At 40.8% G+C, this 58,584-nt stretch overlaps 9 protein-coding genes across 9 annotated transcripts in view; 7 read left to right on the forward strand and 2 right to left on the reverse strand.

The window, feature by feature from the left end:
* Positions 1-375: 375 nt before the first annotated feature.
* LOC143825351 (olfactory receptor 5BS1-like) lies at positions 376-1,302 on the reverse strand. The gene has a single exon (XM_077313376.1). The coding sequence runs from the start codon at positions 1,300-1,302 to the stop codon at positions 376-378; it is 927 nt and encodes a 308-aa protein (XP_077169491.1).
* A 9,622-nt stretch (positions 1,303-10,924) lies between these two features.
* On the forward strand, positions 10,925-11,842 carry LOC143826306 (olfactory receptor 2D3-like). The gene has a single exon (XM_077315047.1). It carries the CDS (start codon positions 10,925-10,927, stop codon positions 11,840-11,842), a length of 918 nt encoding a protein of 305 aa, XP_077171162.1.
* A 6,591-nt stretch (positions 11,843-18,433) lies between these two features.
* On the forward strand, positions 18,434-19,351 carry LOC143825792 (olfactory receptor 5BS1-like). Its single transcript, XM_077314111.1, has one exon. It carries the CDS (start codon positions 18,434-18,436, stop codon positions 19,349-19,351), a length of 918 nt encoding a protein of 305 aa, XP_077170226.1.
* A 4,859-nt stretch (positions 19,352-24,210) lies between these two features.
* Positions 24,211-25,146, forward strand: LOC143825352 (olfactory receptor 8S1-like). The gene has a single exon (XM_077313377.1). It carries the CDS (start codon positions 24,211-24,213, stop codon positions 25,144-25,146), a length of 936 nt encoding a protein of 311 aa, XP_077169492.1.
* A 5,546-nt stretch (positions 25,147-30,692) lies between these two features.
* On the forward strand, positions 30,693-31,616 carry LOC143826287 (olfactory receptor 8S1-like). Its single transcript, XM_077315021.1, has one exon. It carries the CDS (start codon positions 30,693-30,695, stop codon positions 31,614-31,616), a length of 924 nt encoding a protein of 307 aa, XP_077171136.1.
* A 4,784-nt stretch (positions 31,617-36,400) lies between these two features.
* OR13G1 (olfactory receptor family 13 subfamily G member 1) lies at positions 36,401-37,387 on the reverse strand. The gene has a single exon (XM_077314910.1). It carries the CDS (start codon positions 37,357-37,359, stop codon positions 36,469-36,471), a length of 891 nt encoding a protein of 296 aa, XP_077171025.1. The 5' UTR covers positions 37,360-37,387; the 3' UTR covers positions 36,401-36,468.
* Positions 37,388-41,673: 4,286 nt separating this feature from the next.
* LOC143825353 (olfactory receptor 13A1-like) lies at positions 41,674-43,713 on the forward strand. The gene is made up of 2 exons (XM_077313378.1): positions 41,674-41,679; positions 42,751-43,713. The coding sequence occupies exons 1-2, from the start codon at positions 41,674-41,676 to the stop codon at positions 43,711-43,713; spliced, it is 969 nt and encodes a 322-aa protein (XP_077169493.1).
* Positions 43,714-50,355: 6,642 nt separating this feature from the next.
* LOC143826664 (olfactory receptor 13G1-like) lies at positions 50,356-51,445 on the forward strand. Its single transcript, XM_077315536.1, has one exon. It carries the CDS (start codon positions 50,356-50,358, stop codon positions 51,274-51,276), a length of 921 nt encoding a protein of 306 aa, XP_077171651.1. The 3' UTR covers positions 51,277-51,445.
* A 3,282-nt stretch (positions 51,446-54,727) lies between these two features.
* The window catches only part of LOC143825354 (olfactory receptor 13G1-like), a 4,372-nt gene continuing 515 nt past the window's right edge, over positions 54,728-58,584 (forward strand). Inside the window, exons 1-4 of the mRNA XM_077313379.1 lie at positions 54,728-54,789; positions 56,063-56,152; positions 57,437-57,539; positions 58,134-58,584. The exon at positions 58,134-58,584 is cut by the window's right edge and continues 515 nt beyond it. Of these exons, the coding sequence (XP_077169494.1) occupies positions 54,728-54,789; positions 56,063-56,152; positions 57,437-57,539; positions 58,134-58,584 (706 nt within the window). The remainder of the gene's footprint in view (positions 54,790-56,062; positions 56,153-57,436; positions 57,540-58,133) is intronic.

The following is a 58,584-nucleotide window of genomic DNA, read 5'->3' on the forward strand; positions in this document are numbered from 1 at the left end:
TCTGTCTTTAGAAAAAAGAAAAAGAAAGGGGTGAACAGGTTACAATGCTCTTTATATTTTTTAAAAAGCAGACTTGAACAGCGTTGTTATAATTCCCCTATTTTACTGGGTAGAGATTCTTCTTGTCTCCCTAAAAGATATATCCCCTTACCTTTGGCCTGACTGGGAGTCACAGTCCACTATACAAATCATCCTATGAAATATTATTCCCAGTTCTCCTGTCTGTTTAGAATTGCTTTCATCGTAAACTGAACCTAGACACTTTAGTCAAAATCATGTTTCTCCTCAGAGCTGTTATATGTGAAAGTTCAACTCATTTCCTCCTGGACCTCTGATACTTCATCTCATTGAGGCTTGTTTTTAAACTACTGGCCATCACAACCCCATTAATTCCTTTAGAGCTTCCTTCACATCCTTAGTTTTCAGGCTGTAGATGATAGGGTTCAACATGGGGGTGCAGATACTATATTGAATGGAAAGGAGTTCATCCAGAACAATTGAAGAAATTGAATGAGGCTTCATATATCGAAGCCAGCTAGAGCTATAGAACAAAACTAGGACAATGAGGTGGGGAGTGCATGTAGAGAAGGTTTTCCTTTTAGCTTCTGCTGAATCCATTTTCTGGACTGTAGAAAAAATGTGGAGATAGGACACTGAAATAAGAAGAAATGAAGAAATCCCAACTGCGTTAGCAGTGATAAAAAATATGATACTATTTGTGTAAATGTCTGTGCATGATAAAGCCAGTAAAGATGGGTGTTCACAACTGAAGTGCCGGATCATATTGTGACCACAGAACATGAGGTTCAACAAAGGTAATACATTTACCAAACCATATATAAAACCAATGGTCCAAGAACCTCCTACCAGCCATCTACAAACCCCTCTGTTCATAATTTGAACATAATGAAGGGGCTTGCATATGGCAGCATATCGGTCAAATGCCATAACTGCAAGAAGGTAAACTTCAGTGCATCCTGTCATAATGATGAAGTAGATCTGGGCCATGCAGCCAGTGTATGAGATGGTGTGGCTTGAAAAGAAATTTGCTAGCAGAGTAGGCCCCGTAGCTGATGAAAAGCAGATGTCAAGAAATGACAGATGACCAAGGAAAAAGTGCATGGGGCTCTGGAGGTTATTGTTCATCCTTATCACTGCTATAATTGCCAGATTTCCCATCAGAGTTGTGGCATATATAAACAAAAACATCAGGAAGAGGAAAATTTGGACTAGTAGGTTGTCTGAAAATCCCATAAGGAGAAAATAATTCACGGTGGTCTGATTTTCCATTTCCTTTTCCATTTTTTCAGCTATCAGTTTTAGCTGCGAGAATCAAACAGACAAAAATAATTAGATGAGGCCTCTGACATATGCAACATATCATTGGGTGCTACCATATCTGACAGCCTGTACGATGCCCCAAATTGGAGGAATTACCCAGCTATTTTGCCACCCCAAAATAACACTTTTCCCTCTTCTATGGCAACCCGATGCTGGGATGATATTCAGTTTTAGGTTTTATTTGTTGCCTATGGGGAACTTATCTCCAGGTGGTGTGTTTGTGTGTTTGTGTGTGTGTGTGTGGGGGGGGGGTTAAGCTAGAGACATCCATTCTTGATCACCTGCTAGCCCCCCATGCTGATAATCTGCAGGTGAGAGACTGGATATTTAATAATGATACACTTTACATCAGATCATCAATTCTACAATCACAAAAGATCACTGCAGATCATCCTAGCTAGCTGGGATTTCAAAGAATAAATTAAGAGCAGTCATTACAGTACTGCATTTTGAAACAATGTTGACGGCAGTCCAGTTAGGCTGGAATAAGTAGACACCAAAGGACCAACGGTATTATATAGGTGGTCAATTAATTGTGGAAGGTTTACCACATTATATTCTTGAATGTTCTTTGTACTCACACCCTAGGGATAAGTTTATAGATCAGGCTATCTGTGGCTTAAAACTTGTTTCAGTTTCAGATAAGTTGAAATTTTTGTTGTCCAATACTGACTCTAACATCTCTTACAAAATGTCTCTGTTTGCTATGGCAGTGGAAAAAACATAATGTGGGTATATAAGGTGGTTTTAGCCATTTTAAATATGTTTAGTGAAAGATCTTAATTCAGATATTTTACTTAAGTATCTTGACATTGTCTATAATTTTTCTTTGCAAGGATGCTCGAAACTTCTCATCACGGTGAGACAGACAGACAGACAGACAGACAGACAGACAGATAGATCTCTACTCAGGCATTATTATAGCAACCATTCTATTTTTGATCATTTCTCTAATATATTTTCCCTTTTTCACCACAATAACACACTAGATTGACCCTTCCATCAAACTATCTATGATGGCCCCAGTCTCTTTCCCCCTCTCAGTTCCAACAAGTTCAGACCCGATTCCCTTTTACTTGAAGTTTTTTCTTCCCCTGTTTCAGTGTGCATTACCTTATCAGCACAGAAATTAATTTGACACATTGTTGCTAACTTACCCAACTTGTGGAGATCCTCCTGGAGTTCTTCATATTTAGCTTTGGTTGTCACCATCCTGAATAATTTAGTGCCATCTCTCAACTTGGTCACCACATCACTCATCCCTGGTTACAGATAATTCATGTACAAATTAAATAGTACTTACCCCAGTACTAATCTTTCCAGAACCCCATTGCTTATTTCCCTCCATTGGGAGAAGTTTCCATTTATTCCCACTCTTTGCTTTCTGTCATTTAATCAAGTTCAATCTATATGAGAACCTTCTTCTTATCTCAAGACTGCTAGGCTTACTTAGGAGACTGCAGTGAGGCACATTGTTGACAGCCTTTTGAAAGTTCCAGTATATAATGTTTACTGTGGTCTGTTGCCTACATGTTTGTAGACATGTAGACACAAGATGTCATAGTCCCATTGTATACGGCACTGGTCAGACCACACCTGGAGTATTGTGTGCAGTTCTGGAGGCCTCACTTCAAGAAGGACGTAGATAAAATTGAAAGGGTACAAAGGAGAGCGACGAAGATGATCTGGGGCCAAAGGACCAAGCCCTATGAAGATAGGTTGAGGGACTTGGGAATGTTCAGCCTGGAGAAAAGGAGGTTGAGAGGGGACATGATAGCCCTCTTTAAGTATTTGAAAGGTTATCACTTGGAGGAGAGCAGGATGCTGTTCCCATTGGCTGCACGGGAAAGGACACGCAGTAATGGGTTTAAACTACAAGTACAATGATATAGGCTAGATATCGGGGGGGGGGGAACTACTCTTAGTTCATCAGTGGAATAGGCTACCTAAGGAGGTGGTGAGCTCCCCCTCACTGGCAGTGTTCAAGCAAAGGTTGGATACACACTTTTCTTGGATGCTTTAGGATGCTTTAGGCTGATTCTGCATTGAACAGGGGGTTTGAGTAGATGGCCTGTATGGCCCCTTGCAACTCTGGTGAGGCAGTACTTCCCTCCACAGAAGGGATTTTTCCTTCCCTTCCCTTTAATCCACTTAAAGCTCCTTGACTAAGAGTCTTGAACAGTCAAAAGCCCTTTGGTTAAGTAACAACATCTAGGCACTAAACCAATGGAAAAATCTTGCAAGTACAATTATAAGGTTTGGAAATCTGTCAGAGAAAAGGAGTACAACTAGCCTGTGTTTAGACAAAGATGAAAAAAAAACTAGATAACTGACTTCTGAGGATCCCAATAAGGAATTTTCAAGGCAAGAGAGAAGAGAGGTGCTTTGCCATTGCCTTCCTCTGCAGAGTCTTCTTTAGTGGTCTACCATACATGTACGTGCTTAGCTTCCAAGATTGATGGAGACTGGGCTAGACCAGGCCTCCTTCCTTCCTGCAGCAAGGCGTTGGAGAAGACATAACAAAGGTGTGAGAAGTTCTCATACTTGCATAGTTATCTTCTGTTCTGTACCAACAAGATGAGTACATACGTTTCTGCTGGGCGAGATTTTAAGGAGTGTCTTTTGTATGTCGATTTGCATAATAGTTCAGACCCTTATACTAGACTTTCTCAACTTTTTTACCATTGAGAAACACCTGAAACATTATTGAGGCGTCGAGAAACACCAGAAGTGGCAAAATCATGCAGGATATGGTTTGGAAGTATTGCTGTGTACATGCCCACCTGAAGCCCCTCCCCAATCCCTAAATTTATACTCATAATAACTTGTCAACTTAGACCATCAATTAGCAGGCTACTGTGCATCCATTCCATCCTGTGCTCATTTCCCAAATCCAAGCTAAGAGACAGCATGAAGTTATGAAACTACCCTATATTTAAGTCTACCTTTGCATACAATGATGACATTCTGCCACTGAGCTGCAGCATCTCCTGTGCTTCTGCTTTATTCACATAGTATTTTTAGCATAACCACACCTCATTGGCCTAATCTACATTATTGGTATGAACTTGTACATTTAATCAGGCAGTTTACCCACAATTGCATTCTCATCTTGGTCCCTGGCTAAAGCAAAAATAAAAATATTCGGAATCCATTTTCTCTCCATCTGCCAGCTTGCCTTTGGTATATCCTCATTGTACACACAAAAATATTCCATACCGTGATCTGAGAACAGATTTATTGGACATCTATGGGGATTAATTTAGTTTTGATAATGAAATGATTGCATTTGATTGCAAAGGGACTGCATAATCTCACCTAAACACATATTTGTAAGCTATGAGTTTCAGAAATACCTCATGGCTTCCTTTAGGGAAATTATGTACAGAGTGGTTTCCTCCCCCCCCCTCCTCTTTTGTTTATTTGAAGTTTCTACACAGGGAATAAGGGTGATGTTTGAGAATCAATAATTTCACCCATTTGTCCACTACCAGTTTAGGAGACAATTAGAGACAATCCAAAGAGCCCCATGGTTACTGCAGACCTCATGGAACATACACATAAGAGGGGGGTCCTACTGACAAAGGGGGTCTTGAATGGAGGAGGGAATGGATTTATACTGAAGCCAGACAATCTCAGATGATGATTGTGTTGCCCTTTTGTTCTTTATCATTTTGACAGCATTACTTGAAATACATGTTCTCTGCAGTAAGGGCTGATAATAGCCACTGTACAAATAATGAGCAAAGCATTTTGTGGATAGCCGGTGGGTGGCACATAGATTATTGGTTACATGCATGCCTTGGTAAATAAATATCTGTCTGGAAGCTGCCCTTCTGTGTTTTAGACATCACCAAACATTTTAACTGTGTAACTGGTTTATTACTTGCTTTGCCCTGTTATTTCTAGTGGGGCAGTGGCATGTTCTTCATTCCATGTTACTCTGTTCTACTATGTCCACATTTCGGTGTGAGCTTAAATGGACTCCGGGGAATGGTGGAGGGCAGGAAGGCCTGGAGGATCATTGTTGATGGCCCATTATGCATGGGCCATAAGGCCTGCACTGGCAGCAGCAGCGCTTCGGGTTAAAATCACCGAGAACGCACACTGCAGCCATGAGTGCGGATGCCTCCCGGCCCAGGGCTCTGGAAGACCCGCGTTAAGCAAACACGGGATCTTCCGGAGCTTCCCAGGTAAGCCGGGGCTGCAGCAGCCCAGCGCTGTGCATAATTGCACGTGCGTGCTACGCTGTGGCAACCCAGCATGCCCCGCTCCTGTGCATTCATGGGAAATGGCAGGGCATTGTGCCCCACCACAACAGCATAGCGCCAGCGCGTGGAATCTGCCACCATGCATAAAGGGCCTATGAGGTTGCAATGGGTTGGACACAAATTTGCAACTAACAACAACAAATGTCCACATTTGTCATGACTGTCATGCAGATACAGTCAGAAGAAGCAAAACAGATGTCCTATTTGTAGCATCTGCCTTATTCTTGCCTTTCTATTTGATCTCAGATCCTGCTTTAGGTATATAAGGCCAAACTCGGTTTGTTGCACACCCATTGTTAATTTTTGCCATTTCAAAAATAAGACATCTCTTTTGTTTATAACCCTGTAAGACTGTACGGAATTGATGGATTGATGTGTGCAAGAGAAAGGAATGAAAGATATCAGTTTCCCTTTGATTGGCAACCAGACACTTTCCCGAAATAATATGCAACACAGGTATTGGTATTAACATGGCCACAGTAATTTATTAACAAATCACAACCCCCCCCCCCCCCAGAGGGTTGGCCTGGGCACGAGAACCAAAAGCCTGAAACTGCCTTTAAGCCATTCAGCTGCACAATTTTGGGTTCCTATGGTACCTGGGCCCCGCCCTTTTCTCACTAAATCTCACATTTAATCCCACTCAGATATTATATTTGACCAGTGGGCAATGTTTACTATGAACAACCAGCAGGCCTTTTTTGTACTAGTTTGCTAGATCCTACACTTCTCCATCCACTAAGTTGAATGAAGTCTGAAAATTTGTTCTCCAGTTTATCTTGATTTTGGCTCTTAGGCAGCAGAAAGATTCCTTAGAAGATGGTTGAATCCATCCCAATAGAAGAAATAAATATTTCAAGGGTCTTCCGTGTATTCACAGGTTTATGTATATATTCTACATTTGAAACACACATCTTAATGGACACTTGTAAAAAATCACCCTTCCCTTTTGTACTACAGTTCCATAGACAAAAGTTTCCATAGAAAAGATTTTAAAACTGTTTTAAAACACCATCCCTTTCCCCTGACTAGATGCATGTTGAACTTTACATCATTTTTCCCAAAGGAAATAATCAGTCATTTCTGAGGGAATTTTAGGTTCTACACACTTTGCAACTAAGGGTGTGTGTGTGTATTATAAAGCCAAATGAACGCCCATAGAAGACCAATTAACTTATGATGTGATATCTGAAACAACAAAACATAATAGAATATAATAATACATCTTCTTTAATCTTTCTTTGCCTTTCAGATATATGAATACATTTTGCACTGGCCAGCCGAAAGCAGGAAACAGAGCTTGTAGGTAAGTTTGTGGGCAATTTTCCAGATTAAAGCAACGTATTTAAACAAAATCAGCAGAATCAGGAAATTAAGTCAGATGGATTCACAATAGCTCATCACTGTACAGGTTCCATGAATAGTAGAAGACATTTATGTTGTAGCTTTGGTCTGATACTCCATTATTTCCTCTGGTGAGAACAGACCAGAGAATCTGTTTTCCTCCCCTCATCATAGGAAATAATGGAAATTGAATGGGGGGCACATTCTTTGGGTACTCCTAGAATTGGACACTAGGACCCAATCTTTTTGCAACTCACAGGTTCTTTTTCAGAAAGGCTCCTGCAGCTACACTGCAAGTTTGGTACCTGTACTTCAACCCTCCCCCTGAGCCTGGAAAAGACAGAAAGGGGAAAATCCCCATAGACTCAAGTTGACCATATCCAAATCTATTCCACTGAATCAAAGCTACACTATTGCTAGAATCTTCTTCTCCATGCAGATACCTAATAAGCACAGTGTGGGTCATTACATCTATATATGAGATACTAAATGAACCATGTTCTAGGACTGGGATTACAGTAATTTGAGTGATCATAGCATACCAAGCATAGTACAGGGTGTGACTATAATGAAGGAAAAGGATGTTGTATCAGAAAGCAATAAAAAAACAAGGTGATACATACATCAAAAAGATAATATACATTAATTTAATGATATAGATCAGTGAGGTAGCTGTGTTAGTCTGTCTGTAACTGGAGAGAAGAGTTAAGAGTCCAGTAGCACCTTAAAGACTACAAAATTTGTGGTAGGGTATGAGCTTGAAAGGCTCCAGTCTAAATTCCTTCGTGCACTTCTCCAACTTCCATGCTGTGTAACCAACTCCATGGTGCATCTGGAAACAGGAATATTAATGGTCCAAGACAAAATCTGCCTGTCGGCAATAGGAATGTGGCTGAAATGAATACATAACCCACAGGGTATATTTTATTTAACCCTGAATGACAACTTCCAATCTTCTTGGACTAAGGCTGTTCACAGAGGAATCCAAAGTCTGGGCTTCTCCATGCACTTATTATCCAAATTAACTCATGATCAAGCTGCATCATTAGTTAAGCTGCGGATACAAGACAATCAATGTCAACTGGACCTGAGTAAAGCTCCAACTTTTTTGGCCCTAGTTAAAACAAGATACGTTCTGGCCCTTGCCACTTATCTGTCTCAGCTGGTAATAAGTAAACAAATAAGGGCATTTACCCTTGCGAGATGCTCCGTCTTGTCTTCAGCTCTTGTAGAGGGTCGCTATACGAACATTCCCCTTACACTGAGACAATGTTTTTGTGGGAGTGGCAAAGAGAGCATATATTGCTCTCTTTGAGCATATATTGTTCCAAGAGAGCATATATTGTTCCACAGCCCTGCTTATGTAGACATTTATAGAAACTTGATTGAACCACTCCCTTAAAAGTTGCCAGAATATCATGATGTAGATCGAGCAAAGAGGCTGCTAAGTGATGAGTCCCCCCAGGTGACAGCTGGCTAAGTTTTGTGCCGCCACCATAAAGATCCGATGCCCTAAAGTAGCATAATTTTAAGATCTATTTTATGATCTGTTTTAAACTGCATTATACCAAATGACCATATTCTTTTGCTCTTTTATATATTAACTTCATACAACTTGATCTGAACGACTGTAATAAAGTTTGAACTGAACTGTGGTAGGGTATGAGTTCCCCTGAGTTACTGTTTCAGATGTAATAAACAGTAGGGGAGCTTGCGAAGAAAAAAAATGTTATACATTTTGGTTCATGGAAAAACATTTGCCATCATTGCTGATCTTGGGGTAGGACATCGTGTGGGATTCAAAAACCTTTCAGAATTTTAGAACGATGGTTTTCAAACATGTAACATAAAATAGGATAAATGTATTGCTACGATCAATCAGACCAAATTATACATGACCAAAAATGGAAAACCATATCAGTATAATCATAATTAATAAAACATAATTCAATTTAAACACCATTATTGGGAGGGGAAGGAAATAAACTTACTAAAGAAGTACATATTTTAATGGTGGTGTATTGTTATCTGGAAGAGCCTCTTGTGGTGCAGGGTGGTAAGGCAGCAGAAATGCTGTCTGAAGCTGTCTGCCCATGATGCTGGGAGTTCGATCCCAGCAGCCGGCTCAAGGTTGACTCAGCCTTCCATCCTTCCGAGGTCGGTAAAATGAGTACCCAGCTTGCTGGGGGGTAAACAGTAATGACTGGGGAAGGCACTGGCAAACCACCCCATATTGAGTCTGCCATGAAAACACTAGAGGGCATCACTCCAAGGGTCAGACATGACTTGGTGCTTGCACAGGGGATACCTTTACCTTTACCTATTGTTATCTGAGTGCTCTCATCACGTAGCAGCCTTATTCTCTGATCCATAGCTTAGCATCCTGGAAACCTTTTGATTAGTGGGCCAATCCATTTGCATCAGAAAACATCACAAGATGAGCGGTGGAAGAGTATGTGTTCTCTAGTTTCAAACGTGAAAAGACAAACATGTGAAGAATTTCCAGGAAAGAAAAGCAAAAAAAAAACAAATGCCTTTCACAGTGTAATAATTTAGAAATAGGATCTCAGTGCAGGGAAGCCCATAGATTTCCTATAGGGGGAATCCCCCCCCTTGTAATGTTGAAAACCAGCAAAAAGGAGATTCAGATACATCTATCCTTTGGGTTTTTGTGAGTGTTTATTGGAAATGATACCCGCTGTTACTGGAGCTGTTCCCTAATAGATTAATATCCTCCATGATTTTATTAAAAAATATTCAACAGCATTTTTGCACTTAATTTTAGGAATGTTTCCAAAAATTCTTCTGTACTGTAAACATTAGTTCAGATTCTTTCTTGGAATAATCTGCCCAATCTGTAGTTTGGATCTAGCCAGCTTTTTCATCCAGTATCAGTCAATTCTATTCTTTCCTTGACTCATGTGAGTTTTGTATATGTGGGTCCATGATCCCAGTTACAGTCTTTACTATTAGTCAAGTAACCCCTCACCTATTTTTTTCAACACTGGAAAGCAATTGAGATCATAAGCGGAAAATAAAATGAGCCCTCGAGTATCAGACCAGTGCTTCATCTAAACTAGCCCCCTTTTCACACTGCAACCAACTGGTTACCGAGGACGGTGCACAAACAAGGACATGGAGTAAAAGCCTTATCTACTTATCTACTTTCTCTATGACCTTTTATGCACTGGGAACTTCACTGCCCCAGCTCCTGTGCAGGAGCACAAATCAGGGGCGGATGACGTTCACCAGGCCAAATGCTCCCCCATGTGGGTGCAGGAAGAGGTTGGGCAACCTGCCACGACTAAAACTTCAGCCTGCAGCCCAGCATGAAACCTCCAGTGCATAAACGGTCTATCACATGCACAATTTTTTAAGCTTCTCTTATGCCTTCTTCCATTGGTTGTCTTTTGTCCTCACTCTCCTCTTAATCTACTTCTTCTTTACTTTCCCCAGCTTTCCTAAGTTCTTGTTCGAAATATGGTGAATGGAATTGCACATAGCACTCCAAACGAGGTCTCACTACTGAGATCCACACATAGGCATGTGCATCTTATCTCCATAAGTAATAATATTCAATGACAGCTGAAAAAAAAAGGATTAGAAGTCCCATGTAAGTCTGCATCACTTCTGATGAGCCCACCAGTCCTAGACTCAGATAGGATTTCTTCTTCTAGACATATTAAGACAGATTTGCTTTTTGTATTGAACCGTTTAATATGATGCACTCATATTGAGGTCTCCCTTACCTCCACTGTAACATGTAGAAAATAATTAGAGTATTTTCTGTCTTTATTGTAAAAAAACCAATAGTGGGTAATCCATATATTAGGGATAGGGGTGTGTGATATGACTACAATTGTCTGCAAAATAAACAAACAAACAAACAAACAAACAAACAGCACTTGTTCTGTTAAAATGAAACTTTGTATCTGTTTCTGCAGTTTATACTCTTGCGGAAGAAAAGAATGGACAACCATACCACGGTGACTTACTTTGTCTTCATTGGATTTTCAGTCAATCTACCAGTCCAAATTTTTCTCTTCCTGATATTTTCATTTATATATATGGCAACTCTTTTAGGAAATTTGGGGATTATCACAGTAATATGGTGCAACAGTCATCTCCAGAGCCCCATGTACTTTTTCCTGAGTCACCTGTCTTTTATTGATATCTGCTTTTCCTCGGTTACTGTACCTAAGCTCCTAGAGAATTTGTGCTCAAGCCGTACAATATCATATGGTGGCTGCCTGGCCCAGATGTTCTTCTTTCTTAGCACAGGGTCCAATGAAGTTTTGATCCTTGCGACAATGGCTTATGACAGATATGTCGCCATATGCAAACCCCTTCATTACGTACAAATCATGAATAAAATATGGTGTAGATTGCTAGTGGGAGGTATATGGGTCTTTGGGTTCACATATTCGCTCATAAATACGTTACCTGTATTGAAGTTAGTGTTCTGTGGTACAAATATTATTGATCATTTCAGCTGTGAATTCCCGTCTTTACTTGCTTTATCCTGCACAGAAACTATCCCAAATTCTCTTTTGTTCTATGCTTCATCAGTTACTATATCCTTTTCTACACTGTATTTTATTCTTTTCTCCTACATCCACATACTTGTTTGTATCCTGAAGATGCGTTCAGTGGAAGCTAAAAAGAAAACCTTCTCCACTTGCAGTGCCCACCTTATTGTTGTAGTTCTATACTTTGGCACTGGCTGCTTTAGATACATGAGACCCAACTCTGGTTCTTCAGCAATCTTGGATGAACTTTTTTCTATTCAATACAGCATTTCAACCCCGATGCTGAATCCCATTATCTACAGTTTGAAAACCAGGGAAATCAGGGAAGCCTTAAAGAAATTAATGGGGTACAAGTGATTGATGCCTCATATTATGTTAAATTGTTATGTACTAAACAAAACAGTGCAATTATCAGAATTGAATTCTTAACTCAGTACCATCTACACTTCCGGGGCAATGTAGCTATCATGGGCTGAACCAGAAAATCAGTATAGGTCAATAGTCTTTGGTGACCTTGGGCCAGTCAAAATTCTCAGAGCTCTCTCAGCCTCACTTATCTCCAATGTTGTAGGTGGTTGTAACCCTCTTTGAGACTCCTTTAAGTAGTAAAAAATGGGTGAACTAAAACAAAACCCAACTCTTCTTCTCCCTCAACTTTAATTACATGTTTAATTTTATGTATTTTTTTCCCAAAAACAATATGAAGTGATTCACTTTGGGGAAATAGCTTTGCCATGTGAACCTGTTTCTATAATGTGAAAGCAGTTTCTATAATATAGTTTCTATAATAAATATATGCGAGAGATATTTCTTGTGAAAGTTAGGCAGTTCTTTGTACTTGACACCACCTCCCAAAATGAAGATATGTCATATATATGTACAGTTTTACTTGCACAGATGAATCAGTAAAAGGAACTAGTGTGAACCAGCTGTTCTCTTATCAATATATGAAATAAGCCTTCTGTAGAAAGGTGCAGAAAATTTATTCAGTACTTCATGTGTATGTTTTACCCTGCCTGAAATATTTAATTGGACAAAACTAAAACAGTTCCGCAGGGCCTGCAAAAGGGAGCTCTTCTGCCAGGCATTTGGTTGAGGTCAACTGGAATCAGCAACATCTGCATGGTACCTGAACCCGCTCCTCCCAAGAATCCATACACCCAACTGAACCATGGACCCGTTTGAACCGTTATTTTGATTAGACTGTTATCTTCAGTTATGGTTGCTATTGTCACTGTTAATATTGTTGCAGTCCATTTTATATGTTATAAAGAAACAATGTTCCATTTACTGTCTACGTTTCATGTGAACTGCTTGAGCCTCAGGGGAGGGCAGTATACATATATAATAAATAAACAAATAAATAAATAACCATAGTGTAAATCTCCACCTCATGTCCTGCACAAAGACAATGTTATCCGTTGATCAGAAGGTTTTTTTAAAATTATCCTATACCTTCCTCTGATAAAAACAAGTATCTGAGGGACAATCTGAGATGTTACACATTTTCAGATTTAGTTGAACAACTGAACCATTCTGGGCTGGATCGATTTTGCTCCCTCTCACTTTGAAGTCTCACATATTCAGCCTCTGCTGAGGCAGCTGCATTAGTTGCCAGTTGCTGCCCCGATCCAGTTCAAGATTTTGGTCTTGACCCTTAAGGCCCTTTGTGGTCTGGCCCCACACACTTGTAGCCTGAAAATGAAAGGTATTTGGAATTGCCAGTGTTTCAAGTTCAGGGAGATAATGGGTACCCAAACACCTTATGTGTTTATGGCTCCTCCAGCCCAATTGAACCGTTTGTGAACTCTACTTTAACATTAAAAAGACATGGAAATACATGCCAATTAATAAAATAATACACAAATGTAAAAGACTCAAAAGCCCAAATGAATATATGAATGTGAACAACATGGTAAAAGCCTGTGGTCACATGGTTTTGATACAATTACAGCTTTCCTATTTGATCAAATGAGATTATCTTTGAGAGAGGATAGAGACCTCCCAGGATTTTTAAAGATGATTTCCCTTTCCATGCAAAGACACCTTAACTGTATGAGGCAGATTGTTTTGACCCTTTTCAATGGGGTTTGGTCCTGGTTACAGGATTGAAATAGCCGTGGTTGCCCTGGGGGATGATGAGTGCAATTGATTGGACATCTCGATAGCTTTTGATATCATCAATCATGCTTCTTTCCGGACTGGGATTAAGCTAAATGTCGGATTGGCTGGGATTGTAAGACCCCATTCTTCCATGGTTCTAATCCTACCCAGAAGGTTAAGAAAGTTGTGCTGAGGACTTCTGTTCAGCTCCCTGTGTTTTGGCGTACGGGATCCTGTGAAGTTGTTCTTGTCCCCTATGTTCTTTAACATGTAGCAGGAAGGGACAGCTATTGAGAGTCCACACTCCCTTTCACTTCCACATTATTCAGGTTATCAGCCGATAAACTATGCACCAAGAAAACATTTTAGAATTGAAAAGAACAAAGAGTTTGGCCACATCAAGTATACAAACTTTACAAAAATTGCTCATAAAAATATCTTAATTTATGGGTATCAGAAGAGGCTGAATGGCTTAACAACCTTCCATTTACAGATATATCCCACCCTGAGTCTAGATAAACTAGTTAAATCTACATTTGGCTCAATTTATTCTTTAAAAATTAATGCAATCGATCAGATGTAATGATAGCAAAATAATATTTACAAAATATCCAGGGAATACCTTTGAAAAGAAGCAAGTTTTCTTTCCAAGGGGAATAAACTTTAAGGGTTATCTTAAAGCAGGGGTAGTCAACCTGTGGTCCTCCAGATGCCCATGGACTACAATTCTCATGGGAATTGTAGTCCTTGAACATCTGGAGGACCACAGGTTGACTACCCCTGTCTTAAGGGATAACAAGACCCTTGCTCCTAAGGAAAGAGCTCCTGACTGCTGCAGTACACAGGTGGAGAGATGGGGAGTTAAACCAAAAGAACAGCCATCTTTTAATGTACTGGGGATTATTGTAAACCACCATGAATCTTTGAGAGCTGCGATATATAAGATAAAATATAAATAAATAAATAAACAAACAAACTTGGCTGAGCAGAACAGTCAAATGTTTCCCTGGATTCTGGAAGTGAATGCATGAAGTAGCATCCTTCTAGGATGACATGCTTCTACCTGGCCTCTGGGCAATGTTCATTGCAAGCAACCAGCAGGCCTTTTATGTATCACTATGGCACATCCTACACCTTTCCTACCACGAACCTGAACAAAGTCTCAAACCCTTTTTTTAGCCTTAAAGGTCTTTCTGCAATTCAAGTGATTCTTCCATTGAAGGAAGAGTTCTTCAGTTCTGGAGAAAGGGTACTTAGGCAGGTGAAAGATATCTTGGAAGATGGTTAGTTCCATTCCAGTGTGGGGGGGGGGAAATAAGTATTTAAAGGGATTTCAGCGTATTCACAGGTTTATATATACATTCTACACTTGAAATACAGATACTTAGGGACACCAGTTAAAAATATCCCCCTTTTTATACTACAGTTCCCATAGACAAAAGTTTCCATAGGAAAGAGGTTAAAATTGAAACACATTTCCACAGAAACACCATTCCTTCCCCTGAGAATTATTGTCCCCAGGGAAATAATTAAACATTTCTGAGGGAATTTGAGATTCTATACACTTTGCAATCATGGAGGGAAACGTGTATTATAAAGATAATATAACCATGTAGATGTCCAGTTAGTTCATTATGTGATATGTGAAACAGAGAAATATAGTATATTACTAATGCTTCTTTTATCTTTCTTAGCCTTTTATCTATATGAATACATTTCACATTGACCAGCCCAAAGGAGGAAAAAGAGTTTGTAGGGTAAGTTTCTTGATTAAAGCTATGTTTTTAATCCCCCAGAATCAAGAAATTAAGTCAGATGGATCCACAATAGCTCGCCACTGTAGTGTTTGGTGAATTCTAGTGGTGATTGATGTTTTGGTCTGAAATTAAAAAAAATAGGTTTGTAGTCTGAGAGTTGGATATGGTGAATTTTAGATAATTTTTCTGATTGAGTTACTGCATTTCTTGTCTACCTTTCTAACTGAGATACAAAGCAGACCATATAGTACAGGCAGTCCATTCAAAGAGATGTCTATTAAGCACAGCATGGGTACATATAACCCATATAAGGGCCACTAAATGAACCATGTACTAAAACAAGGATGACTGTAATCTGAGTAATCATTGTATACCAGGCATGGTACAGCTATGGTGTGGCTATAGGGAAGAAAAATGATGCTGCACAAGTAAAAACAATTAAAAGGAAACCGGTTGACACACACAGCAAACTGATAACGCATGCTCCCCCCATCAAAGCCACCTCTGGACCAAAATCAAAGAAAGCTGAGTGATACACTTGTCTGCTGATGTTGACATTGTTTATGTTAAACAATTTTAAATTCAGTTTAAATCTAATTTTAACTGTGTGTTTTGAACTTGCATTTGTAATATGTTTACATATTGTACACCTGAGCTGGTTTATTGGGAGGGCAGAATAGAAACTAAATAAATAAATTAAATAAATAAATAAATAAATAAATTATAACAGCAACAATAGTGATATAGATCAAGATGGGTAGCCATGTTAGTGTTTTTGTAGCAGAAGAGAAGAGTAAGAGCTCGGTAGCACCTTAAAGGTGAAGGCAAAGGTATCCCCTGTGCAAGCACTGGGTCATGTCTGACCTTTGGGGTGACGCCATCTAGCGTTTTCATGGCAGACTTAAAGACTACCAAAATTTATGGTAGGGCAGTGTGTAAGTCACTTGCCACTTCTTCATATTACAGTGATATAATATACAAGCTTGGTGTAGTGTACAGGAGTACTGACTTCTAATCTAGTGAGCTGTGTTTGATTCCCTGTTCCTCCACATGCAGCCAGCTGGGTGACTTTGGGCTCGCCACAGCACTGATAGAGCTGTTCTGACCGAGCAGTAATCTCAGGGCTGTCTTTGGCTCACCTACCTCACAAGAGTATCTGTTGTGGGGAGAGGAAAGGGAAGGCGACTGTAAGCCGTGTTAAGACTCCTAGTATAGAAAAGCAGCATATAAGAACCAACTCTTTTTCTTCTTGTTCTAAGAGTATTATAATCTGGTGATCATAACAGAGGGCATGGTACAAAATGTGTCTACAATGAAGAAAAATGACATATCTCTCAAGATGGGAAGCTCTGCTTATCTGTAGCAGTAGAGAAGAGTCTAGTAGCACCTCAAAGACTAACAACAAAAGGTAGAATATGACCTTTTTATAAATCACTGCTCACTTCTTCAGATTATAGCGATATAATGTCCAGTTGGAGAGTTTGTTAAGAAAAAAAAATGTTACAATTTTGGGTTCATGTGGAAATGTTTATCACGATTTCTGGTTTCAAGGTAGAACATTAATGGTTTGGGATTAAAAAATAAATGTAGCCGAATGGAGGATTTTGCCCAGCCAACATAAAGGGATCGGCTTCAGGAACACGCTGTGCCAGGTAAATCTATTTCTTTAAGCAATTTATATAATGGCTACATGTGAGATAGATTTCTTGCAGCACAGCTAGACAGCTCTTTATACTAGCACACCACCTCACACAATGAAGACATAGTATACGTAGTAGCGTGCAACTTTACGTGCAAAAATGGATTGTTCAAATAAGCACTGAAAGAAGCTCCCCATTGAGACTTGCACAACTTCTCCATGTGTACGTTTTACATTTGGAATGCAACTTTTCCTGAAATCTTATTTAATGCCCCCCCCCGATGTTGACAGTCTTATTAATATGGTGATATCAAGATCATTTAATCCGCTGGAGAATTAAAGCAAAATGGAGCATTTCATTTTCACTGTATAGTATACAGCAATCGTCCCCAACCCCTAGTGCGGGGACCGGTGCCGGTCCAGAGACCGGTGCCAGTCCTCGGATCAGTTGGTACCGGTCTGCAACTCCTCTTCGTCCGTCCTCCTTCCTGGCTGCTGCCTCGGGGGCTGCCCTGCCACTCTTCCACTGGCTCACCTTTGGTGCTTTCCGGCGGCCACCATGGCTGGGGCTTCCCCTCGGCGTGGCACTGCGCAGCTGCTGCCGGCAGCGCCCCCCAGCGGACGGCGGGAAAGCAAGTGGAGCAGGGACTCAGGCGGCGGCGACATCCCTTGGCACGTCATACGGGCTTCAGTAAAATTGTCAAGCGTTGACCAGTCCCCAGTGATAAAAATGTTGCGGACCACTGGTATACAGCAATGCACCCTAGACTCAGAGTTTCTTGATCTACATGCATAAATGCAGATTCTTATTTCATTTAAAACTGAAGAAAGTAACAAACACAGTAAGGGAAGTTATCCCTTACTTCCGTTGTAATATACTAGGGGCCAGGCATTCAGGAATACAATGGGGTTGGAGTGGAAGAACTCTCTGGACCATCTTCCCCTCTCCCCAGGACCTGGAAAGGCTGCAGGCAGCTGTTACTCACTGGCAGCGGCAGCTCTCATGCAGCAGGGATCTGCAGCCTCCAAGCCTCAGAGGGAAGTGGAAGGTGGAGGGGGAGGTCAGGGGTTGGAGACAGAAGGTGATTGGCTGGCTGCTGGACAGACAGGCAAGCTGGTTGGAGAAGGAGGCACTCAGGGGCAGGACAGCAGCCCTGAGTGGGTGTTAAGCGCTGAGTGGCACTTAAGCCATGAGACGTGCTCTTCCTCCAAGGCCTTACCAGAAATCTTAAGGAGAATAAATGGACTATATTCTCAATTCTCTATTGTAAAACATCCATTAGGGGGTAATCCAAAAGTTATGGATGGGAGTACATGACCCAGCTACTATTTTCAATAGTAGCCAATAGTCTGAATTGCAAAATAATACATGCATTATATTTAACTAATACTTTGTTTTTTGTTTTGTTTTGTTTTTTTATGCAGTTTATATTTCTACAGAAGAAGGAAATGGACAATCAGACCACAGTGACTTATTTTGTCCTCTTAGGGTTTTCTGCAAGTCCACCAGTCCAAATTTTTCTTTTCCTGCTTTTTCTATTTATATACATGGCAACTCTTTTAGGAAATTTGGCAATTTTAACAGTAATATGGAACAACAGTCATCTCCAGAGCCCCATGTACTTTTTCCTGAGTCACCTGTCTTTTATCGACATCTGTTTTTCCTCAGTTACCGTACCGAAACTTCTAGAGAACTTCTCCTCGAGCCAGATAATATCATATGGGGGCTGCCTGGTCCAGATATTCTTCATCCTTAGCACAGCGTCCAGTGAAAGTTTCATCCTGGCAGTGATGGCTTATGACCGATATGCTGCCATTTGCAAGCCCCTTCATTATGTACAAATCATGAACAAATTATGGTGTAGATGTCTAGCAGGAGGTGCATGGGCCTTTGCTTTCACCCATGCATTTATGAATACATTATTTGTGCTGAAGTTAGTGTTCTGTGGTCCAAATATGATAAATCATTTCAGCTGTGAATTCCCGTCATTACTTGCTTTATCCTGTACTGAAACTACAACAAACTCTATTTTGTTCTTTATTTCTGGTACCATATTTGCAATTTCTACATTGTCATTAATTCTCTTTTCCTACATCCATATATTGTCTACTGTCCTGAAGATGCGGTCAGTAGAAGCTCAAAAGAAAACCTTTTCCACTTGCAGTGCCCACCTCATTGTTGTATTTCTATTCTATGGCACTGGCTGTTTTAGATATATGAGACCCAACTCTGGTTCTTCAGGAATCTTGGATGATTTTTTTTCCATTCAGTACAGCATTTCAACCCCCATGCTGAATCCCATTATTTATAGCTTGAAAACTAGGGAAATCAGGGAAGCAGTAAAGAAATTAATGGGGTACAAATGACTAATGCCTCATGTTGTTTGAAATTGTTATCTATTAATCAAATCAGTAAGATTGCCCTTGTTGAATTGTTGACCTAGCAGTAAGCAGTGATTACGTAATGGCAGACTGAAATATGGAGAATTGGGGTCAATTCCCCACTCTTCCACATGCAGCCAGCTGGATGACGTTGGGTTAGTCACAATTCTCTTAGAGCTGTTCTCTCAGAACTCTCTCAGCCCCACTTACCTCACAGGTCTTTATAAGATGCTTTGGCTGTTAGAATTAGTTTGGTTCTATCAATTTGTTGTAGCTTTAACGTGTGCCCTTTGACCTTCCCCCCCATCCTGCATATAGTTAACAGTACTGGTCTTTGAAATGTAACCAACAGATGTGTTAATTGCCTTGCCTTGCTGTGGAAAACTGCTTTTATGTTGTAAATCATGTTGGGACTGTGAGAGCATGGAAATCTCCAGTTCTTGCCTAGAGATTCCCACATGATGACTCTGTCACCAATGATTTGGAATGTTTGTTCTTTGTCATCAGAATGCCTATGCTTTTGACTTATACTATGTTATTGTTGTTAGATGTGTACAGTGACTCTAAAAAAAATATTGCTCTCTCCCTTCCTCCTCCATTCTCACCTTCTGTCCTTGGTCTCCCCCTGTTATCTCATAGCTGCCTGGATTGTTTTCCCTTTGAAGCTTCCCATATTATTTGGTTTCTCACTTGTGTGTGTGGGGGGGGGGTCAGAAGACGATATATGCTATGTTTAATTTCCTGAATCCTAGTTCCATCAAAGCTTGTGTTGAGTTAACTTTCTTGCTCTAGAATAAACCCATCTTTTGCTTAGTCAAAGACTGTCTTCTTGGCAACCAAGGAAACCTGACATATTGTTGGAACTCCCTTTTCTGGATCCATGTCCCCCATTGGACCAACATGTCTATGGAAGGTGACTCAGACTCCAAAATCTAGCCCAAGGAGGGCATGGCAGAAGCCTCTCCTTGGGACACTAAAACAAGCATGAAGGCTAGCTCCAGTGATAGGGGGCCCAGAGGAAGTGCCCATGAGGAAGGGGATACCCAAGGAAGGGAGACTGGAAGCTGCCTGGAGATCCCAGCTGGCAAGGAACTTGTGAGTGATCTAGCTTCACTCCCCAAATGAGATTATTTGAACTTCCCAGAAGATTTTCCCTCAGTGCACCCAATTGCATCCTGTGAGGGAAAAGCTCTTGCTCCATGGAAGAGGAACCTCAAGTGTATCCTGCCCAGGGCCAGAATCCAGGGAACAAGAGTCCTACCCAGCTACCCCAGGGACAGAGACAAGGGAAGTGGCCCTTCTAGTTCTGGAGTCGAGCCCTCCACTTGAGGAAGGCAACTCCCATGAGGGAATTATAAATCCCACCTCAGGGACTGAGCAGATAGGGGATGCTTTCTCCACCCCTGAGACAGGTGCCCCAAATGGGGTGGTAGTTCCCTGCAAGGAATATGTGAGTGTGGTGGCCCTGATTTGGGAAGAGCACAAGGGCCTGTGGATCACTCTTTGGGCCCAGCCACCGTGCAGTTGGTGAGTGCATCTACCTCCACTCTTCACCACCACCTGGATGGGTTGGGGATCCCAACAGGTCTTTCCTATAGTGCTCAACCTGCCTTTGCTCCAAGAGGAGGGGGCAGGGTGCCTCTTCTCAATGCAATCCTTAGCCCAGACACTAAGCTTTGTTACTAGGAATGAGCTCTGGGGGCATCTGGCAAGCACAAACATGCCATCCTTGGCCTGGGACATTGGGGAGAGGGGCCACCCTTTGAGAATGGGTGTTCTCCCCCATTTGGACTTTTGGCAAAGGGCACCCCTACAGGTGTGCCTGTTTGGGCCCTCCGTCTACCATGTATGGAGCCCTAGTTGTATGGTAGTCCCCTCCTTGTCCAGGACCAACCAAGAAACCTGAGGTAAGGAAAGTGCATCATCCTGGGAAAAGACTTTGCTTCTCGCCCAGCGCAAGGAGCCAGTATGGCCTGTTGAACCTAACCGGTGGAGAGTGTCCCAAATGTGAGATTATCACAGCCAGAACCAGACCAGGCATCTTGTTGAGACTGCTATCCCAATTCTTGGCTCCCGACTTGTCCTCACCAAGAAAAGGAGGGGGGAGAGGGACCCTTTGTCTTCTATATGACCCTCTAGGAGGAAAAGGGGCAACCGGCCAGAGTTTGAAATGTTATTAAAATTTGTGAGTCACTTCTCCTCACATTCTTGGTTGGGGGCCCTCACTTATTCTCCATGCCTGGGAGTCTGGCCAGCCATGAGAAAGTCAGCTTGTAAACCCTCTGGCCCAAGGAAAGGGGGCAAAGTCTGCTCTTCCCACCTACCATTTTGGCATATTTGCACAAAGAGTCCAGCGTGGGCTAGCTCTATTCTTTGTTTCACCCCCCTAGCCCTTGCCAATCCCACTGTGCAGTGACAGCAGTAGGGGATCCTGGGGGCATCCTGTTTCCAAACAATTGCGGAAGTGAATGTGGAAGTCATAGGTTTTGTGTATGGACAAGCATTCAACCCTGTGGACTCTCATGTGCACTTCAATGTTTACCATTTATGTGAAAAATAAATAATTTTGCTCCTTCTAGAGAAAAGAAGATGGCTTTAATTTTTTTATTGCCAGGTCTACTCTTATGAACGTTCACAAGTCACTGGGATAGGATGCATGCTATATGAAATCAGCTTACAACATTAGCATTTATACTCAAAATTTCTCATACAGCAACTCTGGAAAATAACACTGCTCAAGACCCTGGAGTAGTATTGCAACTCAGAATAGACAATAGAGAACAGATGGGCTAATAAGCTTCTTTGTTATAAGGCAGGTCCCTATACAGATGAATCTATGACACCTTCATCTTAAACAGACTTTAAAATAGCTATAATAAACATGCTAGTATTTAGAACATTCAACACATGGGTTGATTATGAATGAATCTCCTGGATGAATTGGGACAGGTAGAGAGAGAAGAGGTGGTCACGTGAGATCATAACATCATCCAGTGTTTAAATTTTAGTGCTCAAGAAAAGATTCTCCAGTCTTTAGACAGCACAGAGATGGAGCAAGCTAAGCTGAGACACACAACCTCTGCCTGTGTTTTTAGTGTGACATTTTAAGGAAATAAATTGCCAAAGTGCTGATAATCCTCACCAAAACCTCTTCGGAAATTGTCTGGCAACCATATCTAAGTGGGCATTCCCATGGATGAAAGGTCTGGTGAGTACGGGTGTATTTCTGACTTTATCTTAGGAAAATGAATGATACATTTGAAAATCAGAGTCTACTTTATAAGATGCATGATGTGTTTTTTTTTTTCAGATGGACTCTTCATGAAATTTTAGTACAGAGGATAGAATAACCAAGTATAGAAAATGAAAAGCTATTCTACCACTACTTCAAAAATTCTGTGCATGTTTGCTAAATTTCCCTTCTTTGAGATTTCATTCTTCTAAAGTAAGGACCTAATAATACACCTTACATTTTGCTTAATTGAACTCTGGAGTGGTCATCCCAGTGGCATTTGAGTCTGGGAGTGAGAGAATGCACAGACAAATTGTTCAACAACTCAGCAAAAGACAAATTGAATCATGAAATCTCTGGAATGTTGGCAGTGTTCTACAGTTTGCTCCAAAAAATGGGCTTAATTGGTGAATAATTTTACCTCACCACATAGGAGCGAGTGCTTGGGTCAATATAATAATTAATTAAGGCACATGCTGTGGAACTTATTACCTCAGACCCTATTTGATGTTGTAAAATGTTGGTCTTCTATAACTGGAAAGATAAGTACCACTTCTTCCAAAATTCCGTCGTTCTTATAGCTTTTGTTCTCCATTTCTCTGAGGTTTTGCTTATGCATAACAACAACAGTCACTGATACTGCCAAACAAAAAATGTTGACTTGTTCATAACTTCCACAGTCTGAAGAGATTTTCTGTCTCCTTACTGAATTTCCCTTGATGTATTCCTTCCACATCAGGCAAAAACCTCCTAGGCTCATTCTGCACATATTGGATAATGCACTTTCAACGTGCTTTCCCAGTTGTATGGCAGCTCAGTTTTGGAATGTTCTCTGAGACTTTGCTGGTGCTTACTTTCCTCTCGTTTAGGCAGCTTCTGCCCCCCCCCTCCAATTTAAATGACAGAGCTCCATCATTTCTAACTGGTTTGATGTTTTGCCTCTTGCCTGAGGACCATTTCGTAAATATATTTTCGGTTGTACCGTTTATGCACTGGAGGTTTCATGCTGGGCTGCAGGCTGGAGTTTTAGTCATGGAGTTTTAGTCACCTATTCCTGCACCCACATGGAGGAGCGTTTTGTCTGGTGCGCCTCATCCGGCTCCGATTTGGGCTCCTGCACAGGAGCTGGGGCAGTGAAGTTCCCGGTACATAAACGGTCTTGCTGAGTTCTGTTTTATTGATTGCTTTTATGCTGCAGGTTATGGAGCATTACTGATGGTTATCTGACTTTGTGAGCCACTTTGAGCAAGTCTCTAGCAAAGCAGCACATATATTTTCCAAAATACATAAATCAGTAACAACCACACATTGGGCTGCATCCATTGTTGCTGAGGTCATTTCAGTCTCATGCGGATTTTTTTCATGAGAGTACTCTTTGGCATAGCCTTTTTGGTGGACAAACAGGAATGGTCCTTCCATTTTTCTCTAGCAAAAAGCTGGCCGAATCCAACCCATTGCAGTTATTCAGAAACAATATCCTACAAACAATAGAGCATTATTTCAAAGTTTAAATTGTCTTTCTGTGTTTTTAGAATGGGGAATTTCTAAGATACTCAATAGCAAAGCAATTCTGTTTGTTTCTGTTTATGCAGGTTGTGCTGAATCACTCAACATGGCAAACCAAACCATAATAACTGAGTTTATACTCTTGGGGATCTCCAGTGACCCCCATCTCCAGGTTTTTCTCTTCTTCGTGTTTCTGATAATATTTTCGATGACATTATTAGGAAACGCAACAATTATGGTGGTGATCAGGATGGAGGTTAGCCTTCAAAGTCCCATGTTCTTTTTCCTCAGCCATTTAGCCTTTGTGGATATCTGCTATTCCTCCGTCACTGTCCCAAAGATGCTGGAAAACTTCCTTTCAAAGAACAAGACCATTTCCAAGAAAGGATGCATTGCTCAGAACTTTTTCTTTTTCCAGTCTGCTTGTGCGGAGGTCTTCATTCTCTCAGCCATGGCTTTTGACCGCTACGTTGCCATCTGTGACCCACTGCATTACTCAACCATTATGAAAAGAACTGTCTGCAGACAGCTGGTGGGTGGATCCTGGTCAATGGGCTTCTTGTATGCGATGGTGAATACATTGCCATTGGTGAATGTACAGTTTTGTGGGAACAATACAATCAGTCACTACAGCTGTGAACTTCCTTCCCTCTTGCCATTGTCTTGTAGTGACCCTGTCAACCATTATGTTATACTGCTCTGTTCAGTAGTAGTATTTGGGTTAAGCTCGTTCCTCCTCACCCTTGTCTCTTACAGTCACATCATCGCCACCATCCTGAAAATTTGCTCAGCAGAAGGCAGAAGCAAAGCCTTCTCCACCTGCACCTCCCACCTGACTGTGGTCGGCTTATTTTACTCTGCAGCATTTTTTCGGTACATGAAGCCCAGTTCGGAATCACTAACAGAACTGGACAAAGTGGTGTCGATCCAGTACAGCATCTTAACCCCCCTGTTAAATCCTATCATATATAGCCTGAAAAACCATGAAATTAAAACCGCTTTACGGAAAAGATTTAGAAACTTTAGGGTTTTTGAAATGTAACTCTGCAAATTGTGGAGCACAGTAAGCCAGCAGGTTTATTTCATATGGCACTGTGGCCAGATGGGATATTTGTCAATATGCAATGTGCATTAAAAAATACAAATATTAAAAAAAAACAGAGTAAAGAAAGTAAAAGATACTTATAGAGATTATAATTGCAGGTTACGGATTGTCATAAAAGGGCATCAGCCAGCAGGTGGGTCATACGTGATTCATAGAGACATATCCCCAAGTTCTCCTTAGAGGCTGGTATCCCGAACAGAAAGAGATGGTCTTTTAGACATGTGGGAGTCAGGTAATACAGATAAATGTTCCTTGTCAAATGGGAATTTTGGGTTGTTGAGGGATCCCTTTTTTCACCTTTTCAAAAATATTAGAGTCTGTCAAGTTGATATGGTCTTTCTAGGGGCCAGGGCATAACTATTTGGGCAGGGATAGGGTAGGTTGATCATACTCGAAATAGATGATCAGGAAGCAGCCTCAAGCATCAGCAGTGTCCAGAAGAGTATGTAACTGCCTTTGCAATGCAGTGTGGCTGAGAGAAAAGTACTTGCAGTGCGGAGCAAATACATTCTGAACATGATAGTGGCTGTGTGGGGCATGAGGGGAAGGGGCTGTGGTTTAGCACATTGAGTACAGGTGATGGTAAATAAGGCCAGTGGAAGATGCAGGCGTACTTTGAAAAGGTGGGTCTGACCATAGCCAGGTTGCCTAGCACAGCCTGATATTTAAATATTTTAGCCTATCTAATGACATGATTCATGACTGCCTATATAAAGAAACCAGTTAAATCCAGTGCTTGTGTCTTCATTGGGGGAGAACCTGTGGCAAACTGCACGGCTTTCTTTCTTTTTTCTTTTTAAAGGTTGAGAGAAGGCTATAATTTTTATTCATAATCACTGGGAGACATATATTTGCTCACTGTTTGACTGGCAGGAGGGCACCTTGGGGATTAAGAAAGATGTGCACACATTTCCATTGGCCTAAACAAGGCCGTATTGTTATTATTAACTCCAGTGCAGTGTTGGGGAAGCATGGAAGAGGAAGCCTGACTTGCAGTCAGCCAACCACAAGAACCTACCCCTGTGGCTCCTGGGGCCCAACCAGTTCCCCCACTGGAAACACAGGTCCCCTTGCCACTGGATTCCCACATAAGAAAGTGTCCCACCTGGGGTTCCAAGAGGAAGGGTACTCTTCTCTTGGTCCCCCTCAGGCCACCTGGTGCTGTAAACCCTGGGGTGCCAAGGAGAGGCACCTACCTCCCTTGATCCCACCCAGGGTACCTGGCACTGCGAGCCCCATGCATTCTCTGCCAGGTCAGCCCCACTCACAGACCTGCTGCCTCATAAAAAGGCCTCTGACGTGTGGAGTTTGATGCGCAAACCAAACTCTCCCCAAACAGGCCCCATCCCATGCCAAACCACCACCAGAATGAGACCTACCAGACTACATTGCCATCAACATGCCAAATTATTCAGCCACCCTTTAATGGTTACCAGCATCCCAATTTGCCATGTCGTAGCCCCAGTCCCACACATCAGACTTCATTGCTTTGCCACTACAACCATCTTAGTGGGGACCTCTGGGTCGCAATGGGTAGGCCACCACAACCCCAACCCATGTGGCAACTCCTTGGAGATTATTCACCCAGAAAATTACAACTTCCTGTAGGAAATGTCCTCCTCCAAATCCCAGCATCCTAGCAGCTAAAACCAGCAATCAGTGCCCCATAAAGGCAACAGGGCCCAGCTCTAATTAAAAGAGGAAAATAACCAATGTTCATGTTGTAATAAAGAAAGGGCTGATTCTTTTCATATGTGGTGGGAATGCCCCAGAGCTTGTTCATTTTGGGACAAAGTAATTAAAATTATATCTTATAGTTTGAAAATAGAATTACCAAACAACCCAGAATCATCTACCAGGTTTGCATATGGAACAAACATCCATAATAGCCCACATGCTGACATTAGCAAGAATAAACTTTGCTAAATATTGGAAGGGAAAGAATTCTGTGTTAATTACTTGGCTTAATAACATTAGTGAAACATCTATTGATGAAATTAACTTATCTGCAAAATGATAAGGATATGGTAAATGTAGAGGAGATGTGGACCCAGAGTAACTCAAGAATGAGAAGTTTGCTTGCAACAATGGATGCTGAAAAGGAGATAAGATAAATTTGATGATCATGGAGAGTGTAATGTGTGGGAGGTTTTTATGTATGAAGTTCAATGTGTAGCACCGATTATAAACTGATCTTGACTAACATTGTTTTAGAGTGTTGAATCGGTTTTGGTATTGAGAGTTTTGTAATTTATCCTGCGCGATAAGTCGTAACCTGTTCAGTTTTTGATGAAATACATTTTATATTATTAATAAAAATAAGTAGTACTCATCCTGTGCAGGAATATTATGAATCTTAAGTATGTCTCCAAGGCAATAATTAAGCAGATTTAATCTCATGTACAATCATGCTTAAATGAGATTCTCAGAGGCTTGTTGCAGTGGAGCACTGGCATATTTCTTCAAGGTCTTACTTATATGTCCCAGGAGTTATTTTATCATGACATCCATTAACGCTCCTGTGATCACACAATAAAGTCTCCTTCCCCCTTCTGTATTCAGGGACATACAAACTAAACAAATGGAGACATGCACTAAAAGGTGAGTGCTGTTTGGTTGGATGAAGTACATCCAACTTGACTGCTTCAATAATTGGATAAACCACTTTCCATCCAGTATAACATTCCAACCTCCATGTTCAGTCATGTTGTCTATGGCTTATGGCTTGAAAAACATGGATGTGAAGGAAGTGAAGTGACTGAGGTATAAAACACTGGTTTCTTTCCTGAGGTATAAAACACTGGTTATATAAAATTGATAGCTATTAAGCAAGCCATTCAGTGCATAGATCTTATGTTGATAAAGGTGTACACTGGAATTAGACTAAATCCAGTTCTTCAGATGCTTGAATAAAACTGTATACATGATATAAGCATTTGATTTTATTGGAATTAATAATCCACATGGCTTTAATCAGTTTCACTGTGAACAAATTGCTCACTGTGAACAAATTGTATGACCTGCATTCCAGCATGTTCTGTCGTGTTTTCATCCTGTTTTGATGTCTTTATGTTGTCTCTGCTACTGTAGGGTTGCTCAACAAAATCAGAGTCCAGTAGCACCTTTATGACCAACAAATATTTATTCAAGGGTTGCTGGGATTCATTTGCTCTTCAGTTTGTTTGGTTTCATTGTTTTATTCAGGTCAACTGTTTTATATTGGTATTATTTTTTAAAAAATTATGTTGTAAACTATAGCTAAATGAAGAAGAAACATTTGTATTATTGTTATTGTTATTGTTATTGTTCATTTGATTTATTAGATGCCACTCCATGAAATGCACATTTACTGGAATCATGGAATCATGCTAATGAGAAATAATTATTAATTTGATCAGTTTTCTGGAGAACTGTGTTTAATTTTGCAGTTTAAGACTATAAAAAACCCTACCTTGAGTTTTAAAAAATCGTTAACATTTCTTGGCATACAACAGTCAGGGAGTCAGTTCTCCTGCCTCATCCAAAGAAGCTTTAGAAATGCCTGTTTTAGCAGGAACAGAGATTTGGGAGACTTGAGGTGCTAAAAGTACTCCAGGGGGAAAGAAAAACTTCCTGGAGAATTCAAGGAAGTTTTTATATGACCTCCATAAAAAAATGTGGACAGGGAGAGATAATAAAACCTCTTGTCACAGAAAATCGAGTCTCTTTTTTTACTGATTCCATCTATGTAGATGACGTTCTCATTTAGGATCTTGATGAAAAAAAGGAAAGAATATTCAAGAATTCATTAGCCCTCCAGTCTTGATAACATCCCCAGTAGATGATAAGTTACAAAAAGGATGTTATAAATGTGGTCAATGTAAACTGTGTAAGCTTATGATTACTGGGAATTCATTTATACATTCAGTCAAAATATTAATATACCAATTAATAGTTTAATTAACTTCAACTCTTAAAACATTGTCTATAGTCTGTTATGTCCTTTTCAAAAAATGTTCATGTTCTTGAACATGTGTCAAGGATCCACAATCAAGTTAAGGATGCCCCAATAATAAGACTTTCAGGACAATAATCATAGACTGGAGGAATTACGCTTCATCAGACTGGACACAATACATGAATTCAAACACACAAAATATGGATATTACAAAGAGGCTGTTAAGAAGAATAACTAATTTATGAACTGGACACAATGTTGCAAAATGGCAACTCACTGGATCTTTCTTGTTTTTTATATTAAAAATTGTACATTTAATTAATTGAAGAGTGGCACATGATTTGAGCGCTTGTCTTTTCATGATGGTAGCTTTAAAAATGTGGTTGTTATGACAAAGGATACTGACTTCATTGATTGTTTTGTATCACAGTAAAACAAATGATGAGTTCTAATCCATGATTGTTTAATATTGAATACATATTGGTTATATGTAACAGAACTAATTAAGGAAAATAATATTCTTTTGTGTTTTAAGTACTGTAGCTTTAAATGGCACAATGAGCAGCCTAAGTTAAATATGGAATGGTCAAAAATCACGTTAAGGGTAAAAAAGCAGACTGTATCCACACCACCCTCCACATTTCTTTCTGCATTTGGACTCAAAAGGCAAAGTGATATAAGGTGTATATTTGGAAATTATTTTGAAGCTACATTGTAGAATATGTATGGTGATTAATCCTTTGTATAAAGTCATGCTTATGGGTGTTATTACTTGTTTTGCTTAGGAAACACACAGCAGAGAAAGAAGATTTTAAGTAAGCTAAATATTTACAAAGGTAATACATTGTAAAGTAATATTTTTATTTATAAAGATTAAATATTAGATATAGGCTATGCTGGTCTATGACCGTAATAAAACTAACTAACTAACTAACTATAGGAATATTGATGATAGATTTATGTTTCATTATTAGCCACTGAGGAAGTTGCATAACTCTGAAAATCAGAGGTCTACCAGATCTCATTCTGGCAATAAGAAACAAATAGAAAAGTATTCAGCTTCAAGTCATCTTGTATTTCTTCCTTTCAAGATCTTGATGAAAGGAACCATTACCATGTGGGGACTGAAAGCCTGGACAATGATTCCAAGATAATAGGAAATATTTGGAACTACTTTAAATTCTAAGTTAAGGAGTCTGCTTTACAATATAAGTATACACCAAAGAGGATGCACTGCCACCTTACATGCCATAAGGTGCCAGTACCATGAAAGTGTAATGGTTATCATGTCTCACCATTATTCAAAAATCTTAGATCATAAAAGGCTTAGGAGTAGGACAGTTTACATTACAGCTCAATAACATTTTGGGAAGATTGAATGGGATAATATTTTGATTCCTAGCTGCATCAGAATTCGTATATTTATAAACAAGGCCTCAAAATTCATACATTGAATTGCTTTATAGCCTTCATTAACATTGCTTATAAAATATAAAACTAAAAGTCTTTGTTTTTGATTTTTGCTAATTTTAGGTTTATTGTCTTCATGGAAAATCAAACTCTAATAACTGAATTTATACTCCTGGGACTTACCAGTGATCCACGACTGCAGATTTTTCTCTTCTTGACCTTTTTAATTATGTACACAGTGACATTATTGGGTAACTTGGCAATTATACTAGTGATCAGAAGTGAGGCTGGTCTTCACACCCCCATGTTTTTCTTCCTCAGCCATTTAGCTTTTGTTGACATCTGCTACTCATCTGTCACCATGCCAAAGATGTTGAGAAATCTTGTAACAATTCAGAAAACCATTTCCTGGGAAGGGTGCATTGCTCAGATCTTCTTCTTTTTTCAGTCTGCTGGTGCTGAGGTTTTCATCCTTGCAGCAATGGCTTATGATCGATATGTTGCCATTTGTAACCCACTGCATTATACTATAGTCATGAAAACAGAGATATGTAAACAATTGGTGGGTGGAGCTTGGACCATGGGTTTCTTGTATGCTTTGGTGAATGCCCTGCCTCTGTTGAATTTACAATTTTGTAGAAACAATATACTCAGACACTTTAGTTGTGAAATTCCTTCCCTCTTGCTCCTGTCTTGCAGTGACACTTTGACCAACTATGTTGTCCTTCTTGCTTCTAGTTTTCTCTTTGGCTTAGGTTCCTTTATCCCTACCCTCATCTCTTATATTTACATCATCTTCACTATCATAAAAATGCGCTCAGCAGAGAATAGAAAGAAAGCATTCTCTACCTGCAGCTCCCACCTCATTGTAGTGTTTTTATTCTATGGAACTGGCTACTTTCGATACTTGAGACCCAACACATCATCTTCATTTGTATTGGATCAACTCATTTCCATCCAATATAGCATCTCTACCCCCATGCTAAATCCCATTATCTACAGTCTGAAAACTAAAGAAGTGAAGGAGGCTGTTAAGAAACTACTGAAAAAAATATGTTGATGGGTCATGAACAAATCAAATGGTCAAATGTTGAACAAATCAATAAATGGAATGTCACTGAGGCATAGCTTAAGACTTTGTCCTTCAATTTGGGATCTGCTTGAAAATATCAAATCTTAAAAGTAGGCTATGGTCAACTGACAATTATTTACAGAAAGTTTGTTACTCAAATCTGGCTGCAGTGTGTTATCGGGCCACAGTGCTGTATTAAAATAAAATTGATTTGATTTGATTTGTTACTCAAATCTTGTTTATGATATATGAAAAACTCATTGAATGGCTAATAAACATAAGATTTATTGGTCTAGTGATTACCTAATTAAAGAATGTGTGATTAAATGAAATAGAACAGAATTAGGTCATGAAATATTAGGGCAAGTTCACATGATCAGTTCTTGTTACTATAAAATATATGAGAATGTTTTAGGGGAACCTTAGGGGAGGGCGGTATATAAATGTAATAAATAAAGAAAATAAAAATAAATCATATTATTATACACACTACGTTCAATGGCAATAGATTTCTTTTTTTAAAAAGGAGTCAATCAGACTTCTGTTACTAATTACAATTAGGAAATTGCATAGCCCTCAGTCCTGTCTGTGGATACTGGACTTATATTTGTTCATTATATCTCCTAACACTGGTGTTTCTGCAGTGTGATTTGTCTTGAATATCCATCAAGATAATGGATGCTTTGGAATCTTAACACACACCTGTGTGCCAAGTGAAAAAGGGGTCTGGCCACATTGTTACCCCTCTTGCTAGCAATATTTCCCAACCTAATTCTCATTTGGGTAACAGTTTTATGGTGACTGACATGAGCTCCATCCTGCATCTCTGAGCTTACGCACATGTCTCAGACTGAAGATCTAGGAGGACTTTCCAAAAGAAACTCATGTTAGGAGTATAAGTGTGAATCAAAGTGAATGTTTGCATGACTCTATCAAGGGATGGCTTTTCTCTTTCACTTCTTTCAAAACTGTCATTCAATTGCACCTACTGGCACAACTGTCTATGCAAACAGCCATTTGATTTAGTAGAGAGCAAGGGGGTGACATGGGTTTGCTTCCTGGGAGCTCATCCCCATTTGCGCTATTGTGGTTAATTGTTTTTGTGCATGTAGGAACCTCTCACTTAGGACAAAGTAGGGCTTCCCCTCAGAATGGATCTGTCGATAAACATATTAACAAGTAAACAAACAAAATGTATCCCGAGGTTCACTGAGGAAGCATTTTATTTCACTGTGAGAAATTTTTTTGTACTGTGTGCCAAATGTTAAAACCCATCAATGGAGCAAGCTATTATTGATTCGGATAGTGGCAAGAGCATTTGTTGTTAAAAAATAGTTCCAGGCTTTCATCTAAAGACATCTGTAAACAAATGACTTGCAGCTGTCAATGGGATTTTAAACCATTTTTTCAACAGAAGAATTTTCACACTCCCTTATAATTTATAATCACACCATTCTTTTCAACAACCACGTTATTTCAAAATCAGATTCTCTTCTGACGTTTACAACTGTTCTTCATTGGACTGCCCATTATCAAACTCCGGCCACTGAAATTTGCTATCCATGTATGGATAGCATGCAGATATATACAGCATGGATATTTTAGTGACATCCTATGTCTCACTGCTACTTTAACCCTTTCTAGTCATTACAATCTTGGTGCTTCTACCTCACATACTGGCAAAATATGCTACATGGAACACATCTTCTGGCATGCCTCTTAAAACAGAAATGTAGACCAATGTGACATCCATAGTCCTGCCCACGAAGCAAGCCAAAAGGGGCCTAGGCAGCTGCTAGGGCCTAGGCTCTGGGGCCTAGGCAGCTGGTGTGTGACCCACAGGGGCTGAGGCAGTGACTGCTTGGCCCCATGCCTTCTCAGAGGCCTCACAGGCCCCAGGCAGTGACTGCGTGACCCACAGAGGATGAGGCAACAGTGGAGGAGTGGGTAAGAAGGCTGGGTGAGCGGTGAAGGGAAGGGAGTATGTGTGTGTTTGTGTGTTTGCTGGGAGGGAGGGAAGGAGGTTGGGAAACCTACAGGTAAAGGGGGAAATGGGAGGGGAGAAGGGGAGGGACTGTGTGTGTGTGTGCATGTGTGTGCGTGTATGAGGAAGGGGGAGGAGGTTGGGAAACAAACAGGTAAGGGGGGAAGGGTAGGGAGTTTGTGTATGTGTTTATGTTCAAACCCATCAATGGACCAAGCTATTATTGATTCAGATAATGGTATTCAGCTGGAGGCTGGGCCTATGCAGATACATTGCTCTATGTGTCCCTCTAAATTATTTAAGAATCCTGTTACAGCAGACATGTTGACATCTGGTGGGGGGAGCTTGGTCAGCAGGTTCTTGAATGGCTGAGGCCAATGCATTGATATTAGCAGATCTGTGCTTCTGTAGAGAGAACACCATCCAACACTACGGTTGTGAAATGCCATCCCTCTTGCCCTTGTCCTGCAGTGAAACTCACAGTAATTACAGTGTATTTTGAAGTGTACCTCTGGTGTTATCTGTGGTTTAATGGCTTTTTTGTTCATAGGCATCGCTTACAGTCACATCATCTCCACAATCCTTAGATCTCACTCAGCAAAGAACAGGAACAAAGGCTGTTCCAACCACAGCTACCACATAATTGAAATTGGTTTGTATTATATTACAGTTTGTCTCTGGTATTTGATGCCAGGTTCCAAGTCCTCCACAGTTCTAGAAATAGTGACTTTAATCCAAAATAACAATAGAGCTCCCATGTTCAACCCCATCATATACAGCTTGAACAAATCAAGAAATTAAAACTACTCTGAGAAAACCAATGAGAAAACATTGGTAATGCTTCATTATGATTTGCATTTTCAGTACAGGAGGGCAGAATTCAAATCCAGTAATACCTTAAAGTCAGATTGGAGAGTGATCTTAGTGTAATGGTGACTAGCAGCTGCCTGTAATCTGGAGAACTGGGTTTGATCGCCCTACTCCTCCACATACAGCCAGCTGAGTGACCTTAGGGCATTCACAATTCTCTCAGAGCTCAGTGAACTTCACCAGTTTCACAAGGTGTCTGTTGTGGGGAGAGGAAAGAAAGGCAATTTTAAACCACGTTGAGTCTCCTTTTGGTAGTTGAAAGCAGGGTACAAAAAACAACTTTCCTTCTTAAAGATGAACAAAACTTTCCAAGATTTGTATATGACAAAGTAGGCTTGAAGGTGCTATTTGTTCCAGATTTTGTTCAACTTCAACTAAAAACATAGGCTCCTCTTCCCATTTTACAGAAAACAATATTGTTAGTTCTTTCACGGTATTCTACATTCCATTTCCTTTCCAGGGACTTATTCATATCAATAAAGTGATAAAACTGGAACTTCATTTATAAAGCAATAGCCTTTTATGGACTGTCTGTGATTTCTGAATTACAGTTTCACTTCTTAGTTCAAAGAAGGGGCAAAGAGAGACCTCAGTGAAATATAATAAGAGGGACCTCAATGAAGTCCACCCTCCAAAGCAGCCATTTTCTCCAAGGGAGCTGATTTCTTAAGTCTAGAGACAAGCTATAATTCCAAGGGATCCCCAGATCCCACCTGGGGACTGGCATCCCTATTTATGTCCATTTAGCCTTTATTAATAATTACATTTCCCCAAATTCATCACATAAAAGACATAATCATTAACTAATCTCCTCCCAGAGTTTTCAGTGACTTTACTTTCCCTTCTTGTATGGGATAACTTGTGATGATATCACCCCCTTTATTGTTTTATTCACCTCCTGGGTTCAGCTACCTGTCACTTTTAACTTTGGATCTGCCCCAACTGACCTGATCAGCTGGATAGACCTGCCTCCTGGTTTAAAGACCTCCTCGGATCTTTCATCAGATAACAACATCCTAGAGGGAAAATTGTTGGGCTCCTTTAAAGACCTATCTCCCATGGATCAGCAACTGATCACAGACAGGCTGGAGTACCTGAGAACCAGCTTACTGAAAAGCACAGGCAGCACAACTCCCTTATCTACTCCATCAACCCACCCATAAAATATGGATGCGCCTAACCATGACTCCAACATGACTATTATTGCCCCTCATAACAAGGATTCACCAACAGAAACAGCGCCTGAGAGAAATAAACATCTAGGACCACCAACCAATGCTCTTACGACTCAGGGGGAGGAAAACTGCCATAAAAGGGACAATATCGAGACAGCACATAGACACAATTGTCCAGGAAAGGGTAATGGCAGTGTTTTCTTTGACCCTAACAAATCTCTTGAGCATCTAATTGAAACTGATTGACTCTTAAAGGACCCCTCTCTCCCAGCAATCAAGATCCTCTCCTGGAATGTTGCTGGTTGGAAAAGTAAGGTGAATGATCCAGATTTCATATGTTTTTTTAAATCAAACTTCGGAACTCTCATGACTGGAGGTGAAGAGACTGGAGTACTTTTCTCACAGGTTTCTGAGGGGACCATCACATTCAGGGTCTTACTACAGGTTTTTTGTTTGATTGATTTTGCTTTAGGTCCCTACAAAAATCAACGTCAGTTGCTTTAAAAAAAATGTACAAAACAGAATTGGTTTGCATAAGCATTACTTTTACAGTGCCAGTTATAGACCAGCATGGGTGAATGGGCCACTACAGACACAACATTCATATAATGTCACATCATTTCCAAGACACTGCATTTCAATGGAGCAAGTTTTGTCATCTCAAGTCATCAGAAAAACCGAAAGTTTGTACGTGCACAGAGTTAATTTGGATACAGGTGAAAAGAAAATGTTTTGTCCACACACACACATGAACTCCCCACAAAGCTTAAAACATAATACTGAAAGAGATGGGCAGATTTCTTTTTCCATCTCATGTTATAAAGAAGACTTTTTTGAGGGCTGCCTTTACATCTTTGTTTCTCAATGTGTACACTATAGGGTTCAGAGTTGGTGTAACCAGTGTGTATAGGGCAGCAACAACCTTGTCCCTATCAAAATTGTAGCTGGAGGCTGGGCGTATGTAAGTATAGATGACCGTGGAGTAATATAAGGACACAACAATAAGATGAGAAGAACATGTAGAGAATGCCTTTTTCTTCCCTTCTGAGGTCTTGATCTTTAGGATTGCCCTAACAATGAAGCAATAAGACAAGCATGTTAGCAAGAAGTCTCCCATAGCTAGGAAAATGTCTGCTGTGAAGACCCAGACTTCATTGATTCTTACTGGGCTGCAGGAGAGAGCCAGAAGTGGAGGAATCTCACAGAAGAAGTGATTGATAAGATTCGGCCCACAGAAGGTCAGCCTCATGATCAGGCCAGTGTGAACCCATGAGTTACTAATGGCTATAGAAATCACCACCGTGGAAAGACAAAAGCATACCTTCTTGCTCATCATGACGCTGTAATGCAGGGGATGACATATCGCTACATAACGGTCATAAGCCATGACCGTGAAGAGCACCATTTCAGCGCCCAAGCACCATGTGAATGAATAGAGCTGAGCTATGCAGCCAGAATAGGAGATGTTCTTACTGACAGTTGCAATGTTCCCCAGCATCTTTGGAATGATGGTAGAAGTGCAGATGATGTCAACTACCGCCAAGTGGAAAAGGAAGAAATACATGGGTGTGTGAAGCTTGGGATATGAAAAGATGGCAGCAATGATGGCCAGGTTGCCAACCAGAGCCACGACGTAGACACAAAGAAAGAGAACAAAGAGCAGCACCTGCATATTAGGTTGGTCTGAGAGGCCCATCATCATGAAGGTGGTCACACAGCTGGTGTTCCTTACTGCAATTTCCCCACATGATCTGTCAGTCCAAATGAATATTCATTACAGCTTCTCTAGAACATTGACAGTAACACTGGCACACAGCAGAACACAACAAAATTACAGTTGCCACCAGTAAATGGCATTCAGGAATTGATAGTAATAACTGGGATTGGCCATTATTATTTCTAATTGTTACATTTCCAGAAATTTACAAGGGTTTCTTTTAAGGACTAGGGCATAATGACTGTTGGAAAGTATCTGTTTTTCAACAATGACAGACAATGTTTAAAATGCCATCACTGAAAGAAATTGATTGGAATGTACCCAAAGGGCCATGAGCAGAGTTCTGCTCCCAGAACAGCCCTTTTCTCCATTGTATTGATATAGCCCTTCTTTTCCTTAAAGAGTGACTTGTGAAGGTCAGGGAACCCTCAGGAACAGGCTGTAAGGGTCTATGAGAGATGTAAGGGTCTATGAGAGAAAAGAGGATTGGTCAAAAGCACTGCAATTGAGCACGTGCTGGAAGCTCTCTTTCATGTAAGCAAACAAATTTAACTTCTTTACAGAGCTCTCTGTGGTTCATATCTCCTGCTTTATAGAATTTATCTGAGTTAGGCTTGGTGTTTAAGGAGCTAGGTGTCCAAGAAACAATGTTATACACCCCCCTTGGAATAGCAGATCCTGATGCCACCTAATGAGCAGCTCAATGGTGAACTGGTGAACCCAGCATTCTCTTCAACTGGCTTTCTCCCTGGATTTCTGATTTCCAGATTAACTTAACTGATTTTGAAAAGTAATTCATACATTAGTTGTTTCATTAAAAAAAATAGGTTCATATAGAAATCCCTGCATACACTGTCTGCTTTTGCTTTCAATACCCTTGGTGTTTCTCATAAATTACAGATAAATAATACTAAGGGAGTAGTATTATAATACTAAGGGATAATCATCTTAATGGCTGTGGAGAGCACTTTTATAGATTTGGCACTTAAACTCCCCATAAATGCCCCCATAACATACTTACATATAATCAAAGTACTCCTTTTCCATGGATATGATGTTTCCTATAAAGGCAGGAAAGTAATCTCTTGGATGTGGGTGAGAAGTCTGTTGATAAAAATTTAGCAAGCTCTAACATTGAGTATACATATAATGTATGCATTAGATGAGGTGATGCCAAAATGAATCTGTAGAAGTTTATATGCAGTAGGTGACTGTTGGGATAACAATCCCCAAAGCATCGTACAGTGGTGACTTCACTGTGAATCCTGAAGGAACAATTAAAACTCTGAATGCAACATACATTTTAAAAATCAGTTAATTAATAGACAAAATTGCTTTTGTTTGTTATTTTCCCCTCCTATAACAATGGAAGCACTATATACAATTCTTTCAAATATAATGCAGAACATTTTACCCACTCAAGAAATATGGTCACAGTTTCTCCCAATCAGAGTGAATTAATTTACTGCATGGTATGGAAGAAGTAAACCATTTATGTATCACCCCCAACTACCAGAGAGCCAGTTTGGTGTAGTGGTTAGGAGTGCGGACTTCTAATCTGGCATGCCAGGTTCGATTCCGCACTTCCCCACATGCAGCCAGCTGGGTGACCTTGGGCTCGCCATGGCACTGATAAAACTGTTCTGACCGGGCAGTGATATCAGGGCTCTCTCAGCCTCACCCACCCCACAGGGTGTCTGTTGTGGGGAGAGGAATGGGAAGGCGACTGTAAGCCACTTTGAGCCTCCTTTGGGTAGGGAAAAGCGGCATATAAGAACCAAATCTTCTTCTTCTTCTTCTCCCCACATCCTAGACAGCGCACAACTTACAGCTGCACAATCCACTAGGAACTTGGGTGTAATCCTTGATGCCTCCTTATTTATGGAGGCTCAGGTCACTAGAGTAGCATAGCTGACATTTTAACATCAGCATTAAGCAAAGCTACTGGTTCCCTACCTGTCTCCAGACCACCTTGCTACAGTGATCCATGAGATGGTCATCTCCAGGCTAGATTACTGTAACTTGCTCTATGCAGGCCTGCCCTTGTTCCTGACATGGGTTGATTCTGAACTTACTTTGTATATTCCATTGTGGATCCTGCTGAATTCAGATAGATTTGAACTCGGGTCTTCCTCTATTCCCCCCCCCTCCATTGAAACATAAAGTGTTCTGCATGTGATTAGGGAAGCTCGGGGGGGGGGGCAAGTGCAGACGGAGGCCTCTTTCTTTTTTTTTTCTTGAACAAGGGGGGGGGATTGGAGACAGCAGAGGAAGTAGAATAAATCCAAGAGGCAAATCTCTGCTGACAGAATTTAGGACTTCTGGAGCTTCTGCTGAGAGAAGTTAGGGAAGCCTTGCAACCTGGGAATGAGAAAGCCTTTGAACCAATGTCCTGGCCAGCCAGGGCTTTTCTACAACATTAGGGGCTCAGCAGCAAGTTAGTTCAGGAAAAGCAGAGAGCTGCACCATTACTCATGCCGAATTTTCAAATATCAAGGGTTATATTCACTCCAGGATATCATGGGGGAAAGGTAGGATCACTCTGCTTGTTGCAGATGGAAAATTTAAATCGCCCAAAATCAAAATGGAAATCACATTCAGTGCAGACGGCAGGGGCTGAATTGACCTGGGACTGAAATAAAAGGTCCGTGCAGATTCAGCCCTGGAAACTATAATAGGTCCAAAATGCAGCTGCTCTTGTTCTCACTAGAACACCCTGGATAACCCATATCAAACCTGTTTTTATGCAGCTGCACTGGCTCCCATTTGATTTCTGGATCAAGAATTTGGTTTGAACCTTTAAGGCCATATGCAGCCTGGGACCAACTGACTGAATATACCCCTCAAAGATAATTACACTCAGCCATTAAGAACAGTTTAGTGATGCCTGGCCATTGAGAAATACATTTGGCCTTAACCAAGGCCAGAACATAAAGGTAAAGATAAAGGTATCCCCTGTGCAAGCACCGAGTCGTGTCTGACCCTTGGGGTGACGCCCTCTAGTGTTTTCATGGCAGACTCAATACGGGGTGGTTTGCCAGTGCCTTCCCCAGTCATTACCATTTACCCCCCAGCAAGCTGGGTGCTCATTTTACCGACCTCGGAAGGATGGAAGGCTGAGTCAACCTTGAGCCGGCTGCTGGGATTGAACTCCCAGCCACATGGGCAGACCTTCAGACTGCAGGTCTGCTGCCTTACCACTCTGCGCCACAAGAGGCTCTATAGGGCCAGAACATATTCACTGCAATTTTCTCCCTCTTCCTAGTTTCTTTGAGAGCTTGTTTATACTATCTTGGAAGTATACTTTCTTTGAAACCTTATGTGAAATTCAGCATTCCTTTCCAATTGCAAATGCACATAACTTCCCTCTTCACCCGGCATACCACAGAGCAGCTTCCCTGCCTCCCACCCTATGTAATATATAAACAGCCATGTGTGTGTCTGAGGTGGATGTTTCACAGTTAATATTATGTCACAGCTGCGGATTTTGCATGGGATGGATCCTGTTGGCCGGGGGCTAGTGGGTGATCATACTCCCTGGGGTTCAGGGCCACATGGAGGCGGCTCACATTCGTTTACATGAGGGGTTCAGGGCCGCATGGAAATGAACATGGCTTACCCTGCTGGGAGGCCAGAGGCTCATTGCCAGGTGGTCTTGGGGGCAACCAAAGGAGGTGGACACCTGGTGGTTCCCCCCACATAGGTGACCTCCTGTAGGGTGGACTTCAGTAGGCAAAGGGATCTGCTCTCCCGGCTGGGAATGGTGCGGATCCCCAGGGTGCCTCAGTAAGCCATGGGTTTTGGCACAGTCCACTGACTCCTTGGTCAGGCTCACTCTCCCATGCTGTGCCAATCCTCCCATGGGGAGGTAATAAAGCTGTGGCCATGTTTATAGCCAATAACGGTGTGTCGTGTCTTATTCCAGCCCAAAATGCCCTCCTGCCAGTCAACCATCTCTACTTCAGGACATCATGACTGTGTACATTCTCTTTCAAAGAATACAGAAACTAGAACAAAATTTGTTTCAGAAACACTTTGAATCCTCATTGTCTTCCTAATGATGTCTCTAAGGTTTGTGACTCAGTGGTGCTATTATCACTTTGTTAATAAGTACCCCCCCTCCCGAAAAGAAAAAAAAAACAGTCATTTGCTTTTTTCCCAGAAGTGAGCATGCCACAAGCATACCACCAGGCAGGAAATATATGGAAAGCAAGGAACTGTGTTTTCCAGATGACAACATCCTAGGCCATGAGAAGAAGGTGTTAAAAGAACTCAGCTGGGAAAAAACAAGAAATAGGAATGCAGGTAAGTATTGTCTTTCATCTCCCTGGCTTTTTTACCATTATCCTTCTACAGTTCATTGGTTTCTACCAATTTTTTTTAAACTGTTGGGATAATACAGAATGAGAGCAATTTTTCACTTGGATCTTCATTAAAGAGCAGAACAAAAATGAATTTTCAATAGAAAGGTGGAGGGAAAATAAGCAAAATGGGATTTTGTGAAGTACTGGTGCACTGCTGTCATCAGAACAACTAAATATAAAGCTGTGAAGAAACAATGTTTAATAACGAATTAATTAAAAGTAAATCTTACAGGGAGAGGAGCAGAGGCAGACAAAATGATTTGGGAAGCTGGGTCAGATTGTGTTAACTTCTTTAATTTTCATTTTGAAATTAATCCGGTGATGTGTAGTTGTCTATTTAGCTTCAATGGAATGTGTTGCTCCTTGTTGCCCTTTCTGCCACATCCAAGCACAACAGGAAGGGTATCCAAACCTGTGGTCTAAGGACCACCGGGACATACAGAAACCATTTGGTGGGCTGGATCAGGGTGGTGGAGGATTCCTTTGATCCTGTTTTCTGTGCCATATATGCCCAGTCTCTCTAGGACCTGAAAACAGGAGAGTTTCTTCCCTTTATACACAGAACTTATCTATAAAATCAGTCTCAGATGGGCAGCTCTATTAGTCTGTAGTAATATAATACAATTTAAGCCTAGCAGAACCTTAAACACCGACAGAAAAACATGCACATTTTATATGATACATATGTCACTTTTTTTTTTAACAGCTGACAAACCAGGTTCCAAGCAAAGCACTCTAACCACAGTGCTCTAGTAAAGGCTGACCATTACAGGGGGTTTATGGAGTTCTGAAAGTCAGAAGTGGACTTGGAGAAGATAGCAGATTTCTTCTTCTTCTTCTTCTTCTTCATCTTCTTCTTCTTCTTCGTCACTAAAATAGTTCAACAGGTCAATCCAGCCCAAAGTGAAGCCAAGAATTTCCTCAGTTCTTATATTTAGGAGTAAAAGGGGGTGGTGAGAGATAAATGAATCACCTTGATAATTAATAAAAATGATACAATTTATCCATCTAGGTCATCAACTTCAGACCCATTGAAAGAAAAAACCAGTCTGCAGTTACAGAGTTCATTCTAGTTGGCCTAACCAATTCTCTGGAACAACAGATGTTTCTCTTTTGGATATTCACATTCATTTATGTTGTGGCCATGGCTGGTAACGGCCTTCTTATAATAACCATTGCCAGTTGCAAGAAACTCCACACACCCATGTATTTCCTGCTCACCAATTTGTCCTTACTGAATATGATCTCTATCTCTGTGACTACTCCCAAACTTCTCCAGACTCTATCAACCCACATAAAGATCATCTCTTTTTATGGCTGTGTCACACAAGCCTATTTCTTTATTTTTGCTTTGGGCTCAGAACTTCTGCTTCTCTCCATTATGGCTTTTGACCGCTATGCTGCTATCTGCCACCCCTTGCACTATGCAAGCATCATGAGGAAGGAAGTGTGTATAGGGATGGCAGCAGGAATTTGGATCATCGGGATGGTCTATTCAGCCCTTCATGCTGGATTTATGCTGCAGCTCTCCTTTTGCAAGTCCAACATCATCAATCATTTCTTTTGTGACCTGCTCCCAATGTTAAAGCTCTCCTGTTCAGACACCAGTCGAAATGAGGCTCTGATTTTTGTGGCCGATGTGTTCTTTGGCATGGGCAGCTGTGGGTTAACTCTGACATCGTACTTTTTTATCCTGAGAGCGATCTTCCAAATCCGCTCCAAAGAAGGGAAGAAGAAAGCCTTCTCCACCTGCTCTTCCCACCTCTTTGTTGTCAGTTTTTACTTTTCTGCTGTCATCTACACCTATATACGGCCTAGTTCAGTCTCTTCTATAGACAACGACAAACTCGTTTCTCTCCTCTATTCAGTAGTGACCCCAGTTGTCAACCCAATCATATATTCCTTGAGAAACAAAGAGGTTAAAGGGGCACTCAAAGCACTGACCAGAAGAGGCAGGCTGATTCAGGGATCCTAAAACTGATTTATAGTAATACTAGCAATGATAAAAATCAGAAAGCTGGTTAAATTGCTTGACAACACTGATTGTGATTCATAGAAATACAGGGAGGGGGACATTATGAAAGGCATAAAGCACAGTACATTAAGCATGTTAAAAAATGTATCAAGCAATCAAAGGGTTTAGTATGTCAACCCCCGGAGTGCCACTGTCTCTCCCATCCCCACCCTCAACAGTCTGATCTGCACCCTGAAACCCTTTTCCTAGGGGTCAGATCCTGTGGCAAACTTCAGCTTGCAAAGGGCGATAAGAAAATCACTTTCTGAAGGGAAGAAATCCTTGTACTTGCAGAAACCTTAATCTGATTCCAAAATAAAACAGTCAAAAAACAGGTACAGAAATCTACTCTTATCATCATCATCATCATCTTTTTTTTTTTTTTTTACATATGTCATCTAGCTACAAAAACATGAGAGTCCAAAGGGTCAGGGCTAATTTATATTGTTACTCATGGTATTGAAGTGTTACTCAATGGTATTGAGTACTGGTGCCTTTTGGGGAACTCCTGCAAGTACTTAGTAGGGAAATGATGAAAACCTGTGCAAACTCATACATGAATACCAACACTTAATTTTAAAAATTATACAAATAACAAAAATGCGGTAATTGACAACCTGTGTCTGCAAAAATTAAATTTAAGGCTTGTCAAATAAAAAGAAATTTTCATTCTGATAATCAAATATCTATGTATTATGAATTATTCTCTCTAAGTAATTCTGCAGATCATCATGCTTTTTAATGTGAAAGTCCCCTTTCACAGTATATAAGGATTTATCCTTGGCTGCCTCAAGCCAAATATAAATTAAATGCATTCCCTCTGAGGCAGGAAGTAGGTCATGGGATAGCTTCTCTGGGCCCTGGTGATGGCAGCAAGATTGAGATGGTTCTTCTTGCCATGTTGAGCCTTTAACCAAATACAGGGAAGTCTACAGAGGAAGGGTCACCAATGTCTGCAGCCTGGAAGGTTTACAGTGGGACTGGGACTGCAGATAACAAGCAAAAGCTGTACTAGTTGTTGTTTTATCTCACATCACAATCCTTTCCAAGTAGTCATCCAATGATTCCCAGTCATGATATAAAGAACCTTGTATTGGAAGGTTTCTTCTATTGGAGGAAGAAACACATTTTTCCACAAGGTAAATATTTCTACTGAGAGGACCGGTAGATCTGACTCATATATGTTTTTTCCTAAAGGCTGCCCTTGTCCTGTACTTGAGAATATCTCTAAAGAGGTGACATAAACATTCACTAAATTGAGAAATACTGCTGTCCATATAGAGACTAGTGCAATGGCCTTTATAGATCTTAAAACACTGTTTGACTCTATACCAAGTAGGGTTGGGTGCTTCAGCGTCCGAAGAGGCCACTCGTGCCTGAAGCAGCTAGCGGCACATCGTGTGGGGGGGAGGGAGGCATGGGCTGTGCTGGCTTAACCCTAATTATCCTGTATTCTAGTGCGGACACCCAGGGCACACTCCTCCCACAGAGGCATTTCACAATATATAGAGGAACCATGTATAAGGACTTGTATAGGGATTCCGTGTTTATGCAACACCTCTAACTCATTTGTGTAAAAACAATAGAAAAACTACAATGCCCTACTAAGGGAATCTGGGCCCCTGAGTGCAAACAGGCCTTTGGCAATTTGAAGAAGCAGCTTCCAGTTATAGAACTGGTTAGAACCGATGCATATGTGGAGGACCTAGGTGTTTTGTTGCTACAAAAGGGAGGTGATGAGGAACAGGAAGCTGTTTCCCATAGTCCAGTTGTTCTCAACCGTTTCTTCGCTGTGACCCCAACTTTGGCACCAAAGCCCAGCAGGGACCCAGCTGGAGGAGCTGCCAGCTAGCACTGCGGAGGTACTTCCACCAGCCCCCCAGCCATGGCCATGGGCAACCCCCCCACAGGAGGTGACTGGAGGGGGGGTGAGGGCCCTGCCACGGGGACGGGGCTGTTGCAGCTGCTGCATCCACATTGCTCGCTGTCCTGGGCTGGGCTTGCTCCCTTGGCTTGCTGGTTCTCTCCTTTCTCCCTTTTTTTAAACATGGGTGATTCCACGGTGGCCCTGCTGCAGAGCACATGGAGCTTGCCAGATGGAGTCGGGAAGGATGGGGCGACTTTGGACCCATGGAGGAAGGGGGTCACTTTCTTGCCAACTCTGAAAGAGCTGAGTGAAGTGTTTTGGCGCATTACTTGGCAGGTGCCAGACAGGCTGGGCACCTGCAGAAGGAGCCAGGGGGTGCTGGAAATGTGTGTGTGCCTGCATGCACACAACAATTGAGGTGGCATGGAGGCAGCCATTGCCATGGCTCTGCCGCCTCCACCCACCTCTGCCGGTCACTGCCTCAGCCTGCCTCCACCACCACCTGCCTCCACATGCTGGTGCCCGCCACCACTACCACATGCCTCCACATGCTGCCACCTGCCACCACAGCAGCGGGCAACCTGGCGACCCTGGGGAAGGGGCCAGGTGACCCCAAATGGGATCCTGACCCAAAGGATGAGAACCACTGCCATAGTCCAAGCATTTTGTACTCTGGAAAAGGAGGGACTCAATTTGTTTTGAGCCCACAATGTATTTGTCTAGTATAAAATTTGTTGTGGAAACAGGTCACAACTCATTGGATAAACAGAAATAATACTTGAATTCTGATGAGGGCCTTGAGCTTGCAAAATTTCAGTTTTAAATTTGCTCACATTAAAGGTAGAGAATGAGGCCTTGATAGGGGAATTTCCATAGTTTTCCTTTAGTATTGATTGATGGATGGATGGATTGATATACAGCACCTCTCAGTAAATCTGTCCTAGTATATGTAGCATTCTGCTATTCTTACTTTGTGCTGCTATGAAAATTTTAAACTACCTTCCCCGATAGAGTTGTTTTGCTTAGGCATGTGAGTTTCAGACATGGGTAGGTCATGAATCTCAGTTTATTTGTGTGCAGAGGGGAGTGAGGCACTCCTGGTTCCCCCTGAGGACTGATCTGTATAGAAACAAGCTCATTTCATCTTGCAGGTCTCTACGTTCTTTGACCTTATCTTCTTCATGGCCAGATTTCGGAAGGGGATAATTGGCTCATCATGAGAACTTGCAGCCCACAGGATGGGAGGGAGAAATAAAGAGACATTTTTTATATGAAAAGCAAGTGGCAAATTGCTGTGACTTCCAGATGCCAATAGCTATAAGCCCTATGAACAAGGGGAAAGGGAACTCAACTACAACAGAAAAATAAGACAGATCAAAATGGAAGTAAGCATATTTTTTCATTTGTCTCCTTGCCCCTATAATTTCAATATCTTAAAGATCATTCCTTTTTTCCCTTTCCTTCTTTTATTTTATTTAGCATATTCAGCATAACTGAAAATCATTCTGTGTTAAATATTTTTATTCTAATGGACTGAAAGTTGTTTGTTTAAAAATAAAACTGAAGTGAAATCCTTCACTTGAACCATAATCACGTAACTGAACATAAAGCTGAATTTTGAATTGAAACAATCTTCTGTAAAATTATAGCCCATTGCAAGTATGGTTACAGACAATTAAATTGTGGAATTAAATTGTGTTAAAGCGGAAGGGGCAGATAATATTTGGTTTATAAGCTACCATCAACGGACCTCCCTGGTTTGGATTTCTGGATTAAGGATATAAATTTCCTTCCAATAGAACATGCTGTCCCTTTGCACCATCCTTATGATATAAACTTCTAAGGCTTTTCCATTTAGGAGATTAATTCATTAACAGGAGATGGTCAGTTATACATCAATCTATTTCTGCTTTGAGGTTGCTGCTGCTGCTAAAATTCTGCACATAGAGGCAATTAAATTGTGGTATTCACTACCAAAGCAGGAAGGTGGCCATGGGTATAGACAGCTGTAAAAGGACATTAGACAGATTCATCAGTTGCTACTTTGTGGTGCAGTCTACAGAGAACTTCCACATACAGAGGCAGTAAACCTCTAAATACCAGGCGATAACATTATCTTGAACTCTTCGTCCTGCTGTTTGCCCTCTGAAGCAATTGCCTGGCCACTGTGTCAACTTGATAGATCTCCTTGACATTTTTTTTCTGAGTTAATATACTGAAAGTAATACAACGTGCTTTTAAAACGAAAGTTTTAACTCTAGCAATGACTTTAGTTTTCATCTACTTCATCTAGTTCAATAAAAAGCATGTGTGGTTGTAGGTTTGGCAAGACTAGATGTTAAAGCAAACTTTGAAATGTTGCGGCAAAAATTTAAAGAAGCAGTTTGATTTTACAGCAAAAGGAGACAAGCAAATTTTTTGCAGACATTGATTGTTTTAATTGTATATCTGGAATGAGTGGCCCAACTACCTTTTGTTGCAATACACACATCTATAGAATGCATTAGCTGTGTTTCTACTTTTCCCAGCAGTTGTGCTTGCTGACGAACCAGCTCGTACAAAAGCATTCTGGTAGATCCATCCCTTAAACTTTTTGCTAGTAAAATAATCCCCTATCTGTTTTATGAACTAATGGAAATATCAAATGTTTAGAACCTTTGCATAATTTTTTAATGCAATAAATTTTAGCATTGCCAAGGGGGACACCTGTGGCCCTTATGAAGGAGGAGCTTGGACTCCCTTCATTAAGAGCACGTGTGAATTTAGCAGTCGTAAAATACTGGATAAAAAAACAAAGTTTTAGATTCTTTGAGCCATCAGAGTTTTAATGTACTGGTGGAGAGCGCTTTCGGGGTGAACAGCGTAAGTATAATCTAGTTATAGCATTCTGTCCCAAATGACCAGTTGAGGGATAAAGGAGCTGGTCATGACTTGCAAAACCAGATCTTTCATATGGGTGCTGTATTGGTCCAGTCAAAAGTAGCCCCATGGTTTACATTTTTCAAAAAACATCACACCAGAACACTCTATCTAGTGAAAGTCGCCATTCCATAAAAGGACGGCCTGGTGGAATTAGCTTCCAAAAGAGCTAAGGGCCCAGCTGAAATTAAGAGCTATCCGCAGGGCTTGCAAGATGGAGCTCTTCCACCAGGCATATGATTGAGGCCGGGTTGAGGTCCCATCAGGGGGTTACCTTGAATTACTGAGATCACGTCCCTCGCTCCTAATGGAAGAGCTCCAGACTGCTAGCTGGACAGTTGCGGGGGGGGGGGAGATTAAAGGGAAGTCAACTCCACTGATGAGCCATCTCTTGTATGGGGGATTTTATGGGTCTTGTGTTTTATCATTTTACTGTAAACCGCTATAAGTCTTTGAGAGCAGTGGTATATAACTGAAATAATAATAAAAATAAATACATCTATAAGATTACAACCCTTCTTCCAATTTTCTCATACTCCAATGTCTCTGTGTAATTGTGGGAATGCAGAGATTGAAAGTCTTATATGTTAAGTCTGCCCATTCTATGACAATGTTTTTGATGAGGCTATTTCCTGCTATGTCAAAATATACCAAATTGATTTGCCTGCTTTCTGACATTGTTCCTTATGTATCTACCAGAGTAGCTCTCTACGCACTGGCTGCTAGGAAGATTTGAACAAAAGCTGTAAACAAGAAAAGTCCTAAATCCATGTGTTGGAATTTGGTGAATAAGGTTGTAAGTTGGATACTTGTGTATCTGAGCTTGGGAATTGGGGGTAGAGTTTAATTGTTCTAACATATATGCTTGTCACTTGTGGTATTTTATGGTTTTCTTCTTCTTTTTATGGTTATTTGTATACTGTGAGAGCTTTTGGCCAATTACGATTTTTTTTCTGCTGCTTCTTACTACAGAAGCATTCTAACCACATTTTTTAAATGAGAGGAGATACTAAATCAAGCTCTATCAGCAACCAGAATTCTTCTTTTGGGGGGGGGGGGGATGTCAAAAGTCGGCACACCTCCGTGTTTATGTATGGTCTGAATGTCAGAAGCTGGTTTTAAAAATTAAGAGCTTGTTTTGTCATGCCATATATTCTAAATAGAAAGGCTCATAACTGGTAAAGTGAAATAATTGAAAATAGTCAATCAATCAATCAGTCAATCAATCAATATAAAGGTCCATGACTGGTACAGTGGAATTAAGCTTTGCCAAGCTTAGGGTGGGGATGTGAGAGGGACAGAGATAATAGAGTTTAGATGCAATATTTTGTAAACTAAAGGGGCGGTAGTTTTGTGGGTCAATCTTGTTGCCTTTTCTGTGGATAGGAACCACTATGCTCATCTTCCAGCCATTGGGGAAAATGCCTGATTCATTTATCTGGGTGAAGACCCTAGCTAAGACTGGGGCCCACCAGTTAGGAAACACTTTGAATAAATCAGGTGGAATCAGGTCTTCTCCAGGTGATTTATTGGAAGCTAAGGATATTAGCTCCAGGTATTTATTGGGGTTTTTATGTATTGGGGTTTTTTATATCTGTTAGCTGCCACAAGCCCTTGTGGGAGTGGCGGAGTAAAAATGTTATGAATAAATAAATAAATAAAATAATAAGGTCTCTGACTTCAGCCTCTGTGATTGGGGGCCAAGCTGGTAAATTTAGAGAGTCAATGGGTATAGCCTGGGTATTTGATTCTGTGGATGTGGGAGAAAGACAGTAAAATAACAGCATACATTTATCTAGGTCCCAAACGTCAGATCCATGGACTTAAAGAACCAGACCATCGTTACAGATTTTATTCTCGTTGGCCTAACCAGTTCCCCTGAACTACAGACACTTCTCTTTGTGACTTTCACATTTATTTATGTTGTGGCCCTATCTGGCAATTTCCTCCTCATTTTTGCCATATGTACTTGCAGAAGACTCCACAGTCCCATGTACTTCCTGCTCATCAATTTGTCCATTGTGAATGTGTTTTCTATCTCAGTCACAACTCCCAAACTCATCCAAACTCTTCTGACCCATCAAAAGACCATCACGTTTTATGGCTGCATCACTCAGATGTATCTCTTTGTGTGGACTTTAGTAACAGAAATTCTTCTTCTCACATTTATGGCGTTTGACCGCTACGCTGCTATCTGCCACCCCTTGCAGTACACAATCATCATGAGGAAAGAAGTGTGTATTGTGACGCTAACTGGAATTTGGGTTACCGGGATGGTTAATTCGGCCGTCCATACTGGACTTCTATTGCAGTTGTCTTTTTGCAGCTCCAATGTCATCAACCATTTTTTCTGTGACTGGCCCCCGGTCATAAATCTCTCCTGTTCAGACACCAGCCTGAACGAGATTATGGCTTTTGCGGCCGATCTGGTCTTTGGGATCTGCAGCTGTGGGCTGACTCTAACGTCATATTGGTTTATCTTGCAAGCTATCTTTCGAATCCGCTCCATGGAAGGGAAGAAGAAAGCTTTCTCGACCTGTTCCTCTCACCTCATTATTGTCAGTTTTTACTTCTCTGCTGTCATCTACACGTATATTAGACCCACTTCCGTCTTCACTCTGAACAAAGACAAAATGGTTTCTCTTCTTTATACAGTGGTCCCCCCAGTTGTCAATCCATTCATATATTCTTTGAGAAACAAAGACGTTAAGGAGGCGCTCAAGAAACTTATTTTGTGAGGTGGGCTTCCTCGAGGAGTTGAAGACTGATCTAGTCAAGTTTGAATAATAAAAATAAAAACTGGATTCTACCATGTAGGTTTTATTTGTAGGAAAGTGTTCTTAGATTGCAGTAGTAAATACTTTGTGGCATTAATGAATGTGAATGATAATCCTGTGTTTCGTTTGATGATCTTGTTCTGAGGCATCCGATTTTGGCTTATGAAATACATGTATATAATATTGAGCAAGTTATGAAAGGTACCTCTAACTATACAGTTATAATATGCCTTCAATACAGAATACACACATGTATCATCTACATCAGCTTGGTGCAGTGGCTAGGAGTGTGGACTTCTAATCTGCCAAGGCAGATTTGATTCTGTGCTCCTCCACATGCAACCAGCTGGGTGACCTTGGGCTTGCCACGGCACTGATAAAACTGTTCTGACTGAGCAGTAATATCATGGCTCTCTCAGCCTCACCCACCTCACAGGGTGTCTGTTGTGGGGATAGGAAAGGGAAGAGAGTTGTAAGCCACTTTGAGATTTCTTTAGGTAGAGAAAAGCAGCATATAAGAACCAACTCTTCTTCTTCTTCAGTAATATCAGGGTTCTCTCAGCTTCTTCCACCTCACAGGGTGTTTGTAGTGATGAGAGGAAAGGGAAGGTGAATGTAAGCCATTTTGCGTTTCCTTCGGATAGAGAAAAACTCTTCTTCTTCTTCTTCTTTTTCTGATAAAGCTGAATTATAACAAAGCTTGACACTGTGACCTATGAAATCTAATTCAAAGTACATTAGATACCTCAGAGCATTGATTCTTAGGAAAGAAAAAGATCTAGCAAAGGTCAAGGTTTACTCAATAATAAATAAAATTAAAGAAAATTTTGAGATGGAATTAAATTGATGTGAAAGAACGGTAATATAATGTTTATTAATTTCCATATTTATATCTAGAATATATTTACTTGTAAGAAGTATTGTAATAAGTATTCATACAGAATATTGGATTTTAACAACTTTGTAAAATATTATACATTAAAATAAAAGTATGTATTTATAAATAAATATCTGTCTTTGGTCAAAAAAGCCTTCAATATCTGTGCATACTGGACATGTTTCCTTTTAGACTCTTCTTATTGATATTTTGAGTATGATTCAGTCAGCTTTTTCATTCCTTCTCACCTAATTCTCACCTTACAGCTCCACAAGCACTTGCATGCTCAAAGGGGATACTTTCTTTCTTTTTGACTAGAGGAAAAGGCGATTGGATACAACACATTTCTGAATATAGATACCAGATGTTATATTTTTATTGTGTAGTGTCCTGGAAGAGTCATCAAGCCGAAAGCAGGCTGTTTTCTATAAGATTTGTATTTGTCCTTTCCTCCAAGGATTTCAGAATGCTGAACAAGGTTCTGCTCACGTCCCACCAATTTTATCCTTATAACAACTCTGCGACTTACACTAGGTTGAGACCAACTTACTGACCCTATGAGTTTCATGGCTGAGTTGAGATCTGAAGTTGAGATCTCTGGTCCAACATTATAGTACATTCACCCTGGGGCAAAATGGCTGCCCTGAGCCTGCATGTTAAAATGGCTGCTGGAGGTAGAAAGGCTGTGATTGCTACACTTCCCAGGAGACTCAGGGAAGAAAGAGGGTCACATGCGCCAATGGGAATGGAGGAGTCAGGCTCCACCAGGGGGAGGAGCATGGGAGTATTTAGGCTCCAGACTTCCTGGGAGGGGAGAGTCTCTCCAGGATCTCTAAGGGAGAAGGTGGCAGATCTCCTCTGCAGAAAGAGAAGGCCCTACTTGCCCCAGACCGAGGGACAGGGCCTGTCCTGACCACAGGAGAAGCAGACACCAAGCACGTGGGCAGTGAGCCTGGCAGGCAAGTGGACACAGAAGCCCCTCCCCTTCTTCAGTAGGGAGTGTAGGGAAAGAGGACTGAGTTTAATCATCCATTTAAGTTCTTGCCCGGAGTGTGTATAACTACTTTGGCTTGATTTCATGTGCTGTGCTGGAGGGAGTGTAAATTTATCAATCTGAGTATAAATAGTTCAATAAATTTGAGTTTTGCATATAACCAAGTTGCCACCTAGTGGACCACCTAGTCTACACTGCTCGGGTACTACTAGTGTGTTGGGAGGGACCAGGTGAGGAAAACCAGGCAAAACTGGGTGGTTGCCAACTCTCCAGGCAGGACCTGAAGGTTGATGGTTGTGACTCAAGAACCCAGCCAAGGAGTCTCACTGTCCCTCGGGAAGGGGTATTGCAGTCAGTGAGTGGTGGCAACGACAGACCAGAAGAGATAAGCCCCACTCAGGGAAGGGTTGGAAGGCTGGAACAGGGCCCACAGGCTTGGCATCTGGCAAGCAGGCAGCCAGTTCCGCCACACACCCCATCACATTGCATCTAAAATGTATGACTAAAGTAATACAAGAAATGAGGCTTTTCCACATAATCTTTTTATTTGCTATTAACTTCCTGTTTCTTGTTCTCTCCAGTGGCCTGTAGTTTCTTGTTCTTCTTCATACTTGTCTTGTATTGGTGCATTTTCTGAGTCAAGGAAAATGGTCTTTTCTCTGTAATTTACTTCATTAATAAAGTCAGTTATGACATAATCTCAAAGTATTGAATTCTAATGTTTTCTCCCTCTTTGAGGCTCCTTCTCACCTGACTCTTCCAGTGCTATCACTGTCATCTCATTGACTTAGGTCACAGGTATATTAGAAGAAGGCTCCTCATCTAACCTTTCATCACCACTGCTTGAACTGCACTTCTTAAACTGTCTGGTTGGCTTCTTACTGGCAAGAGTACAGGGAGTGGTGCTGGAGGCATGATAGGGAGGCTCACAATACAATCCACAACATTTTGTGGGTCCCAGTTGCTGTAATACTGATGCTTTGTTTCAGATTTCTGTACCCCTAGTTATATTACATTGCATGTGAGATGTATCATTCTATTCATTAAATTGATTTATACAATATGCTCCACCAACAAAGTAAGAAAATTGGACTATAAACTAAGACTAATTATGCACAGGAGGAATAAGCCAGACTGATGCCCTTTGGAACAGGCCACTGTGCATAACTGGTCAGTCAAATAATTTGGTGTATCAGTGAGTTCATATACTCTTGAACAGACAACACAAACTCAAGACAACATTGGACCAATGGAAACAGTTCACGTGTGATATTCCTATCAATTTCTTGTAGGATAACACAAAGACCCATGCTGAATCAGGTCAGTGGTCAATCTATTCCTCTAACGTGTTGCCTAAAATGGCCACCTGAAGACTCCAGAAGAGTATCAAGCATGTGTGCCCAACCCTCTTCTGATGTTGCCCATGCAAAAACCCTAGCATTCAAATATGGATGGTTTACCCTAAATATATTCTAATAAAAAATAATTTGTAGCCCAAACTTTATGGGTTGGTTTCAGCTAGCTTTTTCACTGGGAAGGAGATGGCATTTCTTTTGACAACCACAAAGACAGAAATTGTGGAGAGTAACAGGGATTCTCTTCAGTAATTGTGGTATCTGTAGGGTCAGACATCACATAGGATGTGTCTGAAAAATTAGATAAGATGAGGAAGATATCTCAGAGAATCCACCTTATGGTCACAATTTATTTATTTATTCTTTGATTTATAAACTGCTGCTCTCAAAGACTTTCAGCGGTTTACAATAAAATGGTAAAAACACAGAACCCTTAAAATCCCCTGCTCATTAAAAACATTAAAGATGGCTATTGGTTGGAGATAACCCCCCATCCCCTCTCCCCACCCCTGTCCAGCTAGCAGTCTGGAGCTCTTTCCTTAGGAGTGCGGGACCTGATCTCACCAGCTCTAGGGGATCCCCTGATGGTAATTCCAGGACCGTAACCTGGCCTCAACCATACACCTGGTGGAAGAGCTCCATCTTAGATTAGTACAATCAATTTAGATGTCAGTGATTGCATTGGGTTACTAAAACACTTGCTTAATTTCAGGCCAAGGAAATCAGTAGATCCTCAAAGTACTTCATTTTTGTCAGACTGTTTAAAGTTTCCAAATCCTAAACATTAAATTATGCCATATGCTAAGACTGGTGCCTCAGCAGCAGAATGAATCATCATAATTGTCATCATCCTGGTGGTACCTCAAAGGTGTTTTTCCCTGTGGCACCTTCACTTTATTAAAAGAAGAGGACATTTCAAACTGGGTCACTTGCATTTACTTTAATTCCATTGTGAGTGTGTGTACACCAGGACAACACTAGCTATTACCAGCCTGAAAATTAATTGAAGGCTGTTGGATCTGATTTTTTCCAGTGGCCTGTAGAAAATATCTCTGAGCCATGAAAAGGAGACAGTAAAAAGAAGCACCAAGAAGCAGGAATGAAGGTAAATATTTTATTCAAGCTTTCCCCCCCTCTCCTGTCATCCATCCTGTATTTACGTACAATATATGGGTGCTAGGTACCTGGATACTACTGAATTTCTTTATTTTCCCATTTAAAATTAATTTCATTCATTTCAGTCATTACTGAAGAGTTGAACTGAAATTTTAATTAAATGTTAAGAGTAATATACATACTCCATCAAAATAATGATTAAGGATTGGATTCAACAGCCACTGGGACATTTAATACTGGGAATGTTCTCCCTGAGTTTTGCAATCTAAATCTGCATTGTAGATCTCCTGTGCTGTATGTTTTGATGGTTTCCTTAATTTCAAGCTTATTATGGGGTTTTGGGAACAAAATGACTAATTTGGAAGAGTGATTTGTTTTTTTGCTTTTTCTATTTCTTTGTCATAGAAACAGACAACAAAAACCTCTCAAAATTAGCAATCAGTGTACTGAAATACTAAGAAATGAAAATTATTCTTTCAGTATCCAAAAGTCAGGGTTAGCTATCTTTCTTGAAGGGTGCATACAATCTTACTAAGAGTTTCAGAATCATGGAAATGTACCTAAGAGTCCTGCTAGATCAGATCTATGGTCAATCTAGATCAACATCCTGTCTCACACAGTGCCAAACCAGTTCCTCTCAGCAGGAAACAACATGCCATAGAGGCCAATGCTTTCCTTGGTGTTGCCTCCTGGCTCGGGGAGTTAGAAGATTTGTGCGTCTGAATGACCATTTATGCACTGGAGGTTTCATGCCGGGCTGCAGGCTGGAGTTTTAATCATGGCAGATTGCCCCACCTCTTCCTGCACTCACATGGGGGAGCATTTGGCCCGGTGTGCCTCCTCTGCCCCTGATTTGTGCTCCTGCACGGTAGCTGGGGCAGTGAAGTTCCCAGTGCATAAGCGGTCAATGTAAAGGTTTCCCTCAGTCACTATGGTTAATAACCACTAATAGACTTATTTCCCATGAATCTATCTAACCCCCTTTACAGCAGTTTATTCCTGTGGTCAACACTACACCCTCTGGCAGTGAATTCCACATTTCAATCACTCTCTGTGTAAAGTGGTATTTCTTTTTGTCCATTCTGGACTTACTGCCCATCAGCTTCATTGGATGCCCTCAATTTCTAGTGTTTTGGAAGAGGGAGAAAATAACGTCTCTTTGTCAGCTCTCTTTACCGCATGCATCATTTAATAAACCTGTCATGCCCCACCCCCCATTCATCTTAATTCATCTATAAGAAACATACAACTTTAGGACAGAGATTTACAGCTTCTCTATGAAGGTGGGGTGGAAAGAAATCGGGGGAAACCCTGAAGTGATGTAACAATGTACTATTTGTTGAGTTTCCCATAAATCGAATTTCAATTTGAAAGTATGTAAGGATTATGGAAGAATGGCCGTTTCATTTTTTAAATTCCATCCTAATAAGATTTCCAATAATAATTGCTGGGAAATATTCCTTTTAAAAATATTATAACATGATCCCCCCCCAGTCAATTCAACTTTGTCTAGTCAAACCACATGATGTCAGCCTTGTAAAGTGACCTTTATATAACTTTATATATGGGCTGTTCAACCCACAGGCTTTTCAATAAATACTCTGAATTAATTCAAAATTAAATAAACCCTAGTAAAACAGAAGTTTGCTATATCAACACCACAATGTTGACCTACACAACTCAAAAAACAATCTTAGTCTTACGTTATCAGGAAAGGATGAATATTTCAAAATCCATTTAGTCACAACATTATGTATGTCTGCTTCATATTTTGGACAGAAAAAGAGAACACGAGATAATTAATCAAATTCCACTATTTGGTAATCACAGTAGTGTTGGTTTGCGAGTATCCAAAGAAAATGACCTTTCATCTGAGCTGTTGGTAATGTGTTGCAGCATTCAATCATATATGATTAGGGATTGTTAATATGTCAAGTACAGGGTTAGATCAAATTCAATGGAGTATTTCATTCCAAGGTGGAATGGAGAATGTAAGGAATGATAGTTTCATAAGGTTCTTCATGACATGAGGAATGAATATATAATAAACTTCACTTTGACTGCCACCTTTAATTATGGGGATGAGCATGATATAAATGTTTTAAAATAAAATAAAATGCATGCATATGGTAGCATACAAATGGACATGGTTAACCAACAGAGTCAAAAGTGAATTTCAGAACTGTCTGTGTGGTTTTACATGGACTTCTATAACTTTACAAATAAATGATGAAAAGAACCACCAGGTTCCTTATTTGTACAAAAACGGGAAGAGGTAGGGTGAGGCATAAGCAACTGACCATTCTAGCTTAGCAATTCAACGTGATATTATTTATGGGTTTATGTTTCAGTAGAGCAGCAACAGATATATTCAAATAAAGACTCACTTGCCAAATGTCTTATAGAAGAAGAGAGGGAATGAAGGAGATGAATGGTCTACTGAATGGACTCATAATCATACTATTTATTGCCCTAGGTAAACAGCAGCAGAGACACTGGAATAAACCAGACGGTCATCACAGAGTTCATACTAGTTGGTCTAACCAATTCCCTTGGATTACAAACACCTCTTTTTGGGGTATTCATATTTGTCTATGCTATGGCTTTAACTGGCAATTTCCTACTCACTTTTACCATATGGAGATGCCGGAAACTCCATACTCCCATGTACTTCCTCCTCCTCAATTTGTCCTTAGTGAATGTGTTCTCTATTTCCATTACGACTCCCAAACTGATCCAGACTCTTTGGGCCCATCAAAAGACCATCTCATTTTACGGATGCATCGCACAGGTCTATCTCTTCATCTGGGCCTTAGCGACTGAACTTCTACTTCTGTCATTTATGGCATTTGACCGCTATGCCGCTATCTGCCATCCGTTACAGTATACAGTCATTATGAGGAAAGAAGTGTGCATTGTGATTACAA

The sequence above is a fragment of the Paroedura picta genome, chromosome 16, assembly GCF_049243985.1.
Source record: "Paroedura picta isolate Pp20150507F chromosome 16, Ppicta_v3.0, whole genome shotgun sequence".
In the NCBI taxonomy this organism is placed as follows: domain Eukaryota; kingdom Metazoa; phylum Chordata; class Lepidosauria; order Squamata; family Gekkonidae; genus Paroedura; species Paroedura picta.

Bases quoted from the DNA above. Each gene is read 5' to 3' on its own strand.
- LOC143825792 (XM_077314111.1), top strand. From the start codon at position 18,434: ATGGACAATCAGACCACAGTGACTTATTTTGTCCTCTTAGGGTTTTCT.
- LOC143826306 (XM_077315047.1), top strand. From the start codon at position 10,925: ATGGACAACCATACCACGGTGACTTACTTTGTCTTCATTGGATTTTCA.
- LOC143826664 (XM_077315536.1), top strand. From the start codon at position 50,356: ATGGACTTAAAGAACCAGACCATCGTTACAGATTTTATTCTCGTTGGC.
- OR13G1 (XM_077314910.1), bottom strand. From the start codon at position 37,359: ATGATGATGGGCCTCTCAGACCAACCTAATATGCAGGTGCTGCTCTTT.
- LOC143826287 (XM_077315021.1), top strand. From the start codon at position 30,693: ATGGAAAATCAAACTCTAATAACTGAATTTATACTCCTGGGACTTACC.
- LOC143825351 (XM_077313376.1), bottom strand. From the start codon at position 1,302: ATGGAAAAGGAAATGGAAAATCAGACCACCGTGAATTATTTTCTCCTT.
- LOC143825352 (XM_077313377.1), top strand. From the start codon at position 24,211: ATGGCAAACCAAACCATAATAACTGAGTTTATACTCTTGGGGATCTCC.